The 72,089-nt window shown below is 34.9% G+C and overlaps 3 protein-coding genes and 1 long non-coding RNA gene across 8 annotated transcripts in view; 3 read left to right on the forward strand and 1 right to left on the reverse strand.

Annotated features, from left to right (window-relative positions):
- The first annotated feature begins 1,110 nt into the window (after positions 1 to 1,110).
- On the forward strand, positions 1,111 to 8,709 carry LOC126811062 (uncharacterized). 2 transcript variants are annotated; one of them, XM_050536534.2, is made up of 3 exons: positions 1,111 to 1,225; positions 5,534 to 6,366; positions 6,609 to 8,709. In XM_050536534.2, exons 2-3 carry the CDS (start codon positions 5,636 to 5,638, stop codon positions 6,862 to 6,864), a joined length of 987 nt encoding a protein of 328 aa, XP_050392491.1. In that variant the 5' UTR covers positions 1,111 to 1,225; positions 5,534 to 5,635; the 3' UTR covers positions 6,865 to 8,709. The 2 variants fall into 2 exon arrangements, with proteins under 2 accessions (XP_050392491.1, XP_050392490.1); XM_050536533.2 differs by lacking the exon at positions 1,111 to 1,225 and adding an exon at positions 1,603 to 1,833.
- Positions 8,710 to 13,063: 4,354 nt separating this feature from the next.
- Positions 13,064 to 19,992, forward strand: LOC126811061 (uncharacterized). 3 transcript variants are annotated; one of them, XM_050536532.2, is made up of 3 exons: positions 13,064 to 13,082; positions 15,437 to 16,281; positions 18,510 to 19,992. In XM_050536532.2, exons 2-3 carry the CDS (start codon positions 15,461 to 15,463, stop codon positions 18,664 to 18,666), a joined length of 978 nt encoding a protein of 325 aa, XP_050392489.1. In that variant the 5' UTR covers positions 13,064 to 13,082; positions 15,437 to 15,460; the 3' UTR covers positions 18,667 to 19,992. The 3 variants fall into 3 exon arrangements, with proteins under 3 accessions (XP_050392489.1, XP_050392487.1, XP_050392488.1); XM_050536530.2 differs by lacking the exon at positions 13,064 to 13,082 and adding an exon at positions 13,854 to 13,963 and having other exon boundaries at positions 15,434 to 16,281; XM_050536531.2 differs by lacking the exon at positions 13,064 to 13,082 and adding an exon at positions 13,863 to 13,963.
- A 1,751-nt stretch (positions 19,993 to 21,743) lies between these two features.
- LOC126811540 (uncharacterized) lies at positions 21,744 to 29,795 on the forward strand. 2 transcript variants are annotated; one of them, XR_007675632.1, is made up of 4 exons: positions 21,744 to 22,060; positions 24,937 to 25,006; positions 25,709 to 26,913; positions 28,937 to 29,795. It is a non-coding gene; the product is annotated as an uncharacterized LOC126811540 (long non-coding RNA). The 2 variants fall into 2 exon arrangements; XR_007675633.2 differs by lacking the exon at positions 21,744 to 22,060 and adding an exon at positions 22,380 to 22,563.
- Positions 29,796 to 68,331: 38,536 nt separating this feature from the next.
- The window catches only part of LOC126809539 (polycystic kidney disease protein 1-like 2), a 3,997-nt gene continuing 239 nt past the window's right edge, over positions 68,332 to 72,089 (reverse strand). The window contains exons 2-3 of the mRNA XM_050534166.1: positions 71,076 to 71,236; positions 68,332 to 69,169 (exon numbers count right to left, since the gene is read on the reverse strand). Of these exons, the coding sequence (XP_050390123.1) occupies positions 68,332 to 69,169; positions 71,076 to 71,215 (978 nt within the window). The 5' untranslated portion in view covers positions 71,216 to 71,236. The remainder of the gene's footprint in view (positions 69,170 to 71,075; positions 71,237 to 72,089) is intronic.

The raw sequence follows: 72,089 nt of genomic DNA on the forward strand, positions 1-72,089 counted from the left end.
GACATTTCCGCGCTTTGTTCGACTATCTTAAACAAATTCTCAGCAAAAACTTTAATTATTTTTCGATCTACTATTTTCACAATACCATGGCCAGGAGCTGAAAGTGGCTATGGTTATGTCCATGGATCTGTTTATAGATAAATAATTTATTGCATGGGTGGAAAAGTTTGTGTCGTAAACAATGTTGTATCAATTATTGATAAATGGTAGCCATTGTTGCAAAGTTCATCATGTCACTTGTGTTACCAGTTGATTTTTTTAAATTATTGATAACCGCAATTATTATAATCTACATAAAAACAATCGATTACACCGAATACAATCGTTAGTGAAAACATCCTCTCGTTATGTCCCCGCTATTGTTCACGTGGTAGAGGCAGTCAAGCATGGGGATTATCGAATATAATAGGATTAAAACTATAGTCCGCTTCAAAGAAAGGTGATTTACAAAAAACTGAAACTCAACAAAAAACAACTTTATATATAGTTAAGTATACTACATTTACCATAATCGACATTTGTCCCATATCGACAAACTATCTATATTTACAATATAGACTTTAATTTGAGAATCACTGAAGATCTTCATTCATGATACAATCCACAAATTGACACGGGTTAAATGGGAGACAACCATGTAAATCGCTTGGTTAACCGCTGTTTCTTTCGTGGTGAAAACATCAAATTCACGTTTTTGATCTGAATTTTGATACAGACGATATAGGAACTACAAATAACTTTATAATACATATACCTAAATAAATTTAATCTGTTATCTTAATTTTAAGACGACACTTTCCTCACCGACAAACGGTCCTGGCATAAATAATAGAATTAAGAGGTCTTTTATTAATATAAAATCATTCTCTCGAGGGTTCGATAGGCACACTTTCCCATAGGCTAATCCGCATGTAGGATAAACTAAACCTATTCTTTACTAAGACATGACTAGGAATGGATTTACGTCAAGCTAAGATTAGAATCTTCAGAATTGATTGAGGAAGACATCGATAAAATAGACAGGTGATATAACTGGAGTTACGTCCCCTGCTTCATAGAATAATATTGTTTATCGGTGAACATGGCAACGTTGTAAAGGTCTATTGAAGTATTCATTGAATGGGACACGCTGGTGTCATCCTGTGTGAGGGGAATATAGACAGGCAAATCAACATGTTTATATGAAGCCTGTAAACAATGTAGGTTATGAATATACCGATCTTAGGTAAGTCCAACTTTATTTATTAAAATAAAAACGTGTCGCAACTGGGATAATAAACCTTAGATACCAGCCATATCGTTGAAACAACAGACATCAATTAAGGATGGTGTAAAATCCAATAAAAGTATGGAATCTCTGTTTCAATGACTCGGTGTTGTTATGGATAGTTTCACTGTTTTTAATAAAATTGTAATAAGGAAAGCGTGTTATAATTATTATTATGATATCAAATAGGCATAGTGGACAGCACTGAGTATGACGAATCTTCATGAATCATAACATTAACAACCGGTTTCTAATAATACTAGGCAAATGAATAATTTTGTTTTTCCCCTAAACACCTTCAGGTTAACGAACATACAGTTTAAGACTAGTTTTATGGCTACTTTAGGATTGGCCAAAGGTGTTGACTTTTCCGGATATGTATCTAATTTAATAAACCTCACCACTCTTGCATCCGCATTCACTGTTTAACCATGTACATGGCTAGGCTGTTATTGTTTTATAGAAACCACTCTAAACATTATATATAACTCAAACATATGGCGGATTCGTATAAATCTATACTTACAGCTTTATATTGTGGTGGAATGTAGGACCAATCAAGCCAGGTTTAGTATCAGTTATTAAGCTACTTTAAGATATAACCCATAATTGTCGACTTACACTTTCTTGATCGCTTATAAAGGTGATAATCACCATATTCAACCATGATTATGACAATAGATAAAATAATTTCTATAGACCCTACTATTAGATCCCTTACTAATAACTAATTAATTATTGTATTTTGATTTTCAAAGTATCCACAACTCTGATTAAATATTGATAATATCAGTTGGATTAGTTATTAATAGCACTGTTCGTGTAGACGTACCACCTTTTAAGAAATCCCTCCAAAAACATAGTTCGATTCTTAAATTATCGATAATACAATCCATTGGATATTGATGATACTTGTTGGATTTCGACACTTACAGCGAATATGTATTTGTCACACGATTCCTTTAGACTTATTCTAAATCTTGTGTAAAACTTTATTGGGATATATTATAAATGTATAGACTCTATCGATGTAATTGATTACCTGGTACACGACTTGATACGACTATGTACATAATCCTTACACTAATAATTTGTAAATGTGTTAATATTTAATGTTTCTGTCCATTTTATGTGATTTTATTAGATGATATTACCTTACTGACTGTTGAATTCTGTGTAGTAGATTTCACATGAATTTATTATTGGCATGTATAACCGTACTTTATGATTAGGGGATAATACAAGAAGAATAAATTGAATCTTTAAATATATTTCAAGTTACTTACTTAATCCTATATACGCCACTACCTTAATTACAAATGGAAATAACATTGACAGAACTAGCAGTGTATATATATGTCATAACGTCATTAATGATCATTTAACCATTAAAGCAATTACAACAACATTATAAATTTCTAACAGCTTAGGTCTTTAAATTGTAGGTTATTAGAATACGATATTTTATACTTTTGTGGGATATGGTATACAAATCTGCAAATTTATTTATAAATTAATGACAACATTGTTACTTAAAGGGCAGTGCAAACTATTTCGTCAATAGTTCATTCATATTGACATTGCTTTGTCACATAATAAACATTTAATTTGCTGACGAATCGGTCTTTGTGTGTATAAGGGAAAAAAGATCACGCATGTCAGTTTTGAACTACTTTTTATGACCCAACGCCCCTTTCTATTATACTGTTAAAATTAATAAGAATCAAAATAGGAAACACTATTGATATATAGCCAATAAATATATCAATCATCATGTCGAAGTCTAATCTCTATTGCCAACGTATGGTCCATTCTCAAAGACAAGTATATTATGTCATGTATCAAGAAAACATCAGATATAGATATCATATGATATATGTATGTCGTGCAGGACCAAGGGACAGCGTATAGTTGTTCGGGTAGGGGGAAAAATCGAGGTCCTGCGTACACATTGGTGTGCGCGTAAAAGATCCCTTAGTAGTTTAATTTCGATATAGAGTAGGTCGTAGAGCCGCTGTCCGGGCAAAATGTCCCTCATAGCACACTATACGCCCGTCTTCATTAACCGTCAAGTAATCGTCTTTCAACCTATATTAATACATAATTAAATTAACCTACTTTCGCCTCGCCAGGAGCCGATAAGAAAATGAAATCGCGATTCTTTTCACAAAGAAACAGGATGGAGAGTTGTAATTGACATAGTATGATGTTCAGATAAGATTGTGGCTATAGATAGTATTTGATTTGCTGAAACTAATCTGAAATTAATTAATGTTACATCCATCACAATAATCACGCCAATTATTGTATGCTTTAAATCTCTTTATTTCAACGTTTTGAACATGCGAGTCAGCCGGAGTTTTTCAAAATCACTGCGCCAATTAACTATCAGGCAAGACAGGCATCAAGATAATGACAGAGTATGATTACTCTTCAGCACCATATACCACTTCTAATCCAGCTACGAAGTTGACATTGCTATTGTACGATGCAATTTTGTTATCTGAAAGATAGCAATTAAAACATTTCGTTCTGAAAAAAAACCCCAACATATCATTGAAATATTAATCTTTTAAAATGACCAGATCTCATTGGATTATGTTGATTTGCTTTTTGTTGTATTCATTGTGTATAAATAAAGCCAGTGTTTTGAATTAACTGATTCTGAGCCCTACTTTCGACACAGTAATATAAAAAATAAACTAAAAGTAGTAAATTGAATCACAAAAGAGCTTACCATGTCACTAATGTAAGTAACACATCACGTTAACCCAATGCAATATTTTATATTTGATCATTAAGAATTTCTCAAATTTGTATGCTTGACATAGAACACTATACTACGATTATATTTCAAACATTCAGTCAAATGTTTGTTTTTCGTTGAGAACTAGTCACAAGTACCTGAAATTTGATCCCTGACATTTTCAATTGTTTGTTTTTCGATGAGAAATGAAATGAAATGAAATGGGGTTTAACGTCCTACTGTTCTGTTCCTAACCTGGGCTAATGAAGACGGGCCATACAGTGTGCTATGAGGAAAATTTTGCCCGGACAGCGGCACTACGGCCTACTCTTATATCGAATTCCAACTGCCAAGGGATCTTTTACGTGCACGCCAATGTGTACACGGGACCTCGGTTTTTTGTCCCATCCGAACGACTAGACAGCTTTCCTTGTCAGCCCCTCCGTCCTGCATCACTGACAAGGGAGAACCACGCCGGAAAATCTGGATGAACTTTCTCGGCCAATGCAGGGATCGAACACCCGACCTCCAGGCTAGCGAGCTAGCGTCTTACCCACTTAGCCACGTGATCCCCGTTTTTCGATGAGAATTAGCAACATGAAATTTGGCCGCTGAAATTAAGTAAAGTAATAAGATAATAATTACCTTTGGACCGGGAAATTTATGTACCAAATTATTGAAAGGAGTCATTATAACAACGTCGGTGCTTTGGCGATTTAACGTGGAAAATATCAATATCAATGACTGGGCTTACGAAGACCGGTGTACGCCATACAATGTCCGGACACCGGCACTCAACTCCTCTGTCAAGGGTTCTTTTATGTGCACTTCAATTTGTACATGGTTCCTCGGGGTTTTGTCCAACCCGAACGACTAGACACTGTCCTTGCAAGACCATCTGCCTGACAAGCGGAATCCCGGACCCCTGGTTAGTGAGCCCGGGCTTCACTCACTGATAGCCAGCTAATTTAGCCAGCTTTATTAAAAGCACTAAAGAACAACAATAGAATACAAAGTAAACAGACAAGCTAAATTTAGAAATATGAATAATAATCCCACTGTAAAAGAATGGGCAGTATTAGAAGTTTTAATAAATCAATTGTGAATTCTTGTATTACCAGTGTTTAGCTGCCTAGCATCGCAGTGTTTTCATCAAAACATTTCACAACCACAGGCATAGTCTATTTTAATTATACTCGTGTAATATATAATGTATAGGACGCCATGAAATCGATTTTCTCAATTTAACACGATATAATATTAAAAACTTATCTCTTTATTCAGAAAAATATATAACAAAATATGCATCGCAGTGTTTTCATCAGTCACGAGTAAATGTATAAATGATAATTAAAAAACGTATAATATATCCGAAAATATTAGCACAACTGTTTTTAGAAATTATATTTAGAAATACGCTTTATTTTGTTTTTAGATAGAACACCTGTAGATCTATTTGTGAATTTGATTTTTAAATTTCCTTTTTGGCTGCTAATTATTTTTCTGTTCTATTTTTGTAGTGATTATTATAGTGTGACAGACAATAATACAACAACCATGGCAACCAGAGGAATGTAGCCCAACCAGAAAACAATACCCCTCTAATTCATTCGAAGACAACAATGCCGGCACCAGAACAGCCCAGAACCCGACTCTTAACGAAGGAGTTTAAGGGCAATATTGGTCCGTGTATGGTATCCTTTTCCATACCCTTACTCATCCCAGGATTAACCATTACTCTGGTGGCGTTTTCTGATGAAACAGGATTTTCAAAATATGGAGCGTTACATATCCTTGGAATGGCGGTGTTGGTCATCGCCCTGTTGTTGTTCTTCCTGGGATGCGTGTTTAGATGTTTATTTCAGATAATTCGTATTGTGCCACTGGACAATGAAACTCTCACATCAGTCACAACTCACGACAAACTTGACAAACTCAAATGGAACGGAAAAGATAACGCAAGCGTTCAGTCGCAGAAAAAAATCGTGGATAACAATGAAACAATCTATGCGTCTACCTCTACGTCTTCGAGAGATCAAAATCAGAATAGAAAAAAAACTGTACCTGAAAAAGATAATTTATCTTATTCGTCATCGGGAACCGGCTCTTACACCTCAGGATCAGACTCGGATAATCCGAATGAAGAGGACATCGAAGCACAAAAAACTAAACATAATTTAGAAACGCTTATACGAGAAAAAAATAAAAATACACATAGCTTATCTAAAGACAGTGGTGGTGAAAGAGTTCAATTAAATCCCAGTATAGATACCCAGGATGACTCTGACGTAAATACAGATTTATATCCCTTAAAAAGATTACCAAAAATAGATCTTAAACATACAAAATTTAGGTAAGCACTTTTATATGCAATCAAATTTGACAATGGATTGAATAGGAAAAAACAACCTATATTAACACCATTAACTACTAGAGTTTTTGTTTTTGTCTTAAAGCGTATCAAATCGGTTTTTATTTGAGGTTTCAGCCCTGACAGATTTTTGAATTTTTGCAATACCCGAATAATAAACACAAACAAATGAATCTTAGTATTTTCTTCTTGTTGCTCAATTTCTATTATTTGGTTTATTTTAGTTACAGTAGTCAAGATAAACCGGATGAAGAGATGTCTATTATAGATGAAACAAACGGCGCATCACCGGATGACCATACATCCGCCAAGCGCCATCTTGGTGACCTTCCGGATTTAAATGGCGATACAGGTCGTAGAATATTATCTGATGGTTCCTATGATACAAATAGTGTGACATCAACAGACAGTATTTCGGGACACATAATACGAACGAATAGGGGTATTTATCACGCAGGGACCGATTCAGAAAACTTTTGATGTTATTCTGAGAAATAGATCGCCATTTTGTTATTTATAGAAACACACACTAAGCAATGGTCTGTGATATAGTTTTATGAATAGTGCTATTGAATGAGAAAATGTGTGATAAAAACAAACGTTTCTGAAACAATGCATTAAAGCGAATGAGGAACTACTGTTTATAGAATGAACTATTTGGTATAAATAATAAAATAGAGTATATTGAACTATAAGGTCAGTGCTACAGATGTAGGAAAGAAAACCTGGGACAATAATTATAAATAAATATGTGATAAAAATATGTGTAATAAAACGTGAACCTAAAAACAACTTTTGCGAACATACTAGGTTCACAGTTGATGAGCAATAACAAAGGTAGATGGGGTGGGGTGGTTCTTTGGCTTGAGGTCCTTATTTGTTCGGTAATTTTAATGCACATTTTGTAATTAACAGGGTGATAAGGTATAGCTGAAAGGTAATCCTTGAATCATCATGTACGATAGGTAGTTAACTATGTATAAATCAAGCATAATATTAAAAGACAATTAGTGATACACAGATTGTGCCTTGTGTTACACATCCTGTATCCTGTGTGGCAATTGAAAGAATTGAGTCTACTACAAGAACACCTATTTAACGCATATCAATATTTTTGTTTTGATCTTCCACCCTGATCATAAATTTTTAATACCCTTTTTGTTTTTATCAGAAGTGGTGTTAAAAATTGCTCATTTTTCCATTGTACAATTTGCATTGTTGAAATAGTGAATATAGCAACAAACTCACTACAAATGCTTTAATGTTATCAACTTTAGGTTGATTAAGGACTGGGTATTTTGATCAAATCATCCTCTGTTAATCTGTGATGAACACATTATATTCATCCTGACCAGGAAACAGTTCCGGATATTACGTTTTCTCTTTCAGCAAATTTGTTTTCTTTTTGTATTATATCTATAAGAATTTTGTTACGTTGATTTTGAATATCATTTCGCTTTAATAAGTTAATAATTGATTCTGATATATGGCAACCAAAGTGATGATGAACGACAAAATATGAACTTGAGATTAAACTGCTGAATGAATGTTTTTGCACAATGACTTTCTACGTATTATAAGCCTATTTTTTGTTACGTTTCCGTAATTTCACGGATATTGCTTATTGTTGTTATAAACTACATAAACGTTATAATGCGCACCACTGTGTTGAGGCGTACATACACTGTGAAGTTAGGAATTTGGTGTCTTGAGCAAACATGGGATATTTTCTCAATGTAACTTAAAAGTCAATAAATTGTCGTTTATTTATAGATTATTTAAAGATGCATTATGTAAGATTTAGTTAGATAGAGCTAATCGTTCTTGCTATAAAAATTCAAAAATAAATAATGAAAAATGAATTGAAAATTTCAGTCAAACTGATTTATTCTGAGTCAGAAGTCTTGATTTTCAGTCCTTTTATTGAAAGGCTGGTCTAATCCATACCATATCTCAGTCATCCGATGGTATAGAGAGTTGATTATAAGCGTGATGAAAAGACCTGCAAACTATGGAAGTTTAGCTTTTACATAATGTATTTCCCCCACCCCTCCCCCAGCAAAGTAGTTTGTTAATTAGCCGATCTAGTCAAAGATCTATAATTACACAAATCATTTTATACTAAATATCATTGTTGATTTTTTTTTAAGTACAATTTTGTTAAATCTTTGTTGTTGTTGAAAAATTACCTTTTGATATGTGTTAACCTAGCCTCAGGTTGAACGTTGTCAATGTCTAAATTTGTTTTAAATGACATCAAGTGATTTTTATTTGACCATATGCGGTTCAAGAACTTTCATAATGAATCTCAAATAAAGTTATATTTGATACTTGAGGTTTTATTAGTTTTTATTGGAATGTCCAGTATACCCATCGATTTTATTGACCTGTCAAGATTTATGAGAAGTTTTATCTCCTTTTGGAATGAAAGCCACAACATGACCCAACATCTGTCTGAACCAAGTCATCACACTTACCCTTGCTTGTCACCACATGTATTTCGTTCCTGTTCTCTTTTTATTACAACTGTGTGTAGAATTTGCTCTTTATTTTGTTTATAAACAATTTCGTATGAAAATGAATTGGAGAACAGGCTAGTCCCCAGTTTACTTCTCTCCAGAATTTACAAAAATAAGTTTAATATGTACATAAAGAACATATGTACAACAAGAACATATAAATACACGAAAAATAATATTATTTGAGACTAAAATAAAAACTAAACATTTATACATATACACAGTTGGCTGTTCCGTTAATTCATATAACTTTGTTAAGATCTAATATATAAGGAATATGTTATTAAAACGCACGACATTAATTTAGTAACTTGAATCCAAGTTTTCTTGTTAAGATATCTATTTTATAAGGAACAGTGTTATTAAAATGCGCAACATTAATTTAGTAACTTGAATCCTCGTGTGTAGACGTAATAGATCTACATCTATTTTAATAACAATCCGTGGAACAATTTCATTACTGCCCGCGATTATTGGTAATATATAGGGCTTTTAATAGATAGCACACATAAGCTTGATTTATCCTTTTGTAGGAAATAGACACCCACAAGAAGCCATATTGAGAGCATGTGTTCTTGATTACATATTATCCAGGTAAAGTACAAATTGTGTAGTTGAGAAAAAATGGCTACCCATCAATCTCTACCCGCTACTGACGCCCCATCATTTGGAAGGGGGGGGGGGGGGTACGGCATAGCTGTCAAATAATATTTCATACATGTCTATTACTGAAGAGGAACGTGGAAATCATTTCATTTTTATATACATGACTTCTTTGATAGGCATTTAGTAATTGAAAACATCAACACAAGGTAAATATTATGGACACACAACAATTACCTAATTTATTACTATGCGACTTTTCGACGAGAACGCTACAGGCTTTATGATGCAATGATATAATGTATATCAAATGTATATCAAATGGTAGGCAAATGTACAAAGAATATGGAATAACAATGAAAAGAAATAAAAAAAAAAATAGGTTTGACGTTCTACTTCATTGCCGGGATAATGAAGAAGGGCATATACCATCAAGGGCGTCGGAACGGCGGGGCTATGGGTGCAAAATGCCCCGCTGCCCCCAAAAGCACGGAACAATTGCCCCGCTGCCTTTATTTTTTTGCTGACTATCCTTTAAAATGTTTTTGGTACACCAGCAATGAGGCTGTCTGACCACCCTTCTCGCTTTTAACAGTTGATGTGTGTGGAGTTACAGAGTTCATTGCTAGATTGCAGCAGAGCAAAATATAGATTTTGGTTAAACGGACTAAATCGCTATTATTTGGGACATAGAAATCGACACAAATGGGTCGCAAGGCATATAATAATGTAATAAGAATGTATATAAACTGATTTACATTCAATCGTACCCGGTTTTACTCTAATTTCAAATCAGTTATGTTCGGCGAAATGAAATGAAATGGGGTTTAACGTCCTACTGTTCTGCTCCTATACTGGGCTAATGAAGACGGGCATACGCCATACAGTGTGCTATGAGGGATATTTTGCCCGGGCAGCGGCACTATCGCCTACTCTTATATCGAATTCCAACTGCCAGGGGGTCTTTTACGTGCATTCCAATATATACAAGGGGGAACACGCCAGAAAATCTGGATGAACTTTCTCGGCCAATGCAGGGATCGAACACCCGACCTCCAGGCTAGCGAGCCAGCGTCTTACCTACTTAACCACGTGATCCCCCTATGTTCGGCGAAATAGGCGAGAAGTCTCAATCTAATGGCAATCTCTAGAGTCTGATTATTCCAGTCTAAACCGGTAGTATTTATTGCGTATGCTCCCCAGATAAGAATATGTCGTCACCGTTTGACATGAATTTATGTGTCTAGCCTCGTTCTTCGCACCCCTTGTTACAAATGGCGTTGAAACGCATTCTAGTACACGATTTGTATACCAATGATAAAATGTTTATTTTGTCTTAAATATTGGATATAAGGAGCCCTTTTTTTCCCGATAAGATCACAACATAAATGTTGATTTAAATTGACAAGTAATTCGTGTTTTCAATGTCGAAGCCTGTGGATGATACTGAGTTAAAGACTTAGCTAAGTACACGTTACCGTACAGTCTCATGATTGAATATTTTTGAATATAACAGGTGAAATTGTATAAAAACAGGATTCGAAATTTTTGTTCAATATGCTACGTCGAAGTGAACCGAATCAGTTATGGATTCTAGTGATCTGAGTTGTATTTTGATCTGATAGGTTTTAACTGGTAGCCTGTCAGAAGACGTCAAATTTCATCGTTTCTGCACCAGATTTTCAAAATTTTTCCCAAGGGAGCACACCGGCCCACTGCCCCTCAGATATCCACTGCCCCCATTGTCAATGGCTCTTTTACGTACACTTCAACGTATACACGAGACCTCGGGTTTTTCGTCACAATGGAACCACTAGATGCCATTCCTAATCAAGACCTGTGTCCAACACCACTAGCATGGAGAAACCACGCCAGTATACATTTAATACATGTTGTATGTGTGTGTGTCTAAGAATTAGCTGAGATGGGAGGGATTCTCTTGCTATTCTTGGTAGGTACAAAACTATGACCAAATTTGTAGAACCAGACATTTGACGTCAGTGAAACTGTTTGCTAGTTCGAATTTAATCTCCAGGACACCTAACTAACCCAAAATCGTATTTACAATACAGACATAGCCTCCGGAAGAACGAAGGCATCTGTTTTAAGCAATTAAAGTAATTTACATATGTCATAGTATTACTCTACCAAAGCACCAAGTTCAAATTTTATGCGGTCGCCATTAATTCCAATTAACCATCGACCACTGATACCAAATAGACCAATGTCTACCCAGGTGTTGTAACCCTATGGCACTACGTTCCAATAATCTGTTGTTATAAGCTGTAGTCGAAATAGGACGTAAACGAAACGGGAGGGTGCCGTTCTAGTATCAGCTAACTCGCTGAAAATGACACTTTTGGTGGGAAGATTGTCATATAATGAAACAAACCGAATAATCACACAGGTTGGGTCTTTTGGGTAAAAATACGACCGAACTTTTTAATTAATTTTACAGAATCATTATTTTATAAATTAACAGAGTTATTCAAAATCTAGACATATTTGTTTTCATAGCAAGAAGCGAATTACACGTTGAAGACCTTTTGAAATACTAAAAATATCAAAAGTCAAGTGACAATCATTTAGTAATTATATTGGAAAAATGCGTTATTTCAAGAAACTCAAATCAAATAAGCTATTAGAAACATTTATCCCTAGTATGTAACTATATTACGTGTTATCACAATTAAACCATAATATACTCACTCGGTGTAATCAATTAGGCTAGGGTTTCATGATTCTGTTCCCAGAACCCCAAAATAACAAGCATGGAGGGGGACCTAGTCAGAGAGAGAGCGAGTGAGAGAGAGAGAGAGAGAGAGAGGGGGAAGGCATAAAATCACATATTTAACAAAAACAAATTCTCCTCATTTGTAAATTTGTATAATATGCGTGATAACGACCAGTGAAGTCTTGAGGAAACGTCGTGTGTATATGATATATAGTGATTGTTATCCATAGAACTGTGTTGTGTTCAATCGCTAAATGCCATTCAAAGAATTTAGAAACATTTTATTTTTGATTCCACACAGGAACTATAGACTATTCATTTTTGTACTCAATATTTTTCTCCTTGTTCTCTCATGGTGCATGGTAATTTGTCTTGACGTTTTGTTCTTGCAGAACCGATGGATAAGCGGGTGAACAAGCATGATATGTTTTATACGGATGTTGGTGAGTCGACAATTTAATGGTCATGCTCATACGAGCCTTATGGTCATAGTACAAATATTGCAAATATAATGGAAAGAAATTTTGGAAATGTTCTACAATTGGCTGAACTTGGTGATTTCATATTGACTTTGGAGGAAATAAGTGACATCTACTACCCAATATTTTCGTTTTAAAATTGCAGTTATTCCCCCTTCATCTTAACTGTAGCTTGCTTTTGATAACTGTATCCTGGCCATTACAGTATTCTGTGATTGATTACAGTATTCCGCGACTGGATGACTGCTAAACAAACAAAAACAAAACAAACAATCGCCAATACTGTTTTCGTGCTGTGGGAGAACCTTGTTTTATAACTTATCTCCGGAACAATATAATCAAATGATAATGTGACAAATTTTGGTGATTCAATGTTTGAGTGTTTTTGATATTTTCTTTATACGCCACATAATTGTGCTATAATTTGTTCATATCATTAATTATATATTAAATTATTCGTAAATGGTCACCGCGATGTCTTAACGGGATTCACATATCTGTATCATTTGCTTACTATTAAACTCGGTAATTGTGTATCCATAAGATGTTCAATTACTAAATGCCAATCAAAGAAGACGTATGATAAAGAGATTTGACAAGGCCCCGTGGTATAAGGCGCTTGCTGGCTCACCTGGGGGTGCTTAGTTCAACCCAGTACCGGGTCGACAATAGTACACCTAATAGAACCCTTGACAGTTGGAATTCAAAATAGGAGTAGGCCATAGCGCCGATATCCGGGCAAAATCTTTATCAATTGATACCCATGGCGTATTTCTGATTTCCGTCCTGGAGGGGAGTGGGGGGGGGCGTGAATGGTCTAAGACGTGCGCATTAGATCACAAGGTCTGTAAATCCCATTTTGAGTTCATACATACTCCATACATAACGATATAAGATTATATGTAATATACGAATTTAGGGCACAACCGTGCATAATATATTCATATTTACCAAGGTCGACACATATCAATAAAGATTATGAGTCATTATTGTTCGACTCTTCTATACAAACCGCAACGAGGGTAGTACGGTACAACTAACTTCAAATGACAATGAATGTATGGGTATACCATTATCTTGAAACAGTTGTAAAAGCATTCACCTATATAAAACTGATCAGTTATATTTAGATACCGGATCGGTAACCAATACTAACAATATGGCGGACCAGGGACATGTCAAACGTACCTGTCGTGTTAAAGTAATATTATTATAAGAAATATCACATGTTATGATATCAAATGGTAAGTTGACAAAAATCGAGATAATCTTATTAGAAGATTAACTTGAGATTATATTTTGGTGTTCAGATAACTAAATATTCTGGTCAGCTGTCGCAAATTTCTAATAACGAATACACATTTGTAAACTTGTTTTTAATTTTTTGGCTGAATGCCACAAGTTTCTAGTCTGATTCCTGTTATTATAGCTGTTCATCGTTTTGATATAAAGAAAAGAATATCCAAAATATTTGACACCATGTTACGAATGTTTTGTATAGTAAATTCATGTATACCTTTTACAAAATGTCATTTCAATATTATATTCCGAGTCGTACGTTGACATATTATGTTCTCCTTGAGATAGAACAAACTAGGTTTAGTTTTTTCAGGGATCTTCCGAAACTTTAACAAAAAATCGGGGATTTTGTGACCTTACCATACAATCCACAGCCAAAAAACAATCAGACGCTAGGACAGGGGTCATGATGATTCGGAATTTTTCAAAAGGGTTTATAGCTATCCACATGACAGTTACGCAGCTTTATGGTCTGGGGAGGGTCATTAGACGAATAAGGATAATTATGTCCGTGATCGCAATCATCTTGGAATTGTGACATACTAGAAGCGAAATTTTTAAAAGAACAAGCATGCCAAGATTCATGGGAGATGCTAATTGTAAGCCGGTTGGGGAGGTTCGGGAATTGCTAGAACCCATATTGACCGCTTTATATAAATGATTATTTTGGGGAATACTAATCTTAACCCTTTTAGGAGGGCTAAAACGTAAATTGGGTCCAAGTTTAGTCTTCTAAAAAGCCTTAGGGTTAGGATTAGTATTCCCCCAAATACTCATTTATATAAAGCGGCCATTGCGTGCTACGGAAATCCCCGAACCTCCCCAACCGGCCTACTATTAGCATCTCCCAAGATACAAGTGGATCGTATTCAGATTGGCGGAGCCTTAGTCTATTTTGAAGAAAGTCGTCCCAAGAACAGGTGCAACTAATGGCAGGTTGACTCACGTTAGCTAACGCCAAACTCCTATTGTTCTGGTGTGTTACCTTTTGGCTATACAAGCTGGGTGAACTGATTTATTCAATTTCATGTCAACCAATTAAACATTATGTGCACTTGTTCAAAATCAAACCAAATTACGTCTAGTGTAGCGTTAAACATTTTGTCCTACCAATCTCCCAATCTCAACAAAGTATATTTCATTGCCGAACTATTTTACCCCTAGTTGTTATATAGTAACATGTGAAAACATATCATTTGTAAGATCTTCAAAGTAAATTGATGTTCTCCTTATCTAGTTAGAATCGATGTGTCCTTCACATATCACCCAGGTATGTTAGCTCATTACATAAGTGACATTGCTAGACTAATAAAACTATTTGGTTAAGCCAGGCTTATAACTGACCACTGATCTTGAATAAGCCTATTATGGAGCTTACGATTTATAGAGTGCTATATTTTGTTCTCCTATTTTAGCAGGTGCCCGCGACAAGTCTGTTTTTGATGGCTGCCTCAAGCCCAGGAAGGTCTTCTAGATGTTTTTCGTTTGTGTGTAAACCAAGGATTTTGTTGGTGTTTGGAATACCTTTATTTGCCCCTGCCATAGCGCTCACTGCAATTGGATTTGTAGGATTTCCAGGATTTGGTATTATTCATATTGGTGGCCTCTTGTTACTAACTCTTTCTGTGATTTGTATTGTGTTTGGGATTTTAATTATGGTTTACACTAAACCAAAAGAGAAGAAGCCTGTACTGGAATATCATTCGCAGCCTGACTTACCTAGAATAAATCTAACTAATGTAAACGAATCGGTTACTAAAATAAACACTAAACTTCAGAACAAGAGTAAACATAAATCTACCATGAAAAACCCACGCCCTTCGAGGTCACCTCGAATGTCAAAAAAGCTCAAAACGAAAATAGGCCAAGCCGGCAAGGAGAGGAAAAGAAGCCGTGAGACTCTACCAACTTTGACTGAGGACCACGAGGGTGAAAGGGTGAGAATCTTTAGTGCGGCTGTCGCATCCCATCATATTAGTGGTGAGAATCGGACTACAAATACATACGTTACAAATGACCGAAATTACAAATCAGTGAGATTACAAGATAACGATGTGATGCAAATTAAATGTAATTCTAAAAACAGTGATATTAGTTTGACATCAGATTCAGCAATTGATATTGGGACAAGCCCTGATCTTCCTGAAATAACGCATGTTGAAATGATCAATCAAACTTCATGTTTTCTTCCTCTAGCTCCCAGTCCGCCGAATCGGTCCTTATCTTTAACGGAATTATTTGTTCCAACTGAACAGATACAAAGGTAAATATGAGCCTGTTATGTTAATAATCAAATATAAAATAATCAACAATGAAACTCGTCACATGAAAAATACTTTTCTGTATTCTTCGTAACGGTACGTTACCAAATTATAATCATTGAGACACAAAAAATCAACAATGAACTCCACTACTGTATTGTTTGGAATCGTACAAGCAAGTAGCGTTTATTACTGCATTGTTAGTAATTGTACATTACATTACCAAATAACAATCGAACACACGCAAAATGGTATTGCTATCTGGGTATGTTTTTTTTATAGGTAATAAGACGTTCACCCTTACTGCATGTATATGAATAGAGACCTCTCATTTTGCATTATGTAAATGATGAAGAGAATGAATACAAAAATCCAACAAAAAATCATGTACTGTGCATGGATCTACATGTAGTAGGAAGGAAGCCACATCAGTTACGTATCTATCTGTTTCCCTGACAATTGAGTTATCATTTTGCTCCACGTTTGTCATTGTCGTTAAGAAACACCCTTTTAGAGAGCACTTCAACAATTATTGATATGTTTATTATTAGTTTAAAAGGAAATTAATCGTAATAATAAAAAAAAAAGAAGAAAAATACAAATAAAAGAAATCAGAAAGTGTGCCCTCTGGGAAGGCGAATTTGCTCCTGGAGGGGTAAATTACATCTGTACAACATGCTGGGGACCCTGAAGACAATAACTCCGTTAATAATAGATGGTGTGATAGAATTCCTCCTTTTAGTCCAACTGTCCTAACTGATATCACATGTCTGACCTGGTGGCAGGTAATGTTCCGTTGGGCAAAACACTGGGACTTCTTTTACCCTCTATGTTTGTGCAATGTGAAATGGAGAAACCAATAAGATTCTTTGACGACTGTGAAAAATATCAAGGATCGATTGCAGATGACGCTGCTACACCCACCCCCTAAACATATTTGACTAGCAAACTTGACAATTTAGGATAATCTGTATTTAAAGATACATTATGGAAGATTATGGAGCTGGTAGTGCTTACTATAATAGTTAAAACTAAATGATGTAAAGGGAATATCCTGAAAATTTCAGAAAAATTGCTTCACCCTATGCCGAGAAAACCCTATTCTAAAATCTTTGTAGCCTCAATTGTCATTGTTAGTGCTGTCATGATTATCCATTTTTGAGTTTAATCATCAACGGACGTTGAACAGCAGATCGGATTCAAATCCAATGAAAATCAGAGAGATAAGATGGCACCGAGAGTTGATTATGGTCTTTTCATGTTAATAAATGTCTAATTAATAGTTTATATAACATTTCATACCAAAAGAAAGTCACGCAATAGGCAGATTTACCGCTTGCATAATGCATGTTCCATTTCAATATAAAATCGGCCACCACGGATTGGATAATAGCACCAGATGCACTACAAGAGTCAGGGCAGGATTAGGGTTTTGTGGGGCCCTATTACACGACCATCCATCTATCAATAAAATACAAAATAGCAAAAGAAGTAACAGTGGCATATATATGTACATTGTACATTGTAATTTTACTTAATAAAATAGACACAATAAAGTATAGGTCTATTTAATCTTCCATACTATAAAAGTTTCACTTTATTTAAAAAGAAAACACATAAAATAAGTAAGTTAGACTTTGCTCTGATATAACCAAAATCGGATATAAGCAATTCCGAGCTCTCATCCGACCCGTTGCTTATATCAGGGATTATTGAGAGGATTTATTGAACCAAGCGAGAGCTTAAGGAAACACAGAGAATGAATACGCGGGGCTCCTAACATTGCAGGGCCGTAGGCCATGGCCTAGTTGGTGTGTGCCGTAATCCGGTCCTGACAAGACTTGGACTCGGAATAACTCATTGTTTCCCACTATAATCCTTTTCTGTTTGTGTCCAACTTTTTGGATGGCCGAATGGTTAGCACGTGCGTGCTGTATCATAAGGCCTGTCATTGAGTCAACTGGCTTGGTTTCGAATTCCCGGTTGTACGTGACAAGGAGTAGGGTCGCCTGTCCAACCTCGCGGGTTTTCTCCTGGTCCTCCGGTTTCCTCCCACTGCTAAAGACCCCTACGCGCAAGCGAATTATTAAAATAAAATTCAACCATATGTTAGTCCCGAAATGACCTAGTTTGTGTCGAGTGAACGCTAAACCCCATTTCTCCTTCTCTCTCTTTACTGTGTTAAATTACTGACACAAGCTAAATTTTACATGTATATGTTTCCTTTCAGTAACAGAAAACGTTCTGATAGTATGGGTAATGTGTTACAGTCAGATCTGTCGTTAGAGAATTTGGACGGTATCGCAGAAGGTTATCCTGTAACATCCAGTCAACGAACCGGTATACGTTTGGATATTCCTAAATTACATGACCAAGCTGAACGATAATTATATCATGACGAGATTGTAGTACTAGCAATTGTAGCAATAGTTTTTTGTATTTCTAGATCTATACATGACTCTCCAGTAATAGTATCCCACATCAAGTGATATTATAATTGCTACGAGCGAATGGGAATATGGCCATGTACCTGGCAACTGGATTATGATTCGCGATTTCGTGAGGGGTTACCATGGCACTTTCCCCATCCCCTATCTTTATAATCATCTAACATTTCTTGACATAATCATAATGTATATTTTGAAGTATGCCATGTCGTGCCTTTGATAGCTGTGCAGTAAATACGATGTGGCTTTGGGGACTTACTGGGTAAAATTATTTCTGCGAACAAAGTAAAAAAACTATATTAAAGGACAATATTGGTGTCAGTCATTATCACATGATGTGATAGCACTGGTTAAACACGTTCCAAATGTAATTTTAACACAGAGATCATTGCTACGATAGATGCGTGATAAAGATTTCAAGAAACGGAAGTGACGAAAGCAAAAGTAATTTCCGCTCACTAATAATTCCGTACATTCCTTTGTTTTTATTCATTCTATACTTAATTAAAACATGGTAATGCACGGCCATTTTCTCGTTTTCTCTTATCTAGCGACAATCAATTATATTTTTTTTGAATTGTCAGATATCCGCCCAGAGTCTCAAATAACAACTTTTGGTCTTCGAAGGAATTAGTAGTGAGCCGAATTTCGCCCCTGTATCTGTTATCACTCGTGACTTCAGTCAGTTATATAGAAGGATAACTCGTGTTTTCCTTTTTTCACTCCCGTTTCTTCATTACGCATCTATCGTAGCAATTATCTCTGTGTTAAAATTATATTTGGAACATGTTTAACCAGTTCTATATATGATAATGACTGACACCAATATTGTCCTTTAACTCCATCGGAAGTAATAACCAATAAATAGTCCTTATCTAGCTTTCAAATAGAAGAGACCAACATCGGAACAGTTAACCCCTTGTAAAAGCATGCTACAAATATTAGGAACAGATTTAGTTTCTTGCACATAAGGCCACTAGAAGTGTTTTTACCAATAATAGGTCGCTAAAACTATTCAAATATTATAAGTTGTTTTGTTATTGTATTCAATGGGCCAATAATAATTTGTTGGCTCTGTGTACTGTTTTAACATGGTGCTGATACCAATTGCTCAAGTGATATCAATGCAAGATTTAAGAAAGAATTTATATTTAAATATAGATAATCCTTAATAAAGATTTGATACTATTTATTTTGTATTTCTATTTTTTTCATATTCATACATATTTAAAAAGTAATAATGCCATGTATATTAATATTTTCGTAATAAAAAATATAACGAAATATAACCGTTTTATATGACTATGTCTTCTTTTGACGTAAAGTAGGAGATTCTTAATAAGCACGATTACATTGCATCTCTACATCGGTTCCAAACTGGTATTTCATTGCTAACATGTTACTTGGGTATTTAGAAAACTGAATAAAACGTTAATCCGACCAATTTGTGTAAACTCAAGATATATAATAGGGAGTATTATTCCCTGATGAGGTATACATTTTCAATGTTTTATCTATTTCGCAATCCATTCTTTAGACGCCGAGAAGAATAGTACTAATACAGCGGTGAATTTGATAGGCAGGCCCAGTTCGTGCAACCCAAAAGTCTCTGACAGTAGATAAAGTTGCCGGGTGTGAGTTGTCAACATTTCATAAAGTACCAATGGCATATGTCTGATATCGGTAAGGAATAATAGGAAATATACAGGTCATTTCTATCAATAAAGATTAGATACCGAACCAAACTTGGCATAATGTCGGATTGAAATAGCGTTTCTAAAAAGAATATTTAGTATGAATGGCAATATATTAGGCACCATGGGTCTTATTGGGGTTATCTTGGTACATTTATTATTTCTGTGACCCAGTACTATTTAACAGACTGCACATTTTAAAGCTTTTGGGTCTTTAAATGCCAATACGTAAATTTGACACCGGAAAAAAAAATTCAATTTCTATCACTAATGAGTAATGAGTCCAGTCGAAATTAATAATAGTTTTCCAGAATACACATACCCTGCCTCGTACACCCGATCAAAATAGACAGTCATAAATTTAGTATATCTTTATATAAGTTCACCCACGAAGAAGGCATTTAGCAAACTATGTAAGGCTCCAATCCACAATAATAATGAACCAGCGGCTGCCAGACAAGATACGCCCGCATTTTGCAAGAGATTGGTAGATAATAAGCTAAACAAAAAGCGATTTTTCGTACAATCAAGGGTCATGATTCTGGAAATTACGATCCGATATGCGTGAATATCGAAAGGAACCAAGATCTTCGGCTTTTAAACATGCATTTCAAGTTTCATCAAAATCAGATAAAAATTGTGACCTCTAGAGTGACCACAAGCTAAAGACGTGATTTTTCGTACAATCAGGGTCCATATCATATATGCCAATATCGAAAGGAATCGAGACCTATGTTTTAAGTTTCGTCAAAATCGAATAAAAATTGTGACTTGTAGAGTGCCCACAAACAATATACATCCACATGAAAATGTGGATGTATAATGTATTATGATACACTCCTTATGCTATAAAACGCACGCGTTATCACCCCCCCCCCCCTCCTCCCCGCACCCCTTCAACCTCCCAGAAGTAACATTGTGACATGCACAAATTGTTGTACAGCCCTAAAGATGCATCTCTTGGTTAGCTTTTGTAAATTATTATGTTCACGCGTATTCACTTATGACATTTGAAATAAATTAGAATACGTGTCTACTCATCAATTCAGAAAAAAAAATAACTATATTACAAATTTGAAAAATAAATATACAGTGCAGTATAAAAACGGAATAAACCCAAGAAAACGGTAATATTCTAAAATCGCAAACCGATATTATCAGAACACAATAGTATATATCATCAGATTTCTTGTAATATAATAAACTATTGTTATGTTAAAATCAATAAATTTAGACATCAGATGATTATTGAATAACATAACCAGCTGTGAATAAAATTTCTCTGCTATTCGGTCATATAAATATGTATACATGTACCAGATGGGCGTTATACGTAGTTTTAATGGTGGTTTTAATGTTGTCGGCGATATAATTAAGTCTTTTGGGATGTACATGTAAGCTACGTCTCAAACATTAATATCGCTATACAACACCTCTTAATTGTTAGGGCGGCTTTTATGTAGCATTGTGGTGGATGGAAGTGTACAAAGAAGATGATTAATACGTAAACACAACAGAACAATGAAACTCTGACCTAAATCATAGCACTCTAACTGTGTGAGGAAAACAGTAAACTCTAAATCAATTGTTGCAATGCATACTATATAGAACTTCACTTAAAATTAGAATATAAATAACAGGTAAGTTAATTAAATTTCCTTTAATCGATACACTACCTTTAGCTTAATTGTCAGGAAATTCATAAATATTCAAACCTATATTTGAATATGTATTTTGATATAAAGTTTAAATTCATATTCATTAACAAGCTTCGCCATGTTTTGTGCTACAATAAATTTCTTGTGTAGATTATCATTAAACACTGTATTTCCTGCCGTATTATTCGAAGGGTTATGTAGGTTGTGTATACTTCCGATAAGATATGTATACTTCTGTGTGCTATTTGATAATATACATCGATTCACACGTTTACATTAAGCAGTTTCATTGACATGTGGTTTATCGAATGCGTCAGCTATATTTAGTAGGTGGATTGCTTTTGTGTCCAGGACAAATAAGCCATGACAAGGAATCGCATTATATGTTGTGAAGTGTCTTAAATATTTCTAAATTGTAAGTTCTGACGTCTCTTCAAATACGGAGGTGGGAATTTGTTACATGATATGTCATAGAGGTCACCAAGGTAATGAATTATAATTTCACAATATGCATCTATATACGTATCGTACCAGTTTCCTATATTAATTGATTAGAATCAATAATTTGTGATGATCATACTTTGAAAATAGAATTGTCGTAGGGTGCACAACATTCCGTTTAATTAAGCGCCGAATTGGAATATTTTAATAGGGAAACTAGATTGAGGAATGATGTAATTACATGTCCAAAAATATTGGCTTTGTGCAACTGTGTAAAAGCATCAACAGATGCCTTCTTGTACTGACGTGAATCGATATTTATTCAATAAAGTCAGTTTATAATTAAAATGCAGATAACAAAACGTTGATTGATTGTATGTATTTGTTACACTGCAACTGACACGATTGGGAAACATGGCTATTCATTAATTTCAGTCTCTTACCGTATTTAATGTATTTTTTGAAACACCGTGATGTGATGCATTCACAAATGATAACATACACAATTTGAACAAATCGTACGAACTCCCGATCTTTCATAATTATTATCATTAAATAAAAGTACTTCAAAAGATAACATTAAGCTATTGCAATCATTGCAACCCAATTTTAACTGGGCAGACTTTGGATTCAATTATGTTCTTGAACAATGCCTTGGGTTGTTTGATACACACTCTGTAGATTCCATTTTAGTTGCTCTGCGGACAGCTGTTACATATATTTTTGATTAGCATCCGTATCATCAGTACATACGTGATAAAGATTAAAGGCATCAGATACAACTTATGAAGCATTTGGGAAATTTGTATAACAATTTTTGGTTTACATATGTATCACTAACTGTTTTGGAACAAAGGCGTTTTTAAAAGTTTTTTAATGGAAAAATGACTATGGCATGTTTAATGGAACAAGGAAGACCGCCTGAAAATGATATTTGCTTACAATCTTTTGAATACAGTTGAATATTTTAACGTGTTTCATGAAACCATCCGTTTTCCACATGTGCAATAACGGCTTATTTCAAGAGGTAATTATCTTTTAATGTCTCTTGAGTGCTCAAGGAACTAAATATATCTTAATATGACACCTGATAACACATAAATGTAGGATGGAAGAAATAACTGACACTAATGAACCAATGAGAGTTGTACTTTTCTGATGACCAGACATACTGATCTTCATTAAGTATTTGATAGCTTGACTACAGGCAATGTGTCGTTAACACACACGGTGTGTAGGTATAATCAGACTAATTTCTTTTTATTCGTGACATTAAGGTATGCCATTACAAGAGATACACGGAATAAAATCACAAATGCACAGCGTTCTATTGCTAAGCAAGTGGAATTGTTCAACTAGTTGAACTTATTTTGATATGCTTTGTCGTGGCATATAATATGCCTTCATAATTAAACTATGTCCAGTTATGGCTAGACTGTTTTGTTAAGGATGTCGTGCACGAGTCAAGTTATGAGTTTCGGTCACCGTGTTCAGTGAGGGTAATATTTCTTGAAGTAGGTTCCCATAGATAACAGGTCTGAATTCGGTTTGTCATTTGTGTTCAGTGCTGGCATATTGTGAACTGTAACCTTTCGTAACTCATTGTCAATTATGTGTTTAATTCATATTCTACTACAATTCTAAAGATTTAAAAAAGTAATTGTCATCAGTTGCAAATTTATTTATGGAATTACAATCCTTTTACACTTCGTTGCTATAATAACTGGAATTATCCATCGTGGGGTGAGTCTCTTGGGAGTGGGCATGGTTTCAAGTATTTTTAACATTAATGTTTAAGCTATGCCACTGAGATAACCTATAGACAAAAAAGCATCACCTGTCAAAAAAATAGAAAAGATTAGATGTATTGAATAGGACAATGCTACTGAAATATTGATATCTAATCTGTATCTTGTGGTTTATGAAACAATCTTAATGTACGCTCTGTAAGTCTTCTTTCATACAGGAACCCAACACAGTTAATGTATTTGTCGAATAATAATATGCTCTTCCGACTGTTCAGTTCTGTTGTTTCGACTTGTGTGCAACATATGCCCTGAGATGTTTTAATCTTGAGATTGGTCAGAACAACTGCAAACAAAAGTTTATATTATCAAGACATCTTGAGATTTCCAGCTATGGCCAACTGAAATACACATCTATGAAAAATTTAACTGCTGGCTAGTAGAAGTGACTCAAAGGCATTCAAGGCGTGAAAATTGTGCCGAGTTGGATGTAGTACTGGATATTAGCCACTTATAGTGCAATCTGAATTTATCCGCCACAAAGAGATACTATTTTGTAGTTCTTACCCCATTCGTTTACAACAAATGAAGTACAAATCATAAATAATTCATTAGAACAATATAACTAACCCGTGTGAAGTATTATCATAACCCTTTTATATTTTGTTTCAGAATGCCATGGGATTTTGGTGGATGTTAATGATGGCGAGGGACAATATCGATATTAATCACATTAGACAAGGTAAATATACCATTAATGGAATAGTACAGAATCTAAAGCAGTCCTTAGCCAGTGACGGATCATGGTATTTGGGGCGAGAAGAGACGGGGTGGGGGGGGGGGGCGTTCTCCGAGATGTTTTTTTTTAAATAATCGGGATGTCAATGGTGGCACACATCTGAACCAGAATATTATAACATGCACACCAACCAAAATAGCTCAGATTGACGCGTTCCATAGAAACAAAATGATAATGGATTTTTATACTGTTAATTAATGAGGGGCAGCGACGGGGGAAGGGGGTAAGTCGAATCACACAATTTAAAACTAAGGAGTTCTGATCACGTTTTCACAGAAATACTGGAAAATGTCTCGGTAAATTGTCTCTTTAGTACATATCATTGTTGCTGGACACTTCCTATAATACAACTTTCGACTATATAAAAATAGTAAATTCCTATAACAATGCCATTGAGTTGTATCCGTCACACTAATAATTCAATCACATATTAATAAGAAAAAACGGCCATATAATGTTATCAAGTACAGTACACCACTAAAACTTCGTCCATATTAATTTATAATCAAGGTAGATATATCAATAGTGTTTGTTTACTCACATGAAAACTCGATTAAATAAACACAACGAGTACTAACCGCAGCAACTATAAAACTGAAAAATGTTTTGGATAGCTTTCAATGTGTTTTGTCTATGTAATTTCAGTATGGCAATCCAGCTACAGCATTAACTAAACCAATAGGGTTGGTAAGACAATAATGACAGATTTAGTCTCAGCGATTTTTAATAACGTTTTCCTGGCAACATAACAAAGTGGAAACCCTGTGGTCTGTGTTGCTGAATAACTGAAAACTAAAGGAGACATATATATCATAAATTTTAAAGAGATTCGCCATCTTGTGTTAGGAGTATGTTTGCAATTTTATAAGTCAGTGTAACAACGGTGATTCCTAAATTTGATGTTGCAGACGGCACCAGTTAAAGTAATTAAGAAATATATTCATAGGCACGTGGGTTAGATCAAATATTATTCAATCTGCCGATTGCATTACAAATAATAATCGCGAATAGAATCGTGTCTGTTTTGATAAGGGTGAATGCAGGAACAGTGCTGATAAAAACACACAGGAATAGAAGCAACTGTATGCAGGTACTGTTTATTTGACGACCGATATTTCTTGCTTACACCAATGTAAAAGGATTTAGGTAAAAAAGGCCTAACGAAAAAAGAAGAAAAACTCCTGTTACAGTGGAAGAAGTTAATTTAGTTCGTGTGTTAGGTTAGATTGACGAATTAATAATTAAAGAGGGCCACCTAGGTGAATCTTAGTGCTATTCAGAAGAAACAGAAACGCGTTTGTGTAAAAATTCCGAATGTTAACCTGTGTGACACCAACAGATTGTTGAAGATATGTGATTAAGTAGAATTTAAGGACCCTCATTTCGGCTATTCTTGTTATAACTCAGCAGCACCGAATGATCAAAATGTCCGATTTGCTCTTCAAAATTCAAAGAGAAACATGGGCGTATGTAGCGCTACTTGGACTGTTCGCTATACACATTGGAATTATTTTGGCTGTTTTAGCCTTCGAGGGAGCCCTGGAACATGAAATAACTAGTATTATGGAAGTGTTCGGTATTACTCTTACATTTCTCGGATTCTTCCTTTTAATACTTTCTACATATTTACGGGGTCAATTAAAAAGAAAACTTCGGGTGACAAAGCTTAAGAGTAGAACTAGGCGTAATTTTAGACAATGTTCCAGTAATAAGTTAAATAATGATAAAAACATTTATGATGATGATGATGATTATTGTCATCCAACTTATACGTGTAATACGAGTAAATCTAAAGTGTTTCCATGGTACAGTGAAAGTTCTGGTCCTATGCCTATTATATCAACTAACAGGTTAGTAGAGTAGCATATACTATTGGGAAACAAATATTAAATATTTTTCACATTACTTACTTATATTGGCATCAAGAGGCCACGATGGCTTAGTGAGCAAGGCACAGGCTCAGTAACCAGGCGATCCTGCGTTCGATCCCGATGTTGCCCGAGAATGTTCCCAGGAATTTTCCAGTGTGATTCCCCTTGCAAGCGGTGTAGGAAAGAGGGCCAGGCAAGGAACATCGTTTAGTCGTTCGGATGGGACGAAAAATTGAGGACCAGTGTAGTACATCTTGGCATGCGCGTAAAAGAACCCTCGACAGTCAGAATTCGATTGTTATCCAAGTAAAGTTTGTCCCTAGCACACGGTACGGCGTATGTCTGTCTTCATTGTCACGACTGGAGCAGACAAGTAGCCAGTTAGGCCCCATTTCATTCATTCATTTATTCATTCATTATATTGGCACCAATTTATCCAGCACCTATTAAATGGAACATTCTTTTGAAACAGGCACAGAGGAATATAATTGTAAATATTAGCACATATGTTTCTATAGATCCGACACGTTTACAAACCACCTAGGCTAAATGAAACATGAATTGATATTTGATTGTATGCAAACTTCAGACAAATCAAGCAAGTTATCGTTGGAATATTCAGATTCGATCAATTAACGAGTAGTACAAAATGTCCAAAAGGGGGTTAAAGAATGCTGGTAGTCTAAATAGGTTAATGCTTCGCTTTTAGAAGAGTTAAAGGACCAAAATCGCTATTCTTTGGCACCGAGAAATGGACACAAATGGGTCGCAAGGAATATAATATTGTATATATGAATGTATATATATTACATTCAGTCGTTTTTGTTTAACTGTAATTACTAATCTGTTATGTTCGGTGAAATACGCGAAGAATCCAAATTAAATAACAGTCTTTGGCGTCCTGTTATTCTAGTCGACACCAGTAGTATTCTCCTGCGGGGTATGTTTTGCCTCGTTCACCGAGTCGCTCATTACAAATGACGTCCGAAAGCATTCTGGCACACGATTAGTGTGCCAAGTTTAATTTTTTCTTGTGTCTTAAATAATATTGGATACCAGAAGCCCATCTTTTCGCGGTAAGCTAACAACAGCAATGTTTGCAATGTCGAAGACTGCGGGTGATACTGAGGTCAGACTTGGCTACTTTAAATTATTGATGAAAGTGATACAGCCTCTTTCAGTAAAGATCATATAGAGACTATATTTGCACAGCCGTGCAATTAAATCAACGAGTTGCTATTGTAAATTAAAAACTTTTAAAATTTCGAACATCGCTGATTTGAAAGGATACGTGTATTTAATACTATCTCAGTGTTATATTATATCTAGCTATAAAACGTGTTAAATATTGATTTTAACGCATATTACATCAATGTGTCATAGTATGCACTGTGCACATAACATCAGATGATCGTAGATGAATATGTAGAATGTGTATTCAAAAACAAATTTGATATTGATTGGAGTACGAACAAGCATATATTTTCTAAACATCAGAATGATAGACGGGTAAATTTCCTTTCAATGGAATTTAACGTCTCATCAATACAATACCACGGTAATCTTGAGGGTAACACACTGTAAGTTTATAGTTTGATCCAATTAAAATATTTCGTTTCGTTTTTTTATTCTTTCGTTGGCCTACACTACACGAAGATCTATCTGTCCAGTTGGCTTGTGGGGTCGCGTCAGAAGTCATACGAGCGGATTTTGACCCAATGACGTCAGACATTTGATTAACCAATCATGTTTCTAGTGGATTACCCACAGTTCCGTGCACCTCACGCCAAAAGCTCACCGTAACAGACCGTTTCATTGCCTAATCCCTCACATCACCCAGTACATGTCAATGATAACAACTCTTCCAGATCCTAGTGTAGTAAAGACAAGTAAAACGAAATTTTGAACTATAAAAAACGAAACGAAATAAGATCTGTGTCTTAACCAGATTGAGTTTGATCAAACCTGCAGGTACACTGAAAACTGTTCTCGCTTTTTTCAGACATATAGAAGAATGGTTAAGTCAGCATCGAGTGGATAATTTGAACGAAAACCAAACACCAGAGGACATCAACGCAAGTCGGTTATCATCATTAGTGTAGCAAAACATCGTACATTACTACTAACACATCATCATCATCATCATCATCACCGTCATCATTAAATAAAGTTATCGCTCATTACTCGATATAAGTAGTAAATATGACGCTTCGTTATCACTAAAGTTTATGATCTTTAAAATCTAGTTTTATATCTCATGAGTGTCATGTTGTGCATTTTATAGATGGAAACAGCAAAACATACAGCCCTCATTTGCATTTATAGGCACAAGGGTAATCAAAATGAATATAGACGAGTTTGACGCTACGTTGTGAGTTGGCGTTGATTTCAGTTCACATGTTTTAGTTAAAACACCGACATTTGGGTGTAGATTAAAGACGCATTACGCAAGAGCTCGCTAAATCTACCTATAACAGGTCTTTCTTTTTGTCTCAAATGTTATATAAATTATAAATCAGACACGACAAGACAATAATCTACTATCGTGGCCATCGGATGCTCGCGGATTGAAACAAGATCGTCGTTTAATAATTTAATTAAAAAATAAAATGAAATGGGATTTAACGTCCTACTGGGCTAATGAGGACGGGAATATAATAATGGATAATCGAGACTTTGTTTACTAATGTAAATGCATAATGCATCTTTAACCGAGTTAGAAGAATTGCTTATACAATATTGACAGTAGAAATAGAAATGACATATTAAACCAAAGGAGAAAAATGGATATTAAATAACTTGTATTTGTATATGAAATGAGTACTTATGTATATATTGTTATATTAAATATGATAATTGTTTTTAGTTGTTCCAATTAAACATAATTTGCGTAACATTGTGCAATTGCCAAACTGCTCTCACTTATATGCTATAGCTTTCAAATATACATTAGTAAAGTATCCTAAAACATTATAAAGACAGCTTTTATTTTGCTAAGAGTATGCATAATAATGGCGCTATGATCTTTGGGATTTAAAAAAAAAATAGTGACCCTTTGATGAACTTACGGTGATCTTTGGCGCGTGAACGTGAAATCGCACTATTTAACGTCCGCTTACACCAAAGTGGTGTCGCAAACAATGACAGTTTTGGATGATAAATATTAACAACAATAACTTAATCCTATGTATAGACTAAGAGAGACGAATGTAGTTCGTCTTTTCATCAGGGCCGGATTAAGATTGCATTGGGCCCCTGGCCGCATCAACAATGAAAAGGGGTCATATTCTGGTTATTTTCCGTCACACTCACACAAATACAATTTGTATATGTCAGTATGATAGATAAATAGATGTATATGGCACAACATATAAAACATATTAAACCATGGAAACCAGTCAGCCCCACCCCCCTGTTCATGTTCCACTTTTCACAGATAAAATCTCAAAGATCATGCAAGGTCTCAACCTTTTCCATTTGTTTTTAAGAACAATTTACATCTCGAAGGATTTTTTAATGCTCGAAATCTGCAGGCAACTGAATGATTTATGTATAATTTACACCCATCTATTTATAATGTAATTAGTTGCGTCACAACTAATGACCTGGAAATTACAAGACATGTTCCGTATCCAATTCAATCGCCTCCAGTTTATTCATCTGTGTCATCAACTGGTTTATTTTTGACAAAGTAATGAATGAAATGGGGTTTAACGTCCTACTGTTCTGCCTTAATGAAGTCGGGCATACGCCATGCAGTGTGCTATGAGGGAAATTTTGTGTGCTATGAGGGAAATTTTGTCCGGGCAGCGGCACTATGGCCTACTCTTATATCGAATTCCAACTGGCAAGGGATTTTTACGTGCACGCCAATGTGTACACGGAACCTCGGGTTTTCGTCACATCGGAACGGCTAGACATAGTAAAACTGGTGACCAATTTGGGCCTTAATGCTGATTTTCTGTCATAAGCCCGATTATGGTTGACTTTTTTTTGACAATTTGCAGGCGTCCATATACCAATATAGAGCCACTGGTGATTTGCGTGTCATTCATCATTATGTTTCAAATTTAAAGCGCATCCGAATATACCAGTAAACCTCACGAATTCTTTTTGAAATATTAATAATTTAATTTCATGTAGTGAAGAAACGGAAAGATTCAACTGTAACAAAATAATAAACACATTCAGATACTTGAAAATTATTTCCTGCTATTCTGAGTAAATAGGGCTAAGAATTGATGTTTGAAGTGTTCATAGAGGACTACTTCTCATTTACCATTCATTTAGATGTCGATTATTCCTTTGTATCGAGGTATATATCATTTTGTCATTATAACCGTTTTATAATAACTGGTTCAGTTATATGCTTATTATGATAAAACCTCCTTTATTCTAATCGATAAATCGATGTTGTTTCTAAATCAAAACAATTCGAGTTAGTTACCAGCGTCCATTATGACGGTTAACTGGTCGATTATTGCCTCGTGTTGATTTCCTCGGTGATAAATAGTTAACCCACGTGTAATTAACCAATAAAAGGGAACTCAACCCATTGTTGAAACGAGTACAATGAAACAAGTTTAATGTCTACATGCCAAGTAAAAGCTCTAACGTGTCAGAATAAAGGTTAGATATATAGAATTTGAAACAATAGGTCTATGCTCTGAAAACTACTGCTATTCAGTTCGATTAATCTATTGAATTCACACCGTCATCTTAATGTGTTTTAAATAGATATATTCATTTTATTTTTATTTTTTTTACTTAATTACACGATTACTACAACTCTTTACTTTAGGGATAATAATATGACCCATCTGTGATTTATTTTACACACAAGGAATGGATTATGTCCATTTATTTATTCTATCTGTTTCACAGGTGCTAGACAGCACTTTCCATAGAAACATTTCTAATCATTCGCAGTATGTAAAGCAAACGTGATCTAATGTCATACATGTATTTTGTGTTTTTCAAGACAGTTATCTCCCCTCCATTGAACCCGCCCGTTCCGCGGATTTATTACATCATTTAAACGGTATAACAGGTTCGGTTACTATGTAATTACTGCATGGGGCGGAGCGGGGTGGTTGGCATGTCAGCTCGAGGAGTAAAGCGCCGAGGCACAAACCAGGAGGTCCAAGTGCTGGAAAGTTCTTCGCGGGGGGCGGGGGGGGGGGGGCTTATATCACTCCACTTCATCAGCCCGTTGGGGTACTGTAAGACCATAACCCAATTATTTTCTATAGAAAATTAATTTCTGAAGATAATCCTTGAGTGACATTAATTAGCTATTGAGCACATTAAAAAACACAACACAATTTATATGGAAGACAAACACTGGTTTATATACAGATTTGTGCTTGAAAACGATAAGAGAATAACTGTCCAAGCGTCGTGCTATATAATATGTATGTGTATAAATCAGTGATTGATTTCCATATAAATCGTGTTGTGTTTTTTTATTTTTCTTATTTTCTGGATGTTGTTGAAACTGATCTGAATTGGGAAAACGTTTTGTAATTTATATTTATGGCAACGGGATTTTATGAAACTGTTTTCATTTATATCTGTAGCTTTCAATTTCATTTACATTTTATAGTAGATTTACTGAAACGAATCAGAAGATATAAATATCAACAGAACTGTTAATCAATATACGATTTTTATCCTACAGATAATATCAGATACTAGCAGATTAAACTATTTCGTTTACATTTTGTGTGAGTCATTTCATACACATTTAAAATCATCAATGCAAATAATGAATTTATTCAGAAGGCCACTCGGATTTCTTTACTTTATGTCATTGTCACTTCAATCGACAAACTTGCATTATTGAAGTTATGTGTCAACAAATCGTGTGAAATTAGATCTTTTTAAATATGTATACATAAGTTGCAAAGCAACGAAGATTACCCTAAGCAGCTTCGTTGTCCGGATCAAAACGGAAAATTTGGTCATTATTGCCATTTGTATTATGAGGTATAAGCAAAAAATTCAAGCTTTGGTTACAGTTGGAAATCACTGAAAATATATTACGCGTCTTCCTCTTACATAGACATGGGCAAACTCTACTAAGAAGAGTTGAATGTACACAGTGTTCGCGCAACCAGTCTTTTAATCGTAGTAGCAAATATAAGAAATATTTGTATTCATTTAAACAGTCGGAAGATTATAATTTTACATTAAATTATCAAGTGGCGATTTTGTATTAATCCATACAAAGTCATGACCACCCGATACTCTGGAAAGTCGATTATGGGCGTGTCATGTGAATAATTTATATAATATTTGAAGCCCCACCCACCCGTAAACCTGCAATGGACAGATTTAGCTGGATTTAGCTGGTTCTTACATAATACATCTTTAATAACCTTTAATAACAAGTGCATCGTAATTCATCTGTGAGGGGAATATTATTATATTGAAGGTTTACACAACAAATATACCCGAATTCACTTTACGTTTGGATTTGGAACTTTTGATTTATGTGGACTTAACCTTTCCTTTAACGAAATGAAATAGAATATTTAACAGTTCATCAAATCTGTTATATAAAAATACTTTTCTTAAAGACTATGTTTTGATGAAACAAACACCCCTGTAAACTTACTGAAACAAACTTAATCTGTAAATATAAAAATGTCTTGAACAGTTTCTAAGTTAACATAATTCTTGCATTTGTTTATTGATTCAACTAAATATTCCGTTGGCTTCAAATGGAAGGCTTTTGTTTAACAGCGTAGAGAATACTGGTGTGATACGTGACGCGATGTCGGCGTTTTATATTGCTCTACATCTTTTGTAACAATCTGTACATGTATATATTTTGTGTTTTCATACTTTATAATGCCTATCAAAAATATTTATTTTCACCATGACAACTTGTCTGGTGAAGCAATCTAGCCTATGTTTGTATCGCCTTGTAGGCATGACGACGTCACTTAATGTCGGTTACGATGTCTAACAATAATGGGAATAATCCAAATAAACAAATAAAATTGTACTTTTAGTAAAGGAGTGTCCAATACTAGGTAACGGGTACAATGGTTTTATTATCTATTACGGCCAGAGAAAGAGTCGTGACCAGAATGAAGTACACATAGTCAACATTAAGAAAATTATCAAAATCAAGGATATTATCTTCTGCGGTACAAACATCCAGAAACAACGATTCTATCATGTGAAGAAAGATATATTGCGATCTCTTGTACTCTCTGACAGTACATGTGTAGTTCAATTTGGAGATTAAATGAAATGAATTTGGGTTTAACGTCCTACTGTTCTGCTCCGACTGGGCTAATGAAGACGGTCATATGCGCCATACAGTATTCTATGAGGGAAATTTTGCGCGAACAGCTGCACTATGGTCTACTGTTATTTCAATTTCTATCTGTCAAGGGTTCTTTTACGTGCACACCCATGTGTACACGGGACCTCTGTTTGACGTCCCACCCGAACGACTATGCGCTGTCCCTTGCCAGACCCTCTGCCCTAAATCACTGATAAGGGGGAACCACGCGAGAAAATCTCGATGAACATCCTCGGCCAACACCGAGATCGACCACAGAACATCGAGAAAGCAGACCAACGTCTTACTGAGCCAGCGAGACTCCCACAATGGGAATGGTTACACTGCTACCTGAAAAGGAGTTTGACAAATTTCAAAAAACGAGTTTCTAAAGCTATTGTTTTTATTTCATTTCAGGACAATGAATATTCGCTTCATCCGACAGTTAAATGGAAGGCGTGGCCCCAAATCTATATCAAATGTTTATTTCGGGTGTTGTGTATCGGCTCTGTGGACGCATTAGCCTGTTTAATTCGTAGCACTTTGGAAATGGGCATTATTTTACACTTTTGACTATGACAAATTTGTAAGTTTACATATTTCGAGATCCTTTAACATAATCTAAGAAGGAAACTTTCAGAAATTTAATTTATTTTACAGGTGCATATTATGTAGGTTTAATATTTGGGAATTAAGTCTTTGATTGCGAAAATACCCTGTAAATGAATTTTAGATGTTCTTCTATCTTGGTTTTTAAATTGATTAACTATAATATTGATAAACAGTTGACCTTAATAAGTAAAGGTGGGCGAATCTAGAGTCTCCAAGACAACAGTTTGACAGTCAAATGAATTATACGGCCAATTTAACTAATAACTCAGCATGAGTAGGTAGGCTATAAAGATAATATATACAAGTTCCCGATTACAATTGGGAATATAAAACGGATTTTTCTTTCTATCTTAAATATTTAATGTCTTCACCACTGTAAGACATCAATCAATAGATAAAGTGTATCCTTGTTCCAGCTATTCTAAGGTTAGGGCATAAAACATTAATCATTTCCATCAGCTCTCAGGTGCAGATCAGCAAATTGAAGAACTCCTTTTTTGAAGATATACTTAAAGATACATTATACAAGAGCTAAATCTGTCTGTTGCAGGTCTTTTTTCTGATTGCAAATGCTTTATAAATTATTTATTAAACATTTTATTCATTGTCAACTTTACCCAGAATAATGTGACTGAAATGAAAAAGTTGGACATTTGATGTAGCTTTTAGATTGGATACGGTTAGAAGTTATTGAGTGGTATCTGTTCAGCCAATCGATTATTGGACATTTTGCTAACACAAAATCAAAGCATTATACTTCTTCTCTCTCTCTATTACCGATTTTCTCAGTGCGATAAACTTATAAATGAAACGTGTTCAAATGTAAACTAAACCTTGGACCACTTCTCATTTGTTTGCTATCGTATTTACCCTGGGGCTTAGATGGATGAGTGCACTGTAGAACATAAGGTCTTTTATATATATACAAGTTACTCGATCGCATGCCGAACCTCGTGGATACCCATCGTAGTGTTTCGTTTGCTTAGACCTAATCCCATTCAAACACTGTCGGACTCGCCGCAAATTTCTGTCCCAAATTATGACCGGTTAACAGTCGGGTTAGCAGCCAAACCATTACAAATGAAACTATCCAAAATGGCTGCAAGCTTATACATTTGGTAATTGCCACGTGTAGAATCTTTTTATAACCTGCTGGACCAAGCACCATACGAACCATATTTTCACCTTCATGTAATACATTTAATCAATTGCCTTAAGTTTTAGGGAAGACCTAGATCAAAGTGACGGACTGTCAGGAAGAGTCTGGTTACGTACTCTGTTTCAGCAAACGGAATAGAACCAGGAGCGATTTGATTGGGCGATAAAAATACTGTAGATACACTTCAGAAATATCAAGAATACATGCATATCCAGCGTGTAAGCCAATTATACAAATAGCCATACATCTCATGTAACTTAACGTCTAGTGGTGGCAGGAATGGTGTGGCAAGGGGGAAAGGTGGCAAGGTGTAGAATGTGGTAACATGTGGGAACTGACGGCGGACATAGGGTTGACGATCATACAACACAATTTCCTATAAATGTGATGTAAAATGACTAAAGTAACAATTTGTAATAAAAGCCTTTATTTTGATTCTGATTCATAGGGACTTGTGTAAAAAATAAAGTTAATGTTTCAAGTTACTTTGCAAAACGGGCATCTTGCATTAATAGGCTAAATAATTTTAATGTTGAAATGACGGCGACTTTGACAAAAACGGATCTAAATTTTATCGTGTCAACGTAATTCAACATATTAGTTTAACCCAAATATTGAGGTACTTCCCATTTGATATTGCATACACACAAGACCCATTCTTTGCAAGGTGTTAGTCAAGTTATATTTATACAATACATAATGTTTATATACAAGATATTTAGTCTCAAAACCTCTTACAAAGCGATAAACACTGTAAAACACTACTGGTTCAACCAGATATCAAATTGGGACTTCAATAGAAATGTTGTAAAGGTCCACGAGCACATTTATGGTAAAACTGTATGTGGTGCGAACCTTAGAGAAACGTGTCTGTTGTTATACATGCATATACATAACAAACTGTTTGAATTTGTGACCTTAAAATTCTTCAATATAATCAAGATTGTAATGCTAGAATTACTTAAAATAACTCCCATTCCCCCCAACAACACGTGTCCCTTTTATGGTTCAGAATAATACACTTTAGGGTCATATTCGTTTTCTTATATATGTCAACAGAACAAAAGAGGAAAAACAAATCTTCCCATTAACTATAAATTAAAAACGTTATAAAAGGAAAATGAGAAGAGTAGAAGTGTAATTTGCTAATCGTATCTATAGGAAGCCAAATAATCCTATGTAATTTAAAAACAAGTAATTGTACCTGCTGAGTAAGAAATACTCGTCTTAACATCGCATATCTGCTCGTGGGACTTTAAACATTTTTCGTTGAGCGTTTCTAAGGGTAACAATAAACATACAATATAACTAACTTGGCGGATTGTTTAGTGAAGAATATAGATCTTATAATAGGATATATTGACCGGTACAACCCAGCAGAGTAGTACGTTATCTCTGATCGTCTGAATCCTTTTCCATTACGTGATAATTTCATTGTTTTATAACAAAATATAATATATATACATAGAACACTATCTATAATGACAATCCTTGAAATGGCAAGTGGAGGGGAGGCGTGTAACACTGTCTTCAAATCTTCAATCCAGGGATGTGCTTTCCAAGGAGGAAGATCGCCCAGTTAAATTGGGGAGTGTCTCCAGGTCATCCGGTTTTCTTACAAATTCTATCCGCTATTTGAAACTGACAGCTTATAAAGCCTGGTCTTTACACAATTTCAAATAGTCCAAGCTTCATAATCTAAACAATAACAACAACAAATTTATCTTAACAAAACTTCAAATACTATCTCACTAGGGGTTGTATATCCTTATCTAAAGTCCTCGAATCAACTGTGGTCATCGAGCTGCTTGCCGACGAACTGTCTACTTGGTCAGCAGTTTGAACACCGGGTTCAGGTTTGGAATCAAAAGAATCCACACAAATTATCACAGCTGGTTTTATCATTGAGTCGGTATCGCCTGAGCTACTTGAACCAATGTCATTATTCAAATGGCTATTATTTGTAGTTGGTTCAATAGTCGATTTATTTTTGTGGAAACTCACAACGAGTCCCAGATCGTCAGTTTCTTCACGATGGGTTGCAAGTTTCGATTGATAGTGAGGATGTTTACTACGCTTTGGCCTATGCCTCTTATGTCTTGAAGAAGGAGGTGCTAAACCTTGACCTCCTGGAAATCTAGCACCATTTTGTAATTCATGAATGGATTTATGTTTCGGTCTATGTTTCGGTTTCGTAGAATGTGAAGTAGATGATGACGATCCTTTTTGATTGTTTGTTTGAGACTCGAGTGCTCCCACCTGAGGTTTAGGTCTTGAACACACGGTAAAATATAAAATACTGACGATAGCACTGATTGTTATGGCAATTAATCCAACTGATATGAGAATTATTCCAACCACTTTCTTGCCTTCTTCGTTGTGAAGTTCGGGGGGTAATCCCCCTGTATCAACGTCTAATATCCCATAGTTTAACACCAGACACACACCAGTAGACAACATTAACATGCCAAACAGCGCTGAGAACACGCTGCAGGCACAACAACAACAATGACTGTGTAATGACTGCATCCTACCCATCTGTAAATTAAAAAAAGGGACAATTAATTCAAGTTATACATTTAAATTGAAATTTTGTAGTTTTAATTCCGAGAACATGTGGCAATCATTAACATCTGAAATCCCTCTGAATCAATGTCAGATTTAATCTGTGCAACCCCTCTAATTCAATCTGTGAACTATCTCTGAAACAATCTGTGAAATCCCTCTAAATTAATCTGTGAGCTACATCTGAATCAATTATGTGAACGCCTGCTCAACATGCTCGTTGTTATTGCGCAGAAAACCCACCCCCACTTCTCTATATGATTTCTCCTAAAACTGGCGAAAACAAGCAAAGGTGTGCAATAACATTGAAAATGTCTAGTTATTGCACGGTTGAGTTGCAACAAAACATATAGACCAGTAAAAACACCTTGATTAATTGTCGGTCAACAAGTTCGTGGAAAGTAATTCCCACTAGGCGTCCAAGCCTTCCAAGAGAGCAATTGCTCAAAAGGTCTCTAATTCTCGTATTGTACTTTGATTTATGTGTATTTTCGTCCACGACAGTATGTGGTCCACCAGAATTCCCGTTCAAGGTCAAACACGGTGTTTTCACCAAAGGCTAAAAAAATATCTGTTATAAAAGCGCGCATTTAGAAATATTTATCGACAATGAATTGTCTAGCAGCAACATACAACCAACTATAAAACGTTTGTAACAATAGCTAGGGCTGCATCGCCGATTAATTATTGAAAATCGACAACAAATACTTCTTGGGGGGCGCAGATCTTTTTAAAGCTTCCCTCTAATAAGTAAAGAAACAATTAAATATTCCAGTTTGTCTTATACACAATCAGGACATTTTTGCTAAATTCCTTAAATCACCTGCGATTAATACTTTGACCAATGAACTTTTTATGTTAACCAATAATCGATATTAATGTTTTCATTGAAAATAAAAACATAGGTAATCTATTGATGCTAAGAGTTGTGTTGCTATGGAGAACATGATCTTATCAACAAAACAATTGGAGCAGACCTAATGTCAACGTAGCCACCAAGAACAGTACTACACATATTAAAATATTAAAAACATCATTAACTACATATATTTTATGGGGTTCGAGCATGGATGGTGGTATAGCCATAATATTAATAATAATGATGTAAAAACATTTCACATCAACACGCTATATAGCATGACAACATCTGTAGGCTAACTGGTTAAATACATATTCCTTCGTGCCTAATTTGATTATTCCCAAAACATTGCTTTAAAATCAAAAATATTCCTAACGACTAGGAAATAATATTGATTCAAATTACATGTATTTAATTATTAATATATTTCGTTTCGGTTTCGTTATGTTTCGAAATTTTAATCAATCTAAACTCAGGGAAACGGCAGTAATCGCAGAACAATGAAATGAAATGGGGTTTAATGTCCTTGTTTTCTGTACCGATCGGGCTAAAGAGGACGGCATTTCAGAACACTTATTTGTGAATTTTTGTTAATATTTTGTCGCCTGAAACCTATAGGGGATACTCGATTGAACGTTCCGGAATTAAATTCTCTCAATTCCGAAAATAGTGTCAATCGAGTGAAAAGGAGAATTTCGGAGTACAACGCATGTGCCGACTGCATAAAAAATATCTCAACCAACCATAGCAGCTGAAACATATTTGTAACTTAAAATACGTCACGCTTCTACTCACACCACCTCAGCTGTCGGTACTGGCAGAACCGTGACAGGACTGAATTCCGTATCACTTGATTGCAATTCTGTCAATTCGGGACGTTCCGGACTGACAATCGAGCACCCCCCTAGTCTCATCGTCAATCAGTGCTTCATCTGGCTTTCTTGTGATGTACGGCAACTTGAGCGCCCGTCGATCCATCACCTAACGCGTTACACAATGGTAGATTGTAAAAGATTGTATTTTGTTTTGGGTAAAAATATGGTTTCCATACATGATTGAAACACTTTTAATACTGCATAACATTTATCTCCGTAAGTTGAAACTTTTCTGCCTCAAACAAGTTTTTCCGGATGTGTCAACGTGACTAATTTTAAATGTTTATACGTATGCCCATACTTAAAAGGTACTTGTACTACGTCACTTAAGCAGTGACAAACGTGTTTAGAATGATATTATCATTGGGTTACATGTATAAATAATTTCCACATGCTCTATAATTTATGTCCTTATACCTAACCTTTGCATTATAAAGATTTGACAAAATTGTGGGGAAAAAAGGACAAGGGTGGTATATATGACCGAATTATTATTTTCGTCAACATATATACATTTACGTCATGAAAATTTATTTTTACTACAGGATACTACCAGATCCTTATATGCACATGTATCTATATCAACATAAACATTTGATCGTGAATGTCAAACCGGTAAGATATGTGGTTAGAGCCACACCTTTGTGGCTCCAATTCAATAAAAAAAACCACATAAATTACTGGTTCAGCGAAATATCTACGATCAGAATAGCAAGGGCACCCATTCAAACTTTCATTAACGAAGAATTTAGCCTTCAAATCATCGTGTAGATGTACAACTAAACAAACGATTTTCATTTGATGATTATTGGCGTGCTCCAGACAGGGGTGTGCTGTGGTTAGGTAATTGCCGCTTGTGCTTTTAATGTATAGGCAAGTCATATTGTAATTACTTTAAACAGACATGTTATCAGCAGTAAAGGAAATACCGACACATATTTAATCGACGATCAATAATTAATCAGAAGCATGCTGACTACTGAAATATCCAATGATAATAAGCTTAGAAGAATGGTTAACCGGTTAACGTGACAAAAATATCGTTATATCATTTTGAACGAATCTTGTTGACGGCTGTATAGCAACCAGTTTATTTATCTTAAGACTTCATATTTTACACTTTATCTTAAGGCTTTATATTTTACACTTAATAATATTATAATATATGATACTGTCTGGTGTTACATGTAACCGGTTCAAAATAGTAGTAAACAGATCATAAATACAGGTCAAATAATATGCTTGAGTAATTTTCAAATGTAAAAAAAAGTCTATTCATATTTGTTGAAGGGTGTTTACTGTGTTTTAAGTATTCCGGTATTCGGTTTAGAATAGTGTATTAAAAGTTATTCCGTGTACGTTTTTGTAAACAAATAATGAAAACTATACCTGCGTCTTACCTTATCTTATTAACAATTATACATCCACGAAAACAAATCGTGCAGAATCATTTTACACTCTACTAGTTTTCAATATCAAAATGGAAAAACCAACAGTGAGGATGACGTCCCACGCCTCAATCCCCAAATAAATAGATGACATTTATTAATCTATCTCATTGGAACGCATCGAGTGATCAAATTCCTTATAACTCTGATTAACCTGAGCAGACAATGCTCAATCATTGTTTAGATGTATGAAACTATACGCCAAGTTTCCTAACTCACTCAACTAGAAACAGAGTTATCGTGTTCTAAAGGATCGACAATTCAAAATGCCCGTCTCTTAGCCTTAGCAGAAAAGAAATAGTCATGATCGAACTCAGTAAATGATGTGCATCTAATGGACATCCACATCCCCATCACATTAGAACCAAAATTATCATTTTCCAAATTCTACCAAACTTTTCCGGAAAATACTCGTCATCAAACTCAATCACCTTCATCATCGTGTTCCAAAATAGCATTATCGCATCAAATCAAAATTGCTTATCTCTGCCTAGTCTTGCAGGATAATGTCCATTAACGAACCCCGCAAAAACATTTCCCTAATGAACACCTACATTAAGTTTTAACAACATTCTATTTTGCAAAAAGTTTGACGAACAGACAGTAAAATCAAACAAAGGCCATAGAGTTATGAAGACACGCCTTACGGAAAAAATATCATATTTGGTATTGAAGTAAACTGGACACGCCCTGAAGCTCTTTAGACCATAACTATCTCAGAGACTAAGTTATTCGTTTCTTTTGGACGTATTCTAATCAAACCATTTAAAAGACCAGAGTATAACAACTATGTCCGTTCCAAAATATATTTGGGCCCTTTACAAATATATTATTGAGAAAAGGTTGATTCACAATTAATAGATGCCGCGTACACAGTATTTATGACGCCTATCTTTGTGTCAAATCCAAATTTCTCAATTTAAAATTAAATCGACGTTATATTATCTCACCTGCATTTCTTTAGATCTAATCTTATTATTAGTCTTATAAACAAAGCTTTATTGTACGAAGTTACACCCCTTTCCGAATACCTAAATACTTTGTGAATGTTGGCTCGTTGTCTAGTCGTTCGGACGGGACGGAAATCCGAGGTCCTGTCTATACATTGGCATGCACTTAAAACATCCCGTGGCAGTTGGAATTCGATAATAAATTTCTCTCATAACACACTGTATGGCGTATGCCCGTTTTCATTAGAACGATAAACCCCATTTCATTTCATTTCATTGTGAATGCAACATAACCTATAGATTGTAATTGATTTCTTTCTTTAAATGCGGTGTGAAGCACTGGATTCGTGAGTGTATATGAACCCTATCACCTTTCAACTTTCGACGACCTTTCATTTCCCCCCTCCCGCTCCATTTCCGGAAACATTGTGGCTACAGGTTTAATCGATTAAATTTTCAAATTCGGTTTGAAACATTAGGGCCGTGAGACGTGAATCCTATTGATTTTCAAATTTGATGTGCACTGAAACACTGGGATCAGAGAGGATGAACCTTGTTGGCTTTCAGCTTTCTAGGATGGTCTGTTCCAGAGATATATCACGTGTCCTGAAAAGCTTGTGAATACACTATAGATCAGGATCGTTATCAAATTTGATCAACATCCAAGTTTTCCTTTCGGATAAACTGCTGATAATGGCTATCGTTCTTTCGAGACATCTATAGCTGTTGTGTGGGTGTATTTCCAAGCTATGCGTGGTTATCATTTTTATAATTGACATACGTAATACAAATCGGTCAGTATCAATTTAATATATTCTTATCGATATATAAATAATGTAGAAATTATAAAATGTTAATCTGCGATCAATATAACATGAATAGCGTAATTATAGTTGTGAGGTAGTTAAGAGTAAATAAATAAACAGGTAGTGCTTGATCCAACTAGTTAACACACATCTCTATTTCTATACTTTTCTAACTGACCTGCTTTCAATCATATACTTTAATACTGATTTTAATATCATACTATCAATAAAGGAGTAATGATAATGATGACTAAGTATATATAGAGGGCATTCTTCTCACAAGTACGCGAAAATATTATTGTCAATATTGCTACCTGTAATTAGAGAGGTATCTAAATAACCAAGTTTTTACATGAGACTTGAACACCTATAATGATGTTTTATATTTACAAGAATCGGTTTCCATAAAATTGAGCTTAAAGGCTTCGGCCCCAAAGATTATTTGCATGAGGATGATCAGGTTGATATTGTACAATTTGGTCCATAGCCTGGGGCCCGTTTCACGAAATTTTAATTAAGATAAAATCCACATTTTAGTAATTTGATTGGATAATATAAGATTGATTTTAGTGCTTAGCCAATCAAAATTGAGGTATCTACTAAATTTTGGATTTTATCTTTAGTAAAGATTTCGAGAAACAGGGCCCTGGGAAGTCAGTTACAGCGTCTTGTGTTTGATCGGTTCTTTAATTTTTAACCAGTTAACACATCATTGTTTTAGATAAACAACATTTTTAAGATAAGCAAACTGATAAAGTAACACAAAAAGAAAGACTTAAACATTGGTATGCTCACATTTTGTTTCGAAAGTACAGGCGAGCCACCGAGGGTTCCAGTATTCAATACTGGTTTGTTATTAATTATACCATGCGTATTATAAGGTCCCTGATTACACCTAGATAGGCAATATATATAAAACAGCTTATCATTTCCACATCATTATGCCTGGTCTAATGATCATTAATTATATTTAGAAACAAAAATATTTCCACATCATTATGCCAGGTCGTACATATTATACTATTTACGCACATCAATGATCCCACTAACTGTAACGTGTGACAGTCGGTGTGAATTAAAGAATAAAAGGCATAAGCTATAACGCGGCATATATATTAACTACGCCAATCTACATCTCATTAAAACGTGTCTTATTTATTTGAGTAAGATTAAGACTTCTATGATGACATCAAATCAAGTGTTGACATTTAGCTTATTCGCTTTAAGTGAAGTTAAACCGGAGTTTAATCACGGTTTTCTTTTGTTTAAATCACGTAAGCGGTCATTAATTTAATAGTTTCATAAAATCAATTAGTTTAACAGACATCAAATTATATACTGAAACACAACCATATTCACACAGATACATAGGGTACAATAATTTGCTTCGCCTTCTAAAAACAAAAGAACACAACGAACATCAAGAGATACCGAACTTAATGATTAGGTTTTATAACACATACCATACTCTTCAGACAGAACACCATCTTGCTTTAAGTCCAGTATCTGGTATAAACGATTAAAGATCTAACAATATTAACCGCCCGTCTCTATCCCCTTCACAGATACGTGTATGTGTATGGTCAGGTTATCACGTTCCCTTTCTGCCAAATTAGTCAACCTTGACCTAACCACAACTTTTATCTTACAAGACTAAATAACTACAATATAAACTCTCAGAAGGTGTTTCTAAAGATACGATAAATCATATATCTCAATTTGAAGAAAGAGAAGATATTGTTGACTTATATTTCCCATTCAAGCTGTTTTATAATCACCAACTATGTGCCCCGCCTCCAGTAATGTACGCATCAAATTTCATGTCCTTGTGTAATAATAAGTAGCTAAACTAACTACATGTTGGTTTTATTTATCACGATAGCCCCGTATTGAGATATAAACTAAAATAATTTTAATCGAACAGTGGACGTCAACTTGTTACCTATTTTAATCTAACCTGTGGAAATGTGCATGGAGAGCCTAACCCTAACATGTCGCCGAAACGTCCGTCCATTGTATTGTCTTTCTGTTGTGAAAGATTTGCATTAAAAGAAACGCCCGTATTTTACACAATATCGATAAAGCGAAAAATGGGTTTCAAAGCAATACATCACATTTTCGATTTTATTAACAAATTTGCAACCCAGGATATCTATAATTAGAAACGGCCAAGAATAACACATGCATTGTATATACGAACATACCTTTTTCGTCACACTCTATTTGGAACTAAATCCTTTTCAGTTAAAAGTTACCAGATTTTGTATGTGGAAATGAGTACAAAGCGTGGTTGTACGAAAAACTCGTCTGATGATATTTTCTCACACATTCAGACCGGCAAGTGGAATTTTCATGTGGGCGGATGAGGTGGGTGGGTGGGTTGGGACGGGTGGTGGTGGGGGTAAAACAAGAAATTATAATTGACCTAAACATAAAATATTACACATCATGCTAGGCTAGTCTTTTTTTTTAAAATATAAGTCTGAACATTAGGTGATTCTTTAAAGCGGAGAAAGATAAACGTACAAGTACCGTAAATAAAATTTGGAATTCTTTAAATAAGAAGTAAAACTGTTATATTAAAGGGCGTGTGGATGTATTCTCCCGAAACATAAAATAGAAGAAAACGGTCCTAAACGTTACCTATCAATGTAACACGAATGAGACTATAAAGTGATTTATATTCAATTTTCTTTTTTTAAAAAAAGATTGTAATTTCTAGTCAATTATGTTCGGTGAAATAGTTTTAACTGTCCAAATTGAATGGCAAACGTTTACGCCTGCTAAGTCCTTTCTAAACGTTTTTCTGTTATTATTTTCTCGTATGTGAATTAGACATTCGTAATTACTTCCGCATTGTCTTGTAGAATATGGTTTTCTTTGTTCATTGCAAATGGCACCCGAAACCATAGGCGACACGGCCCGTGTAGTGATTTTAAAATGTTCACTGTGTCTTAAATATTGGATATTGAGTGCTTATATTTTCACGGCCCGATAGCAATCAACCAACATGAATTCTAAATCGTGTTTTTAATTTCGATTATTATGGGAAATACTGAGTTAGAGGTTTAGCTCCTTTAAATATTGACAATTGAAATAAAGCAAGTAATAAATTGGATTACAAGTATCATCATTGATTGGGTAGAGATGACCCGATAAATAATATAAGTAACTAATGGAAATTTGTACAGCTTAGTTTCTAGATCAGATGTGATAACCTGTTAGACAAAGCTGTCATATTATAGTTAATGTATACAGTCTGGTGTACATGTAAATAATTTATCTAGAAAGTGCATGCGGTGTAAAGCTTTTAGAAAATTATATAATACGTCATATATAGTTACATGTACGCTTATCAAGTCACCAATGTGCAATCCACGTCAAAATAACTTCAAATATGCAGGCCATGCATACATAACCAAATAAAAGATATACTATAATAAGTACAAAATATCCAGGGCATCTTAAGTGTAAACAAACAAATGAAAAAACTGTACAGGTGGGCACAAGTCAAAAAAACTTCAAATATGCAGACCGAGAATATACAAGCAAAAAAAATATTTATATCTACAGACGTATGAAATATCGAGGGAATATTAACTGTAAACAAACAAATAAAAATTGTCCAGGGTCTATGTCTAGTTCAAGTCACATCCACTTCAAATATGGTGGCCATTGAAGATCTATAAAACGTAAACAATACCGAAGGAATGTTAACTTTAGACAAATAAATTGAAATTGTCCAGGTGGGATATTTCTTTCCCAAAAAATACAAATAATCTTGGGATCGTTTTCTCTGAGGGTATCATAGTAATTGTAAAGTTAATTAAGTCATAAGTAATAAAAAAATAAGATAGATAAATTCTTTCTCGCGGATGTATTGTGTGAAGAAAGGTTGTCAAACACGACACCATACTATACTAATTAAACAAATGTCCAAGGACACACCCTTATAATCCACAACTCAGCAAACAATTAATTATTTGTGAAAAATTACGATTCATCATTACATGTAATAAGCCACACGTGGGAATATAGACAAAGATAAAAAAGATAAAAAAGGAAGGAGTCATTTCAAAAGTTTTAAGCATCGACCAGTATGTTTTAAATTGTATGTTTTATCCTGCATCTGTAGCTTGGATTAGTCTAGAACATTATACCAAAGGGTAGTGTGGCTAGATCGGGATAACATATCTTGTGACACCTTATTGATCAAATAGAAAGAAGACTTACCTGCCGAATAAACCGCCATTGTCATCAAAAGGGTATGAACTACGTATATACGCTACAATATTATTCACCTGTATGGGTGAAACCCTCTTTCGTGTCAATTCATGGATGCCTATTTTCCATAGATAAAAATAGAACAGTCCTCCAAATGGTTGCAGACAAAAGGCACACAATACTGAGAAGACTGTCACTGATACTACACAATAACTTGTAGAAACAGATCGATCCACTTGTACGTGGTGAATCCCCCTATCTCTCTCGACAGTGTGACGTCAATTATGTAAAGGTGGGCTGTCACGTGACATAAATTATCGCCCCTTTATATCAATTGTCAGGTAGATTTTCCTCATTTTTCACAGAGATGATTATAAACTATATTAATCCTTTGATGTCGGATTAAATTTACCGTTGTTAATAAAACGGTAATCTTAATCACGGTGTGATCTTATGCATTAATTGACAAAGTTCATGAATTTAATTAGTGTAGCTCAATAGTCCCAAGGAAAAAAAAAATGAGGAATTAATGTCAGGGTTTTAAATTAATTTCATCCTAGTTAAGCGATACTCATAATATGAACTAACGCATGGAATTTCAAACAGCAATCCAAAAAGTGTGTGAATATGGACAAATTAGTCAAATTCGATGGATTTCTAGAATGTCAGATACATGTAAACTGTGAAAATGTCTATTTACCCTAAAAGTTATGTTCACACAGTTTCGAGCTACATATTTACAGAAAAAAAAGTGGAATTTTCAAGTTTCTGAACTGCGAGAACTACCCTTATATATTAACGATTGCCATTATATTCTCCATTATTCGTCAATCTCACATCTCACTTATCAGTAGAACCTCGGTGGAACAGTCGCCTTTATTTCTCAAAATAACCAAGAACCGAACATGTTCCATTTTAATCTACTGGCTCACCCGGTATAGATCATTGGTTTACCGGTAAATACGAAACAAACACCAAAATAATTACCTCTTATTAGACGCTCAACTTTTCTCTTCGCCGGACCTCTTATTAATGGATATTAAAGTCAAGGTTAGCTTGTTTTATCTTTTGGGCATTTACTCGCCTTCCCTAAATTAATAGTCCTATAGCGGCATAAGACAACTATCGGGCAATATACCCTCGATATTAGAAAACCAGTTAATACAACTTCCAAGATTTTCAAGTACCTTATATTTAACCATAACTGAGTCCATTAAGTGCGATACTTATCGTATTCCATTAATAACACGAACGGTTTATTGTGCAATTTTATCCCGAGTGTTTATTTGAAACTCTAAATCAAATAGCTTTTGTATGTGAAATTACTTGCAAATATAATGCACTGAATAGCCCTTTGCATTACTTTTATTTTGGTTTTATTATTTGTTATAACGAGTCCTTTCCCCACACAGCATTGATTATGATTAGTTTTTGTGATAGGAATTGAGTTTAACGTCTCGATAACTCAATACTTCGGTCATTTTAGGAGTAACATGTATTAATTTTCAATTCTACGGTTACACTTGCTATGTGAGAGGGTGCCCGAAGAGTGTCGTTTCCGTTGCCTAGTGTACTTTTACGCATGTCAATGTGTTACACCTTAGTCTTTCGTCCCACCCGAACGACTATACTTTTTTTTAGGGGGGGGGGGCATCCGAAAGAACTGGTGGAGCTATCTTCATGATAATAACTGCCCCAGTATTCACTTGACGGTGCTTGTAATTTATATATATATTTGAAAGTATATTACCACTAACTGTAGTGAGATATATATTGACCGTTAATCACTCTACCACCGTTAATCATTAATCAATGTTAGTTGACAAAGAGCAAAAACCTGAATAAAATGGGTGTGACGTAGAAGCTTTCATTAATTTTCAAATTAAAGCCCGTCCTTTTAAAGTGAAAGAGCTAAACCTACATGCTTTAGTTATGTCATAATAAAGTACTGAATCGCTTTGTTTTGATACGATTAAATTTTTGTTTCGAAAGATTAAAGATGCATTATGTAAGAGCTGGATCTTCCTATTGCATATATCTTTCTGTGGTACCAAATGGTATATAAATGATTAATAAGACATATACTCACACTAGAAGCCCATAATCGGATGGTTGTCATTTTGAACGGATTGAAACACGATCGTCCATTTATTAATCTAATTTAAAAATGGATAATCGTAACAACGGTAGCAAAGAAAATCGAGACTATGATATTCTTTAAACAGTCATAACTTCACCCAGAATGAAGTAATTTGACTGAAATTTTCAATATATTCCCTTTTCATTATCTATTTTTAAAATAACGACCAGCTGTTTATCCAAATCTTACATAATGCATCTTTGACGTTACCAACTTTAATGTTTGGTTTACTTTGTCACCCGTGGAATGCAAAAACAGTTTTTAATACTGGCTTTATCCATATACATAAATCATCAAGAAAAACAAATTTATTTAAACATACATTATGCAATCTTGCTCTTGAGCTAAATCTACCAATTGCAGGTCTTTCTTTAGGCCTGAAATGTTATCTAAATTATTAATTAGACATTAATTAACTTATCCAGACCATAATCAACTCTCGATGTCATCGCTAGCCTGCGATATTGACTGGATTAGAACCCGATCTGCTGCTCAACGCTCATTGATGATTAATTTAAAATATGGATAATCGAGACTATGTTTTTTTTATCGTACCGACTTTAGTAATGATGAAAGAGGCTAGGCCCAAAATTCAATCGCTAATATCTCGGTTCATAGTGGATCAATTTGACTGATATTTTCTGCAAATTCCTTTACATTATCTAGTTTTAACTATTATAGTTAGAACTTCCAACTTTTTATCTAATCTCCAATAATGTATCTTTAAATATAAAATCTAATGTAATCGTCAATTTCATTTTTGAACAAATCAAAGAGGTCTAGCCATTTTAAATAAAGAGAATGCAATGATATTTCTAAACAACGTGTAAATAAATCAAGAAGTTAAACTCAATATTTATTATATTATCGTCCATTAACCTTTGTTCCAAAAGACTGTATAAAAGAAAAGAAATAATAAAGAGCTTTCGTTAAAGTGCATGGAATTTCTTGGAAATCTCTTAGGTATAAGGTTGTTATTCTTAGAAACAGATAACAAAAGATATTGGACGGGTCTAGGCAGGTCTTATGTAAACAAAAAGATATAATTAGGAATTCTGTAGTATTTTTAAAACAAATCAAAGAGGTCTAGCCATTTTGAACGGATGGAAACAAATCAAGAAGTTAAACTCAATATTTATTATATTTTCGTCCATTAACCTTCGTTCCAAAAGACAGTATAAAAGAAAAGAAATAAAAAAAGAGTTTTCATTAAAGTGCATGGAATTTCTTGGAAATTTCTTAGGTAGGCTGTTATTCGTAGAAACAGATAACAAAAGATATTGGACGGGTCTAGGCAGGTCTTATGTAAACAAAAAGATATAATTAGGAATTCTGTAGTAAAGAAAAGCGACGGTGCAAATCGTTGATAAAAGGACAAACTTGGATGTCTTTATTGCTTATAATTATAAGCGGCCTTATTCTAACAAGGTTCGAATATGTTCTAATTGTGGATTACCCGGATTAATAATAATATAATACCCTTTAGTCGACCGTCGCTATCAACGAATCAAGAGTATCCCAAATTACACGTTGTCCTATTACAGACATAATGTACGCCTTCGCCATAAAGTCTATTTTTTTTTTACCGAAAAATAAAATTGACAGATTGGCTTAGAAATACAGGCACGATCTCGTCCGTAGTAGAAAATATTGCCTTTATTTCAGCTCTGCACGAAGCTGACCAGATTTGAAAACTTGTTCCTTTACACAAGCATGCGAGCGGGAAACTCGTACCCAATGAAATGAAACGAAATTTAAGAACGCACGGGGGAATTCAAAATTTTCTCTTGTAGTGAAAAACGTCACACAAAGAGGTTATTACTAATCCGTTAAGTGTATGAGTTATACTGTGATCTTACCATATAGAATTTATAATAGTCGATATACAGTTGTGACAGATCGTATTTCAATACAATTCAATCTATAAAGATATTAAACTGACCTCTTGACCTAATTACTATAGTTATAACAACCATAATAATATTTACTATATTATCCTATCCTTCAGTTAACAACGCTTCCAGCAGAAGTACAAATAATAGGCTTGTCATATAATTAATATAAATATAAATGAAAAGTGAATCGAAACTGGTATTAACATAAAAATAAGAAATATAATATGATCTATAATTGTATTTGTTTTGCTTCCGCTTCAGATGACCTTGTCACTGGACGTCCAGGAATCTGACACGTTTCTGATCCGCAGTCAAGAGCTTTGGTGCCGATCTTGCAGAAACTTTTGTCATTCCTAACACGTTAGCGATAATGTGCTCAACCGTCTCATGAGTGAGGGGGGGGGGGGTTAGCACGTGCGCGCTGTGGCGTGGTTTCGAATCCCCGGTTGTACGTGACAAGGAGTAGGGTTGCCTGTCCAGCCTCGTGGGTTTTCTCCTGGTCCTCCAGTTTCCTCCCACTGCTAAAGACCCCTACGTGCAAGCGAATTATTGAAATAAAATTAAACCATATGTTTGTCCACGTTAAATCGAGTGGTCAATCGTCGATCAGCCCTCACCATGTCGTGCACCTGGGTAATGTTTCCTTGAATCATTGCTGTTGATGGTCATCCAGGGCGGGAGTCATCACCAAGGACCTCAATGCCACACTTATATTCCACAGCCCAGCTCTTTACTGTAGAAAAAAGGAAGGTGCATCATCCCCTAAAGTGGAGACCATGTCGGCATGTATATCTGTGTTGGGGTTAGTCTTTTCAAATGCAAGTACTTGGTGACTGTTCTATAACCAGTTTTGTCCAATTCCGGTGATTTCAATGGATATATTCACAAGATGGTCTGGTACGAAGACAATAATAACACTACAGTTGCAGTTCTTGTGTATATGATTCATTCAATGATTGTACGTGTTGCCCCTCGTACCTTCCCAAGACATGGCTTGCCAAGACAAGAAACAAAAATTAATCATACAGACCAGAATGTATATACAATAAACCAATCACGTACAAGCGGGGAAACGAAACAACCCACTTTGACTCAATGACAGTCCTTATGGTCTAAAGCGCACACGTTAAGCCATTAGACCCCCACCCCCAGAATCATGGGAGCTATCACCTGAATTCGACGAAATTCGGTAGGGATTCACTACCTTGAGTGTTAACAAATTTTGTTGTAATCAAATGACATAATGATTGTGGCTATAATCGGACATTCTTGAAAATCAATCGGAGTGCCCGTTTTACCATATTTTTGGACCCATTTACGGAAATATTGGCAAAATAGGCCTAGGATCATTTTAAAATGCGGGAGTATAAATATAAAAATCCACGACTGTTATAATTTTCTGTCAATTTATCAATATTAAAAATCGAATTAATAACATAACTTAATGTAAATAACGTCGATATTATTGTTCAGGTTAGAAAACCTAACCTCGAGGCAGATATAGAAATGACGTTTAGCTCTCTTATTGTAGTGAATAAATAACCGAAGAATGAAAAAACTTCATATTTCCTTAGTAACATGTCAACAAACAAAGGTAACTGCCCAGCATGGTCTGTCAACTCGGCAGGGAATATAATGTTGTTTAGGTAAATCAAACAGTATGTTTAATAACCGATAACGGCTTTGATGGATGTCTTCACACTGTGTTGACGCTTAAAAGTGCTTTACAAATTGATTAATTACACGAGTTTGTTTAAACGATCGCTTTAATTGTACATTCAGCACATCTATTTTAAAATATTTACATTCAGTGTTTCCATATTTTATCCTATTTGCTATTTTTATATTAACTAAATGTCAATCAAACTTCTATTAATAAGAGGCAGTCGAGCAGGCACACACCTACTCGCTAATCTTAGGTTCCGGAGTCGATCCTGGTTTGGCCAAGAAAGTCCTTCGCGATTTTCTAGTGTCAGAGGATTGGTCGAAAAACCGAGGTCCAGTGTACAAATTGGAGTACACGTAAAAGAACCATTGACTGTTGGAATTGGAAATAAGAGAAGACCGTAGCGCCGCTGTCCGGGCAAAATTTCCCTCATAGCACACTGAATGTCGTATCCCGAATGGGACAGAAAAACAGGACGTTATACGTACTCCATTTAATTTATTTTAATGATTATATGAGACTTAGCCGTATAGACAAAGGCCTCGGAATTGGAATAGCACTTCTCATTTATGGAGTTTACAATGAAATTAAAGCTTGTTGCACAACTAACAGAAATCCAACATGAAACCTGATACTTATTTGATACGGTAATGTAAGTCACCTTAACACGTTCGGGTATATGTGCAAAGTCCACCCATGATTACACCCATTTGTCATTTGGTAATCACGGACTTTGATGAAACTATTTGTATTTTATATACCAGCCCATTTCAACACAATGTTTTGATCTACATCAACTGATCCTTTCTCTTTTAATGTAATCTCTATGTTATGGAGTTGGAATTTACATTAGACCAGTTAGCAAAAATCATGTGGTAGAATATTCAGATAAAAACCACAGAGAATTTCAAAACTGTTTTTAGGTTTTATAAATCCAAACTTCTCAAAAGTGGAATCTTCTGAATTTTATCAAGAACCAACTGCCCTGTAATATTCCAAACTTATGACACAGCTCGGCTGTCTAACTATTGGTGCGAAAGCTAACAATTTGTGTATTTCAACTGTTCATTTGCCCCAAGAATATAAACCAAAACCAAGGGTTAACACTCCCAAAATAGTTGTGGTCTGACCTTCAATTGATCGTTTTACTAGCGAAATGTTATCAACTAAACCCCCCCCCCCCGTTCGCGCTATAATTGTTAAAAATAGATAATGAAAAGGGAATATATTGAAAATTTCAGTAAAATAACTACATTGTGAGGCGACGTGAAGTTAGCTTGTTGTTCGTTGTTCCTTGTTCGGTATTCGCGAATAACGAACAACGAGCCAGTTTGTTGTTCGTTATTCGCGAATAACGAACAACGAACTGGTTTGTTGTTCGTTATTCACCAGATATGGAATTAGTAATACATTAAAGGCACTTTTAGAGAAATTATGCCGGAAGTTGGTTTTTATTAGCCTAATTAGATTATAGAACTTCAAAGTCTTGGAAAATAGATCTAACAACCCATCTTTCTACCCGAACAACGAGCAGTTTCATATTGGCGAATAACGAACAATGAACCAGTTTGTTGTTCGGTATTCGCGAATAACGAACAACGAGCTGGTTTGTTGTTCGTTATTCACCAGATATGGAACTAGTAATATAATAATGGAACTTTTGTATGGAATACGCCGGGAGTGGGTTTTTATGGGACTAATTAGATTATAAAACTTCAAAGTCTTGGGAAATAGATTCTAACTACCCCTCTTTCTACTCGAACAACGAGCTGTTTCATATTGGCGAATAACGAACAACGAGCCAGTTTGTTGTTCGGTATTCGCGAATACCGAACAACGAGCTGGTTTGTTGTTCGGTATTCGCGAATAACGAACAACGAGCTGATTTGTTGTTCGTTATTCACCAGATATAGAATTAGTAATATAATAAAGACACTTTTAGAGAGATTATGCCGAGAGTGGGTTTTTATTAGCCTAATTGGTTCATAAATCTTCAAAGTCTTGGGAAAAATATTCTAACAACCTGTCTTTCTATTCGAACAACGAGCAGTTTCATATTGGTGAATAACGAACAGCGAGCTGGTTTGTTGTTCGGTATTCGCGAATAACGAACAACGAGCTGGTTTGTTGTTCGTTATTCACCAGATATGGAATTAGTAATATTATAAAGACACTTTTAGAGAGATTATGCCGAGAGTGGGTTTTTATTAGCCTAATTGGTTCATAAATCTTCGAAGTCTTGAGAAAAAGATTCTAACAACCGGTCGTTCTACTCGAACAACAAGCAGTTTCATATTGGTGAATAACGAACAACGAGCTAGTTTGTTGTTCAGTATTCGCGAATAACGAACAACGAGCTGGTTTGTTGTTCGGTATTCACCAGATATGGAATTAGTAATATAATAAAGGGACTTTTATAGAGAATACGCCGGGAGTGTTTTTTTTATAGCCTATTTGGTTCATAAATATTCTATGTCTTGGGAAAAAGATTCTAACAACCTCTCTTTATACCCGAACAACGATTTGTTTCATATTGGTGAATACCGAACAACGAGCTGGTTTGTTGTTCGGTATTCGCGAATAACGAACAACGAGTTGGTTTGTTGTTCGTTATTCGCGAATATGATATGATAATAAACAACATCTCGATTATCCATTTTTAATTAAATTATTAACTCGCAATCGTATTTAAATCCTTTGATAATCGAAAGCATCCGATGACCTAGAGCGTTGATTATGGGCTGGCTTGGCATGTGAATAAATTTAGCTCTCACCTAATTTATCTTTAAAAATCCATGTGAATAAATTTAGCTCTTACCTAATGTATCTTTAAAAATCCAAGTGGTCTTGGCGCATTTAACAACAATTTTTACGTGAAACAGGAAGGCGTGTATTAAATCATTGTTGAGTTTCTAGGGAGACTTCTATTGAGAAATATGTTGGGTGTTATTATTGTAGAATTCTATAGATTAATTCTGGTTTTAATTGTGTTTACAATAGTGTTATAGCACTATCTGGATCAATCTGTCTTAGATCATGGCAGATACCTATACCACCCTACGATTAGTTGGACCAGCCCCTACAAAACAATCTTACCATCGTACTAGTGTGGAAATCCGCCAATCGCAAATATATTTAATGTTTCTTCAATTAACCACTTTAATGCCAGTACCAGCATTGGTAACGACACTTGTTTTTTGTTTTTTAAAAATGCTCCTATTATTGGAGTATATAACTAGGATATATACTTGTATATATAGCTAGGATCCCTTAATATATACAGTAGCCGGCTTGTCAATACTACATGTATGACGCAATATGTATATTTCAGTATATTAAAGAAATGAAGAGTAACGAGAAGTTTGTCATATCCCCTAAACTACATGTTTCTTATATCTTATGGTTCTTCTCCAGACAAGCTTAAGACAGTTAGAAAACGAGTTGTAGGCTTTGTATAGACCTCTCTATATTCAGCATTATAATTGCATTTTTTTTATTCTACTTAAATATTTATAACTCCCCAAGCAATAATTCGACACACTGTCACAACAATAAAAAAATACGCCAAGTTTCTGACTCTTCTATTTGTCAAAACGTCTTTATGAAAATCTGGTAATGAGGAAATGATAATCGAAATCATTAAGTTAACTGCTTGTAGAAATCTTGTCCCTTCCTGGGACATAATCATTAGGTTCTTATTAATAAATCTTAATATCATGTTGGTTTGCCATTTCAATCTTTTATTCCATTCAGTCTTGACTATATTTTAATATGTGACACTTAAGTATGATCTACTATGAAAATTGTATAAAAAAAAGTACTAACCATTTTAGCAGTTATTGTTGTCATATTTTAACTTTCATTGGCCGATTTCAAATAGAAGAATTTCATCTATAGCACATGTGTGTCAAACTCAGATAACGGACTTCCGTGGCAAGGGATGAAATCTGTTCTGTACGGAAGTCAACAGACAGATGTAAATCACAATATCAGCATTCTGTATTAAATATCACATACTTAAAAGATTATAAGAGTATGTTTAGGAACGTAACACATGCGTGAATAATGGTCATGCCGGGTTATAGATCGCAGCTACTATGATCAGAGTTTATAAATAATAAATAACACCCACCAAGACCGCTATACACGTGATTATCGATTATTGATTACTTACTGGAATCAGAAGATCATATCGATTATTTTATATAGATTATTTTTAACTGCCACGAAACTACTCGGAGCTTCGGATGGTTGCACGTGACGTCATGTCCACAGGTTAATGGTTTCCACGAATCTTTAATTTAAATATTTCTGAGACTTTTCTGGTAAAAAAGACCAGTACTTATAGACTTAATGCCTATTCTGTTACGAAACGGCTTATCTGTGTTTGTTGTTCTTTTTAAGCAATATGCAAATTCTGTAATTTAGACGGTTATTTAACGATGTATTTGGATTCTAATCGATTCTGGAACACGCTATGAGATGATATCGCACTTTGTATATTATGACATCATTTGCTGATACAGTAACGCTTTGTAATAAAGCCTATCGTTAATTCACGTTTACTCAAAATTTTAATAGCTTTTGGCTATAGCTCTAAATATTAAAACAATTCATTTCGAAGTAATACCAACACAGTACTATATTTCGTTAACCCGGTCCCACACAGTTTTAAAGCCACAATGTTTTAAACATAAGGGAAATCCGTAAATTTGGTCGGCTATATGAATGATTTCCATTAATTTTAACAGTTGTTTGACCACTTCGCAACTATATTCTCTGGTCAGGTCTGCTAAACACTATAATTAGAAGTTTTAATGGCTATATAAAGGCTGTTCAAATATTGATTCAGTTTATACATCTATTATTGTCTTGATATTATTTCAGTCAAGTTAACATTTGAAGGGATCCCGCGTATAATATAGTCATTCTCTGTGTTCCTTTAAGCTCTCGCTTGGTTCAATAAATCCTGTCAATAATCTTCTGGTTATATCAGAGCAAAGTCTAAATTACTTATTTTATGGATTTTCTTTTTAAATAAAGTGAAACTTTTATAGTATGGAAGATTAAATAGGCTTATACTTTGCTCTATTTCTTTTATTAAGTAAAATTACAATGTATAATGCACATACACATGCCACTGTTACTTCTTTTGATATCTTGTATTTGATGGATAGATGGATGGTCGTGTACTAGGCCCCATGAAATAATATAGGGACCCACAAAACCTTCATTCGGATTTGGGGACAATGTATCGTTTATACCATTGCCAAGGTACGTTAACGATCCCATGGTAGTTGAATATCGAAATAAGAGTCGTATGTTGTGCCGTTCATAGAGCACCACGACAACCCGACATAACGACAACCCGACATCACGACACTTTAACCCGACAATACGACATTTTTACACGACATTACGACATAACGATCTTGGCTGTTTATTTTCACCAGACTAAATGTACTTGCCTATATTTAATCATAACAAGTCTTATTAAAGGGAGATAACCGACATTAGTGTTTGGAGACAGACCACCATTAATTTCCCCATTGACTTCAATGTTAATTCTAGCCTCTTTGCCCACCTCCAACTTTTCCCCAAATTTTTATTGGGCTGAATGCTTTTCACTACAGACAGAGGAACAAATGGTCATGTCTTTGCACTAAAATTTGTATTATGTTGACCACCAAAATTTTGAGATACACAAACTTGAAGAAGCATACTAAAAACATGTAACTAGTTGCCGTACATATCGCCGTAGCCAACCTGATAACCCCGTTATCCTTCCGCCTCAAAATCATGAATATTTACCAAAACCTGACAGAAAATGTAATTCAAATCCTCTTCGTCCATTGTAGACCAAAAAATCAACAAAAATGGGCATGCAAAAGGGGAGAAAAGAGAGAGAGAAAATTGCTATAAATAGACGAACTACGAGATGGTGAAATTTAATGGTGGTCTGCCTCCGTTTGGGATAGGCTATTAATTCAATGTTAATTTTACGCCATTCCACGGAGTTTAACATTTCTATTAGCAAAGGGCCCAAAATGTAAACATTAGTATCTGACCAAAAATTTACAAGCCGTTGACGTGCTGGATTGTCTACGTGAATTCTAATATATATCTTTAATGGAAATGTTATTTTTCACGGGCGTCTCTTCACCACCTAACCCCCTAGAAATGGACACACAACCAGAATGTCTTCGTTTTCAATACCGAACTGCAAAGTATGGTAAGAAAAACCAACACCCTGTATACGTACTTGTAAGCATAGAAGGCCCCTTCATAGAAATTAAGAGCAGAGGAGACAGCAACTTAACTTTGCACACATAACCATAGAAATGGTAGGCAAAAAAAAAACGTAAATGAGCAACCCAGTAACGCCATTACCGTCAACGCATTACAGGTTTCGCAACATATTAGAACTCAACAGTCGACACTCAACTAGTTATCGGCTATCTCGGACGAATTATGTATGGTTTAATGGTCGAAAGCGAGACATTAAGCAATATATTGATACTTCACGAGGCGTTAGCCGAGTTTTGTTTCAATATATTATGCAATGTCTTTAGCTCGAGACCATTAAAGGCCCAATACCACTCTTGTTGTAACTGAAGAATATGTCCCAATCTTTATTTTGGTCAACAAATTGTACTATTTTACAATATTCCAATTAATTGATGATACAAATTTCATCTTAACACACCTAATTTAAAAAATTGGAAAAATTCAAATAAATGATTTGAAAAGCCTGACGTAAAGCTTTTCAAATGTGACTTGGATTTCAAAATATTTTTGAACCCTTTGGACAAGTAAAATAGGATTTAATGGATAATTTACACAACAGGTAGGACACTAACACATCTAATACTTAGAATAAGGCTATTTTATTATTTTCTGGAGCTGCCAAGCCAGCAAGAGTGTTATTGTCCCTTTAAACAACTTAAAATACAGACATTGTCCCGCGCGTGCTTTTCAATTAAATACGTCACGCGAGTTCAATATTTCATCTAGTATATAATGTACGTTTGACATAATGGTACGCCAACATCAAAGGATGACGTCACATCTGTATTTTAACGCTACTTATTGTCCCCAACGTTTCAACGGTCATTTGTGCACTTGCCGACTTTCCAACGCCGACAAACTATTAAGGTTAATAAAATTTATCTTCATTTTTATAAACGAATCATTCTGTTTGAACCATTAAAAAACACCGCCATGTAGCCATTAAAGGGACAAAAACACTCTTGCTGGCTTGACAGGTCCAGAAAATAAAAAAATAGCCTTATTCTAAGTACTAGATGTGTTAGTGTCCAAACTGTTGTGTAAATTATCCATTAAATCCTATTTTACTTATCCAAAGGGTTAAAAAAAATTTTTAAATCCAAGTCACAGTTGAAAGCTTTACGTCAGGCTTTTCAAATCATTTAGTTGAATTTTTCCAATTTTTTTAAATTAGGTGTGTTAAGATGAAATTTGTATCATCAATTAATTGGAATATTGTAAAATAGTACAATTTGTTGACCAGAATAAAGATTGGGACATATTATTCAGTTACAACAAGAGTGGTATTGAGCCTTTAAGGGAGCCGCGTTGGCTTAGTGAGCAAGACCTTGGCTCACTAACTTGGAGGCCCCGTGTTCGATCCAGGTGTTGGCCGAGAATGCCCATCGGGGTTTTCCGGCGTTTTTCTACCTTGCCAGGTGTGCAGTGCAGGGGACCTGGCAATGGACAACATAGAGTTGTTCGGAATGTTGACAATTGAAGTCCCGTGTACACATTTGCGTGCGCATAAAAGAACCTTTGGCAGTTGGAATTCGATATGAGAGTAAGCCGTAGCGCCGTTGTCCGGGCAAAATTACCCTCATAGCACACTTCATAGCATATGCCCGTCTTCATCAGCCCAATCGGAGCAGGACCGTAGGGTGTTATACCCCATTTCATTTCATTTCTGTAGTCCATTTAGGAGATACCATCGGCCATGAGAAATCGATATGATGTGCGCTGAGCTGGCTAAGATGGGTCGATATATTAGAAGATCCAGATGGAATTTTATTTTAAGCAGAAATAAAGATAATTTATCAATATAAACATAGCACAGAGGCAATAATCATATTATTTTGTCAAATTGTCACATAATTTCATTACGAATAAAGAGAATGGCCATTACAATAAGGATGGACTTTAAAATACAATCTATAATCAATGCGACATATTAATATTAGACAGACAAAACTGATGTACATTTAATCCGTAAACGAACAACATTCAATCTGCACGAGATAAAAAATAAAACGATAATCCAACCCATCGATCGATCGATCGAGAGAGAGAATGAGAATGAAAGAGAGAGAGAGAGAGAGAGAGAGAGAGAGAGAGGGTTAACGTCCACTCGACACAAACCAGGTCATTTAGGGACTAACATATTGTTCAATTTTATTTCAATAATATGCATGCGCGTAGGGTCTTTAGCAGTGGGAAGAAACCGGAGGAACGGGAGAAAACAAACGAGATTGGACAGGCGACCCTACTCCTTGTCAAGTACAACCGGGGAATCTAAACCACGCCAGTTGACTAAATGGCAGACCTTATGATACAGCACGCGCACGCTAACCATTCGACCATCTCTTTGTTATATAGCTTTATGGATTCCTTAATCTTTTGTTTATACATCCGTACTTTCTATATAAAGTTTGCAAATGTCTGATTAAAGAGACCATTAGATGACAATAAGTATAGCAATAAGTAATATGTAACATGTTAGTATAAATATATTCTCCTGAACATCACCAAGGCCGGATTAAAAATTGAAAAAATTATAGTGCCCCATGTGTAATTCAAAATAAAAACGATATTAAACCGTAAAATGCATCTTAAAATATACAATACTATGGTAACAAATATATTTTTCTTGACAATATGTACATGTTTTTCATTTTGGATCGCCACAACCGAAGAAATATCTTTAAGATAATTTGTTTTGAAAGAATTAAACACGACATAAAATATGTGCTGGAAAGACGCGATGGTGACGTGATATAAATAATAACCACATGTAATGTAAACTTCGAGTAACCAAGGCTGAATTTCTGGACTAATACAACTTTTATCAAGTCAATTTGCGCTTTCAAAATAAAAATTAAATCGTATGGTCTTAAACTCTATATCTACATTTTATTCTCCAGCCCTAGCTCTAAATTTGGTATTTCAACATTGCAGGTCAAATTTAATCTGATTATGAGCGGAAAGAATAAAATTCCAAATGTCACAAAATTTGTATTTAGTCTTAAATGTATTATTCAGTATTTAAATCTTGTTGATGGTGGGACATAAAAATAAATTGTCTCTAGGCAATACCGACACAATAAGAATTCTGAATTTTATAAAAATCAATTGTTCATTGTTTTCCACTACAAAACTCTGGTATAATTTTCTTGTATTTTGGTTTTAATTCTGAAAGAGAAACCAAGAACAATCACAAAATATTCTTACTTTTTGTGTCATTTAGTAATTGTGTACAAGCCACAATGAAATATAATTACTATTGTATTACTGATTGTTGCATTCTATCGTCTATATCATGCAAATGGCTTAATATTTCATCGCACCCTACGTGTTCACATGAACTGAGTTTACAGGATCTCATTAAAATCAAAATAGTCGATACCATTGTATTTTATATGCCGATTTAATTTGTGGGATGACAGTCTACCTTCGTTGAAAATATAACGACCAAAGTATTGCAAAAAAGTGACCGACAAGGAAAGACATGGTATAGATATGCATATTCTCAACATCATATCCGTTATTTAAATAATTTCATAAACAAATTGAACAAAAATTATGGATAATTGAAATTTTGACCAAACGATATAAAAATTGATTGATAGCTGGATACATTTTATAATGCAAGCAGTTTTCATTTTGAAGTATATCAATTAATATTTATACAAACGTAACAATTTTTGCGTACGTACTTGTTTGTGATTGTATAATGCTCATTGGTGAAAATGAATGGTTAGTTGAATGAAAAATTTTTGATATGAGTAACATGACATATCTTTTTATCACACGTTTATTCCTGTCCATCTGTGGGTTTTATACATAGTTTATCCATAATTTTAATTATCCATAATTTTGTCATTTTGTTTTATGAAATCAGTTGAATTTTGAATGTGAGAACATGCATATGCATATCTTTAACCTATCTTCAGTTGCCCGTCACTTTTTTGAAATAATGTTGGTGACAATGACAAACAACGCTCTTAATTGGCGGTTCTAATCGGAGATCAGTAGAATACCATTTTGACTTACCAAATTTACCAAATTACATTGAATCAGTAACCATCTTGCCTCCGTGTGAAGACATTTTGTTTGTATCTGCGCATTATTTGATCAATTCTGTTTTCGGTTGCAAGATCCAATGGTGGGAGTTCAGGAGTGTTAACTTTTACATTAACATCTTGTATACCTACTGGAGTTGATCCAGAACGATTGCCCCCTGTTAATATAATATAAATAGTATTTTATATACAAAACTATGACAGATCTGTTCAGTCAAAGTGTTTTATTTTCGCTTAGGTTGCAGAGTTAAAAAAGTAGTTGGCCTTACATTGAGCTGAAATATAGGAAAGAAATTAAGATTATGACGTGAATCATTATCTGTATTCTGAATCGAAACACCGATGTTTTTTTTTTAATAAAAACAATTCTTTAAAAACAAATATCTATACCCTGGCAGCTACGCAATTTATGATCTTAAATTTGAACAGTTTTTGGATCTATATGACGCGACTATACTCAATAAAACTGACTGCTGCAAAGAGAGTTTTACGAATGATCTTGTCGTGGATCTTTCGGGAAGTTTATCTTAATAGTTTGTCGTTCTCACTACATACTATCACATTTACAAGTCTTCACATTTACACGCCTCGTTCTTTACTACTCTAATAATGGTCAATAATTTTAAATTGGTGCCAACCAAAATAACTAGGTTAATATTGATGATATGCCAAAAAATCTTACTTTGAACTGTTTTGACAAAATTTGTCCAGATGTAGTTGAAGATCTCCATATCTCTTTCGTCACCAGATTTCTTCCGTCCTTGATCTGCTATTGCCATTACATCTAGCAGAATAGCCAGGAACAGATTAGATAAGGTTAATATTATAATCCATACAAATCCCACAAAATACAATGTTGTTATCCACGAGTCTTCGGCGGTGGTTTCCGTCAGTTTAAAGGAAGCATCGCCGAGCATACCACGGAAGGTTGTTTCTAAAGCCGTGATCAGATCTTTGTACGAACTGGCATTTCGGCCAAACAGGAAAAATCCCAGGGTGGCAAAACTGGTTAGAGCCAAGAAAACGTAGAAGACGAAGCCTGGTAATATCGATGAACTTTCTTTCAATACCAAATAAACTGTTATTGTCCGTTTCGTGTATCCCATTACCTTCAATATTCGCAATGTTGCTATGGCAACTAGAAAACCGAGAACATATATAAAAGCATTGTCCCAGGTAACAACATGGTAAAAATTTACAAACATTCTTTTATTCTCTTTAAATCTTGCCAATGCTTGCTGAGTGTTGTCCATTCGTACCATATACAGTGCAATAGCCACCATTGAGAACATGAGACATACTAGTTCCACAACTTCCCAGAAACTTTTGAAATAAGCAAAACGCATTTTAGAAAGTTTCATAATTATTGTTATGGTCATGTATGCTGTTAGAACAATAAAAACTATCTCGCAAAGAAAAACATAACCTCCTAAAGACCCAACAGTGTGAGAGGTTCGAAAAGGAAATGTGTTCGTGAACTTTAAAACGCTCCCAGTTTCTGGAAACTCAGCCAGAATGCTGACGTAGGAAAAGACGTTCAAATTTACATTAAAAAGGGTGAATTCCAAGAAAATAGCCCGAGTATGACGATCAATCCAAGAATGTTTAAATAAATCGTTCAATGTTTCCTGAGCAACAACACGATTGATGTCAAGATCTGCAACATATCCACCCCCAGTATATATTCCAAACAGACCAACAATTGGCAAACCCCATACATCGTTTGGTGATATATATTTCCAGGACCTGTGGGAAAACGACAGAAGTTCTTCTTCCGAGCATGGACCTTCTTCCCATCCTATGCAAAAATCAGTACTCATTTCTTCGGTTGAATCATATGCATCAACACACATGGTTTTACCAATATAAGGGATGGTGCAATTTCCTGAAAACAAGTACACATCAGATAAAACATATTTCTTCTATTGATATATTTCGTTTTAAGAATATATGCAACTGTTCTTAAAATGCTATGTTACTGCAGCATTGGATCTCTATGCTAGATCTCTTTGGTAGTAATGCCAAATGTGTTTCCGAAATTAAAGAAATATAACTAATGACGTAGAAAGATTTTTTCCACGGATGTATTTGTCTTTAAGATTATTGTTTCAATATATTTCAGTTGGATATTGCTGGACTGTTACGATTCCGGTCGTATTCCCAGCGTTGCAAATTTCACGTTAAATTGTATTGTTGAATCTAGCAGTTATATTGCATTGATGTTAATATCACAATAATGACCTCTGATTGCGTCACAAGAGGTTAATATCCAAGATAACGACCATGGCTATCAACGAGATAATTGCACCGTGGTTTGCATCGGAAGAAATAAAACTACTGAATCTGCACACCTTTATTCCCTCGAAGTTGTCTCAATCGTGGTGGACCAACCTTGTAGTTAGTATTGTCTGATATAAGCAACCTCTCCGTTGGCGTTAACGCTTTGCCATTATATTCAGTAAGCGGAAAGAGTGTTGGAATAACAGTTTCATTCAACCAGTTGAAATAATGGTCACTTTGGTTTATCTGAAGATTTAAGCATAGCCATTAAATAGGACCATTTAAATTTGTTTATATCATATTCACATGTTGGAATAACAGTTTCATTCAACCAGTTGAAATAATGGTCACTTTGGTTTATCTGAAGATTTAAGCATAGCCATTAAATAGGACCATTTAAATTAGTTTATATCATATTCACATATATGTTATATAAATCATGCCAACATTCAATAATATCACTTGGTGTCACTTCTTATTTCTGGAGATCGCATAGATAACAAATCCGTACTTTGTACTTTTTTATTGCCACTTATTAATACCTATAAGATATAAAACTTCAAACCTTTAACCCTACATAAAACAAGGACCCGTAATATGAAATATTGCCAAATATTTTCCCAAAATTTACTTGCTATAAAATCACAAGTCTTATGCTCCCACCCCACCCTAGATATGATCAAGATGCATTAACGGGTGTAACCATTTTTCAAAGTGAAAACAAGATAATATGCGAATGCCTAATACGTACGTGTTCGAATGCGATAAATCCCTTTGGTGGTTCAAGAAGTTGATTAGCAATGTTTGTTTTTAGCTGGTAAGACATATGGGATCTGTTACTGAAACTGATACTAAACAGGATCCAGGCGAACAGAGAATTGAGGACAAGATCTTTTGAGGCACGTTGCATCTTTACGTCTTTCGTTCGTCGGGATTTTGCTTCGGCAAGATCTTCTGCTGAAAATGGACTGTTGTGGACAAGGCGACGCTGAACTGTTAATACATAAAATAATCATAAAGCTACCTGTCAACAACCATCAACAACCGGATGTCATGCAAGATACGCCCACATTTTGCAAGAGATGGACAGAAAACGAGCTAAAAAAAATAATGTGATTTTTTTGTACAATCAGGGGCCATAATCCAGGAAGATACGGTCCGATATCGAAAGGAATCGAGATCTTTGGGATATGAACATACATTTCAAGTTTCATAAAAATCGGATAAAAATTGTGACCTCTAGAGGGTCCACAACCTTCGTATTACATACTTTTACACAATTTGCGTACAGAGAACGGCCATTTTGTTGGGCAGTTTCATTTCAATTTTCCCGAAATTCGAATTCAACCTTCATTATGGTGGAATGGTGATATGTTTAAACGGTTTTTAAAATCTGAAAATTGTGGCCTCTAGAGAATCTGTAAGCTAAAAATGCGATTTTTCGACCAACCAGGGGCCATAATCCAGGAAGTTACGTTCGGATATGCGCGGTTTTCAAAAGGAACCAAGATCTTAGTGTGTAACGGTGATATATTCACACATTTTCTTTTTTTTTAAATCGGATAAAAATTGTAACCTCTAAATTTTGTTCAATCAAGGGTCATAATTCAGGAAGTTACGATTCGGTATGCTTAAATATCGTCAGGAACCAAGATCTTTAGGTTATAAACATGCATTTCAAGTTTCATCAAAGTCAGATGAAAATTGTGACAGCTAGAGTGTCCACAAGCTAAAATCGTGATTTTTCGTACAATCAGGGGCCATAATCCATGAAGTTTCGATCAGATATATGCCAATATCGAAAAGAACCGAGATCTTTTGGGGATAAACCTATATTTCAACTTTCGTCAAAATCGGATAAACAAATTGTGGACGGACAGACGGACTCCGGACGTCCGGGCGGACAGGGGCGACGACAATATACGTCCACATGAAAATGTGGGCGTAAAATTGTGCTACAGTATATTTTACTAAGTATTATTTGTTACAAGTATTTATTTAACAAACATCAACTAGATCCATAATGGGGTATTGGGAGTAACATTTTAGTTAACAACAAAAGAAATGAAATCAGCTTTTGTACTTACGGGCAAACGGCTTTCCACGGCGTTGCACCAACTCTTTGATACTTTCCAGGTCAAATTTAGTTGGTGTTTGTTTCTTTAGAATTTTTACAAACAAGGCTAATGTGAAAGCTAACACTAATACCTGAAAAGATGTAAATAAATGGATCATCAATATCTATAATATGGTCACCGACATCGACAAAACCATATTATCGATGTGTTGTCTGAGAATTTAAAATAATTGAGAAGAAATTTGAGTTAAAGTATAATGTTAGCAATGTTTTCTCTGAGAATTTAAAATAACTGTGAAGAAAATTGAATGAACCTATTATTACCTTGAATGGATCTACAAGTATAATGGATTCAAATATTGACAGGAAGAAAGATGTCAGCCACAATTCAGATAAACTCTGCCCCCACTCAATAGTGTACAGTAGGAGAAAGAATGCAGACAGAAAGGATGAAACAAACACGAGAAACCATGCAACATAGATAAAGAAGTGAGGCAAAACCCCGTCTTCGTCATCGACAAGTCCCTTCATAACCAATACTTTATCTAGTTGTATACTGTCTTCATAAACTTTTCTGTAAAATGGCGGCAGACAGCAAGGTTTCTTGGCGTCTTTAGAAAAGTTGAGCTTCGACTTTTGGAACAGAACCATGATAACGTAGATAGGAAGTGCCGTTATGATGACACTGATCAAAGAAATATATAAATCCTGCATGTTAAATCGTATTGACCCCATTTTAAAATCCGACTTTTGTTCTCTATCTTTATTATCAACCTGGTCAAAAAACATGGCGTTTGCAATCATTGTCAGCATTAACAGCGCATAGCAACAGAAGACTCTCTGCACACGTGTAAAATGACTTTTAACGGGGCGGAGCAATAGCGATAACCAAATGTGATCATCCGAGACGTGCTTCGCAGCATATTTATAAAGAATGGTCTTTAGTGCTGACATGTCTTCATATCCTGCAATTGGTAGTGCTTTCTCCAAAGTTCCCTCTTCAACAGCTAACCACAAGGAGCACGGGAATTCAAATCTACAAAATTTAAATTAATTACATTATTTAAAACACAGAGACTAAGGCTATTAAAAGCTCAACAATCCAAAGATTATATACGTGCATCAAATTCTCTAAATATATGAACCCAATTTAAATAACTAAATTTTATCCTTAAGTGGTATTTAGATATTGATCTCATTAAAAACACCATAATAATTTGTGATTGAAAACGATAAGAAATTACTTGTCGAAAAGTAGCACTATATTTCTAAAAAAAAAACCCAGTGATTGTATTCAATGGTGTTGGTGTTTTAAAGGGGCTAAATCACTAATATTTGGAACCTAGATATTGACACAAATGGGTCGCAACGCATATAATAATGTAATATGAATGTATATAAACTGATTTACATTCCATCGTTTCTGTTTTCACTGTAATTTCTAATCATTTATGTTCGGAGAAATACGCCAGAAGTCTCAATTGAATGACAATATCTAGTGCCTGGTTATTCCAGTCTACACCGATAGTATTTATTGCACATGCTCTCCAGATAAGAATATAGCGTCACCGTTTGACTTGACATGTGGAATATGCCTAGCCTAATTTTTCAAGTCCCTTATTACAAATGACGCTGAAACGCATTATGATACACGATTCGTGTACCAATGGTAAAATGTTTATTTTGTCTTAAATATTGGATATCAGAAGCCCATCTCTTCCCGGTAAGATCAGAACATCAATGTTGATTTAAATTGACAAATAATTCGTGTTTTCAACGTTGAAGATTTTGGATGATATTGAGTTGGAGACTTAGCTACTTTAAACTCTAAAGTTTATAAATTTAAAAAAATATCAGTTTTCTTAAAGATACATTATGGGAGATTTTTATAGAGAGTTGGCCATTCTTGCTATAACAGTTCAAAAATAGATGATGAAAGAAGAATATATTGAAAATTTCAGTCTAATTACTTTATTCTGAATATAGTTATCATCGTTGTAATATTTGACTAGAAATGGTAGTGAAATGTGCCTTCACCTTGGCCGAACGTTTGATTGACAGGCGTTAACTCCACCTACATATCTCGATTATCAAGTAAAGTTTTCAATGGCATGCGGAAACGCTCTACAGCGGCCTTGCTAAGTACACTCTATCATTTAGCCTCGATCTAACTTACGTATTCTCACCAGGGTGCGCCATATTTGAATTTATCAATAAGTGAAATCCTATTTAAATCCGAGCTGTAGCCGAGCCATCCGTGGGTCTACAGAGTTAATTTTGGGCTTGTTGTTTAAATAAAGATCTAATTTATAATTTCTATAACATCTGAAGCCTAAATTAAGACTAGCAATAATCAGATTTTGCTCTTGCATAATGTATGTTTAAGTTATCCTATTAACGCGTTTGAAGAAACACCTATTGTCGCGTTGTCTTCCATTTTGTTTTTCTAACAAGAGACAAGACCGCTTTTAGTATTGTTATTTTAAACAAAAGACTTTATACTTTCTTTTATGGAATTATTGCAATAACAAGTTTTATATTTTCTTAACATAGTTTTAAAAAAGGCTTAAAGGAACAAAATCTCTTGGATGAGACTGATCTGAAGTGTTTATTTGATCACTGATGACGAGGTAAAATCTCTTCAATTAAATTTTCATTTTGTCAGATAAAATGGAAATCGGCCAATTCACTAATCTTTTTTATGGCTTAGACAGCTAAATGTTAAACACCAAATCAGTTTTATGTCAATATAGGTCTAAACTGAGGAATTCAAAATAAAAATATAACTAGATAACCACTTTATGAAGCAAATCAACAGAAAACAAAGTCGTCTAGACATCTCGAGTCAACTGTTTATTTCAATTCAAATTTCCCTATAATATTCAACTAATTTTAAACTAAATAAACTTTTTATATTCATATGTTTCATAAGGTTGACTTACTTTTCCTTTTTTTGAAGATCACGGATCTCAACTTTGTCTAAGTACCAGGAAGCATCGTTTCCATTGCCAGAATTATCGTGCCAAATATGTAAATACTGGAGAGGACCCACACAGCTCGGAGTTGCCATCAAAAAATGCATAACACTTCCAGCTCGAATCTCCTGAAATGTTTGTCATGTCCATGCAGTGATCTGATATACAGTAGGTTGTATACTATCAGTATTGTTTTTTTTTTAAACTGTTATTCCTTAGACCATTTAGCATAAATAAATCAGTATTGAGTATATAAAAATCGTCAATTTTCGGAAGAGAGGTAACGTCTAAGCAGTAAGGTACTGCGATCATGTCATAATGGATTGGAGTGTTCATAGGAGTTAGTGAACACTTCAGAGGAATTGTACTTTTGATTTGGGTAAGTGGTAGTTCTATGCAACAAAGTTCTTAGCTGTCAACGTTAGTAACATAATTAATGTACAGTATATATATTCAGATTACTTTCATCAAGACATGACTTCAAACCCACTTTCACCACACTACTTCAAGCTAAACTGAATAAGAGTTTAACCGCAAGCAGAGATAGCTCAAGACTTTGAATTCAAAAGTATACCAGCTATTTGAACCACTCAAATGAGAAAGCCACTTGTTCCAATACAGCCGTTTAAAGGCTCAATACCACTCTTGTTGTAACTGAATAATATGTCCCAATCTTTATTCTGGTCAACAAATTGCACTATTTTACAATATTCCAATTAATTGATGATACAAATTTCATCTTAACACACCTAATTTAAAAAATTGGAAAAATTCAACTAAATGATTTGAAAAGCCTGACGTAAAGCTTTTCAAATGTGACTTGGATTTAAAAATATTTTTGAACCCTCTGGACAAGTAAAATAGGATTTAATGGATAATTTACACAACAGGTAGGACACTAACACATCTCGTACTTAGAATAAGGCTATTTTTTTTTTCTGGAGCTGTCAAGCCAGCAAGAGTGTTATTGTCCCTTTAATA

The sequence above is a fragment of the Patella vulgata genome, chromosome 2 (genome assembly GCF_932274485.2).
Source record: "Patella vulgata chromosome 2, xgPatVulg1.2, whole genome shotgun sequence".
Lineage (NCBI taxonomy): Eukaryota > Metazoa > Mollusca > Gastropoda > Patellidae > Patella > Patella vulgata.

Coding starts and splice junctions, on each gene's coding strand:
- LOC126811062 (XM_050536534.2), top strand. CDS start 5,636: ATGCCGGCACCAGAACAGCCCAGAACCCGACTCTTAACGAAGGAGTTT. Junction 6,367..6,608: donor CTTAAACATACAAAATTTAG/GTAAGCACTTTT, acceptor GGTTTATTTTAG/TTACAGTAGTCAAGATAAAC.
- LOC126811061 (XM_050536530.2), top strand. Junction 16,282..18,509: donor CCAACTGAACAGATACAAAG/GTAAATATGAGC, acceptor GTTTCCTTTCAG/TAACAGAAAACGTTCTGATA.